Source organism: Trachemys scripta, chromosome 7, assembly GCF_013100865.1.
Source record: "Trachemys scripta elegans isolate TJP31775 chromosome 7, CAS_Tse_1.0, whole genome shotgun sequence".
Lineage (NCBI taxonomy): Eukaryota > Metazoa > Chordata > Testudines > Emydidae > Trachemys > Trachemys scripta.
The window spans coordinates 55,304,556-55,375,603 of NC_048304.1; the positions used below are offsets into that span (position 1 = coordinate 55,304,556).

At 50.2% G+C, this 71,048-nt stretch overlaps 1 protein-coding gene across 1 annotated transcript; it reads right to left on the minus strand.

Annotated features, from left to right (window-relative positions):
• Window positions 1–12,853: 12,853 nt before the first annotated feature.
• On the minus strand, window positions 12,854–40,505 carry PKD2L1 (polycystin 2 like 1, transient receptor potential cation channel). The gene is made up of 15 exons (XM_034777923.1): window positions 40,052–40,505; window positions 33,075–33,188; window positions 29,820–29,947; window positions 28,518–28,771; window positions 26,558–26,782; window positions 25,187–25,415; window positions 24,642–24,812; window positions 23,175–23,356; window positions 19,450–19,570; window positions 18,296–18,394; window positions 17,122–17,243; window positions 15,464–15,581; window positions 15,074–15,210; window positions 14,055–14,202; window positions 12,854–13,378 (listed from the first exon to the last, which is right to left on the minus strand). The coding sequence occupies exons 1-15, from the start codon at window positions 40,344–40,346 to the stop codon at window positions 13,160–13,162; spliced, it is 2,562 nt and encodes an 853-aa protein (XP_034633814.1). The 5' UTR covers window positions 40,347–40,505; the 3' UTR covers window positions 12,854–13,159.
• Window positions 40,506–71,048: the final 30,543 nt, after the last annotated feature.

Consider the following 71,048-nt stretch of genomic DNA (forward strand, 5'->3'; position numbering starts at 1 on the left):
CGCTTTATCCCTCCCCCCACCGCGGGGCTGGTATCAGGGAAGATTCCTGCAGGAACCAAACTAACACCCTCCACCCCGCCATGAATTCTCTGGGATGATCCCTTTACCCCTCTCCCTACCGCGTGGCTGGTATCAGGGAAGATCCCTGCTAGCCAAACGCGAAAAGCTCTGGGCCAATTCCCCCCGCCCCTGCGCTTGGCTAACTGCAGGGAAGGATTTCTTTTCAGCCACAGGCAAACAGCCCAGTAGGAATTGCCACCTCTGTCCCCTTAATTAAATTCCCGTATTTCAACCAAGTTACCATGAGCGATATCACTCTCCTGAGGATTACACGGCAAGATAAAGAACGGATGTTGCTTGAATGCCAGCAAACACCGGGACCATATGCTGCCAGGCTTTGTCATGCAATGATACCAGATTACTTGCTGCAAGCATGGCGCGGTCAAGTGTCCTACCATGGAGGACGGAATAAGGCTGCACTGCCCAGAAACCTTGTGGCAAGGCTTTTGGAGTACCTCCAGGAGAGCTTCATGGAGATGTCCCGGGAGGATTTCCGCTCCATCCCCAGACACGTTAACAGACTTTTCCAGTAGCTGTACTGGCTGCGAATGCATCCCAAGTCCTCAGGGCAAAGTAATCATTAAAAACCCTTGCTTTTAAAACAAGTTTTATATTTTAAAAGGTAAACTCACGTGAGGTCCCTTCCATGGGGTCGTGGTCTTGGATACTGGGTTGGGAGGGTACTTCAGTCAGGCTGAGAAAAAGATCCTGGCTGTTGGGGAGAACGGAGTGCTGGGTGCTCTCTGCAAGCTCGTCCTCCTCCTCCTCCTTTTCCCCGTCCGCAGAATCCTCAGGTGTAGCTGATGAATCCACCTCGGAATCCACGGTCAGAGGTGGGGTAGTGGTGACGGCCCCCCCTAGAACTGCATGCAGCTCGTCGTAGAAGCGGCATGTCCGCGGCTCTGATCCAGAGCGACCGTTTGCCTCCTTTGTTTTTTGATAGGCTTGTCTGAGCTTCTTGACTTTCACGCGGCACTGATCTGAGTCCCTATTGTGGCCTCTCTCCATCATGCCCTTGGAGATTTTTTCAAAAGTTTTTGCATTTCGTCTTCTTGAACGAAGTTCTGCTAGCACTGAATCCTCTCCCCATAAAGCGATCAGATCCAGTACCTCCTGTACGGTCCATGCTGGTGCTCTTTTTCGATTATCGGCCTGCATGGTTACCTGTGCTGATGAGCTATCTGTGGTCACCTGTGCTCTCCACGTTGGGCAAACAGGAAATGAAATTCAAATGTTCGCGGGGCTTTTCCTGTCTACCTGGCCAGTGCATCTGAGTTCAGATTGCTGTCCAGAGTGGTCACAATGGTGCACTGTGGGATAGCTCCCGGAGGCCAATACCATCGAATTGCGGCCACACTAACCCTAATTCAAAATGATAAAATCAATTTTGGCGCTACTCCGCTCGCCGGGTGGAGTACAGAAATCGATTTAAAGAGCCCTTTATTTCGAATTAAATGGCTTCGTTGTGTGGACGGGTGCAGGGTTAATTCGATTTAACGCTGCTAAATCCGAATTAAAGTCGTAGTGTAGACCAGGCCAAGGTTACAGCTTTTCTCTGACCTTGGCTTGGTAAAGGCTGCCACAACCCAAATGCAAAAAAACTCCTTGAACCCAGGAAGAAACACTTGGGAATTCCTCCCTGTGGGGTACCCTTAAGCCCTTTCACCCCCCCTCCGGGGAAGAGCTGAGAAAGAAAACAAAGGAAATTAGCTGTTGCCACCAGTTAATTAAACAACATGTGCACAAACCTCTTAGGACACCAAAAATCCAATCCTGTTCTTAAAAAAGGTAAATTTTATTAAAAACAAAAAGAAAATACATTTGGAACTTAGGCTTTTGCTAGATTTTAAAAGAGCAATTCCAAAAATGACGCACCCAAAATAGGTTTCTTGGGGTTCAGCTGAAAGGTTACAAGCAGACAAAAGCAGCTGGGGTTAGCACAGACGACACCCACAAGCCAAAATAAAGAAATAAACCTGATCGCGTCTATCTAAACATTCCCTGTCCCAATGATTTCTACTAGGGATGGAAGATAATTTTTCATACCTGGTTCAAACCTTACACAGCATTCCTGCTTATAGCACTGCTGCTCCATGTCCCATAAGCCCAGAGAGAACAACAGAAAAGGGAAAGTTTCTTTCTCAATTTTAAAAAGTTCTACCTTCCCATTGGCTCTTTTGGTCAGGTGCCCACTTCCTTTTCTTCACCTTGGGGACTTTTAACCCTTTACAGGTAAAGCAAGCAGAGAACATACCAAGAGGGATTTTACAGCTAACTGGCTGGTTGGGTGTCCATAAAAGGGAGCTCCCCCCACACCACTTCATTTATCACACTATCCCTAGAGGTTTTTAAGGTCAGGCTTGATGAAGCCCTGGCTGGGATGATTTAGTTGGTGTTGGTCCTGCTTTGAGCAGGGGGTTGGACTAGATGACTTCCTGAGGTCTCTTCCAACCCTAATATTCTATTATTCTATGAACCCAACACTGTAATTGGCATTATTGGCTATCTCCGCAGAGGGGACCTGCACTCCCTTCTCCCCCTCAGATGTTGGCCCTCCAGGGCTCCTGCTATGTGATTAAGCAGAGGCCTAGAGGGCTGTGAATCAGGCAATTTCCACCAGTGTGAAAGTGTCTTTAAAAATATAGAAAAGAAACTAGTGGGTGGGAGGCCTTGGCCAATCAGGAGAGGGGACTCCAGGGTAAACGAAGAACAGCTACCTGGACTAAAGCATCACATGGCGTTGCTGGCCGAGGTCACCGCCACAAAGAGGATGGGTTATTTTTAGGACAGACCAAGTTACAGCCGGTCTTTCACACTTTTCTGGCTTTGGTTACATTACCCTCATGCAGGTCTTGTCCCTGTTACTCGAGAGCCAGTAACTCTTGTGCCTGTACTCTACATGAGTCAGGAGGGAAAAGGTCAGACCGTTTTTAAAAGATAAAGCGGAATCACATTGCTGAACTGTGCTTAGGGCTGGGCTGAGCTTACATGGGAAGATACATATACCGTGGCACCCATCCCGCAATGCAGCCCCTTTGAGGGTGGGAGTTGACATTTATCTGACAGGCCATTGCATCTATTCAGAACAGAAACACTCTGCTGAAGCTACCCTGGGGTGTCTCCCTGGGGAGGGAGAATATAATAGCCCATGCTGGGATTTGGCTACCCTGCCTTAGTTAACTGACAGTGGATCTTTAATAACCACCAGGGTCCTGGACCTCAGCCAGATGTCTCATGTGCAAACCAACAGTGGAGCACCCCCAAACTCCATACTGGGGCATTGTGTCACTTCTGATTTGGAGGGCAGGTAACTGAGTCATTTGTACCATTTCCTACAGCATGTGGGTTTCCTTTGGGTTCTTCCATTGATTAGTAAAAGGGTCCTGGTCAGCTCAGCAGAGCTGGTCAGAGCACAGCTTGGAATGGCATTGTCTTTAACACAGCAGCCTGCACTCAGCATCTAGTGAGAATCCTCTTTACATATTAAACTCTCGTTGCATCTAGCTAGCTGTTGTGGCTGAGGCAATATCATTTAGTCTGCCCTTCTGAGAACAAGCATGGTCTGCTGATCACAATACCTACATTGCTGGTTCTATTGGCAACATGTGCTGCACTATGGATCAACCAAGCGATGCTCTGGGAACAGGGCCGGCTCTAGCTTTTTTGCTGCCCCAAGCAGCAAAAAAAAGCGCCGTTCCCCGAGCTCCCCTGCCAAGCGCCGCACCGTCCCCCCGCCGAGCGCCGCCGGAACCCCCGCCAGAGCGCCGAGCCCCGCGCTGCCCCCCCCCGAGTGCCGCGCCGCTGGATCCCACCCCCGCCCCCTGCCAAGCGCCACCAGAACTCCCCTCCAGCGCCGCGCCGCCCCCCCGCTGAGCGCCGGAGCCCGCCTCCCCCAGTGCCGAGTGCCCCCGCGCCCCCGCCCCCCCCCCCGCCGAGCGCCGCGCCGCCGGAGCGCCCCCCCGCAGAATGCCGCGCCGCGCTCCCCCCGCCGCCCCTTACCAGCTGCCACCCCAAGCATGTGCTTGGGTGCCTGGTGCCTGGAGCCGGCCCTGTCTGGGAATGTCTGTAGGGCTGGTTGGTACCAAGTTCCCTTACCCACTTATCCTGCATGCTCCTGAATTCCCAGCATCTTTTGTGATGTCTTAGCGAGAGAAATCTCCAGAACCAACTTTTAATAACTCACCCTACATTAAGGGGGGACTCCCACACTCCCTCCTAGGCCGTTTCTCCCAGATCTCTTGTCTCCAGGCAAACAGAACCAGCCACTCTTATTAATGCTAAGGTCTAGCTCTTATACAACACTTTTCATCAGTAGATTTCAAAGCTCTTTACCAAGGGGATCAATATCATTATCTTCAGTTTACAGAAGGGGAAACTGAGGCATGGGGCAGGGAAGTGACTGGCCCAAGGTTACCCAGAAAGTCAGTGGTGGAGTTGGGAACAGAATCCAGATCTGCTGAGCCCCAGAATAGTGCTCTATCCCTTAGGCAACACTGCCTCACAAGCATGCCACTTGCCTGCCTTCACTATCCAACTGAACCCCTGCAGAGTGGTGCAACCACTCCAGCCTGGCACGGGGCTCTGACATGAGGCTGTTGGCTCCTGGCTATGGCTTCTCTTAGCTCCTTGCCATCAGCAATGAACTGATTGTTAGCCTCATGGCAACGGCGGGGGATTATGGTACCTGAATATTCCGATTGCCTCCTGTTCTTTAGTTAGGCCTTTTCTCAATTTCAGACAGTTTTAGGTTTCCCTGCATTCTGCCCCTGTAGCTCCCTGCAGGCCCGGCTGTAGCAGGCAGGCCCTATGGGTGGATGGGCTGATGTGTCCTTGTGTAATTATAGCATGTCAAGGTGACCGGTGGCTTTGTTCTTTGACCTTGTGTCTAATGCCTGTCACTAAACCAATGCACTCCCCTATCAGCTTCATTAAATACCTTTCTCCTGCTAGGCTCTTATACAAGGGCTCAGCCCTAATGGGTGCGCCCCACACCCCTTCCAGGGCAGTGCCTGCATTGTTCTGATGTTACCTGTCACAGCCTGAGGCATCTGCTCACTGAAGATACAGTGCTGGTTTAGCTACTAGCGGCTCTGGGCATCTGCTACTGCTGGACCGATGCCAGCAACACCTGTGCATCAGAGTGATGTAAATCTGCACTGACTTCAACTGGAGCTGTATTGATCTGCACTAGCTGAGGCTCTGGTCCAATAGAGGATGTGTTTCTTTAATTACTCTCAAGTCACGGCTCAGGGTGGAGACTAGGAGAACTGCATCCAGTATCATTCCTGTCTGCTCATGCCCTCCCTTCCTCCCTGAACGTGCCCATGCAGCGTGGGTCACCCCCTAAAATGAAGCATGTGCCTCACTGATTTCCTTACTCATAGTGAAGGTTGAGATTTTGTCAGCTGGAAGCAAGTCAGTCTCAGCAGGCTTGGGGCTCAAGGGGAGGACCAGAGCCCTGGCTCTGGGCTCCCTTCCCCCCAAGATAGACTTGGCTGAAAGTCACTGATTTCTGTGCTAACAAGTTCTGCCCTATGCTGTGTTCCTATTGACTAATAAACCTTTTTTACCGGCTGCCTGAGAGTCACTTCTGACTGTGGCGTTGGGGTGTGGTGCCCTTTGGCTTCCCCAGGAGCCCTGCCTGGGCAGACTTGCTGCAGGAAATGCACGGTGGAGAAGGGCATGCTGAATGCTCCAAGGTCAGACCCAGAAATGTCAAAGCTGTATAAGCTTCTTTCCCTGGAGACAGTATGCACAGAGAGAGGAGGTTCTCCCAGAGTCCTGACTGGCTTCGTAGGGAGTAATTCCAGAGCATTGACCCAGTGACTCCATGACACGTAGGTCTACATAATAGACCTACTTTGGGACAGTATCTCTATTGCAAGAGACTTCCCAGTGTGCACCAGCAGTGAGGCTCCCCCACTAACAGCTAAAATCACTGAGAGCTGTGTTAAGTGCAGGGCCCTGAAGATGTCTTGGCAAGTGGCCTGCTGGACAGCTGGTGGAGAGGCACAGCACGTGGCCAGCAGGGAGGCTGGTGGAGAGGGCTAGAGCAGAGCCCTGCAGAGGCATGGCAATCGGCCATTGGGGCAATGAGCAAGTGCCCGAGCAGTGGAACATGTAAGGTGCCTCCTTACCCCACTCGCCACACAGGGTGGAAGGTGAATTCTGCGAATGAACCTCTGAAGTCTGGGGCTGCACTGGCCAAAGACAGCAAGTCTGAGTGGGGTACAGAGCAGGGATGGGCACGTTAAAGGGACTTTTGGGTTGCTGGACTTAAGACCCTGAGGGGAAAAGGACATTGCCCAACTTACTTGGGGGTGGGTCTTTCGCTCATGGTTTGTGTTTATGATCCCTAGTTGCAGTGTTTTCCCAAATTAATGCTGAGTTAATTCCCTCCTTTTATTAAAAGGTTTTGCTACACTCAGACTCTGGGCTTGCAAAAGGGGAAGTATTGCCTCTTAGAGTTGCCCAGGGAGCGGTGTGCAATTGTCCCAGGTCACTGAATGGGGCTCGAGCCGGTTTTGTGTTGTATTGTTGAAAAGGAACTCCTAGATACTGAACCCTGCCCTTTTTGCTGCTGGCTCCACCTGGCAGAAGGGTTACACTTGCCTATCACAACATATGATGTACATCCTCCAGTGCACGAGATGTCCCACCAACAACAGCTATGCGGGTGAAAGCCGACAATCACTAGGCTGTCGAATGAACTCACACAGAAAAATAAAACACCAAAACCCCCCCTTACCTGTGGGCGAACGCTTTTCACAAAGTGATCACTCCATATCTGACTGATCAGTCCTCAGCCTCAAAGGAAACTTCCACAACACTTTCAAAAAATGCTTCTGGGAGTAGGGTGACCAGACGTCCTGATTTTATTGGGACTGCCCCGATATTTATAATTGTTTGTCCCCCGTCCCGACTGATGTTCAGTTGGGACGCGAATTGTCCCAATATTTTGCGCTTCGGCGTACAGGCAGAGGGGGCTCATGCCCCGCCCCTGCCCCAACTCCGCCCTCTCCCTCCCCCATTGGATCCCTCCCTAAATTCCCACCCTTGTCCTGCTCTGCCCCTTCACTGCCCCATTGGATCCCTCCCCAAATCCCTGCCCTGGCCCCACCTCTTCCTCAAACACACCGCATTCCTCCTCCACACCCCTCCCTCCCAGGTTTGCGCTAATCAGCTGTAGGGCGGTGCAAATGCTGGTGGAGGGGGGAGAAGCAGGATGTGGCAGCCAGCTCAGGGGAGGTGGAGGCGGAGCAAAGGCAAGCTGGTGCGGGGTCGGGCGGGGCATGGAGCTGCCGGTGGGTGCTCAGCTCCCACCAATTTTTCCTATGCTCCGGCTTTTTTTTTTCTTCCTCCGCCGTCGGCTCTTGGGGTTTTTTTTTTTTTTTTTGCTCTGCCGGCACCCCCCACTCCCCCCCCGCGTCCCAATATTTCACATCTCTCATCTAGTCACTCTATCTGGGAGCTTAACCTCATAACTCTGCTAGGCACTAAAAATCATGCACTCAGGCTTGGATTTTTCACTCCCTGAGCGACACAGTTATAGTGATCTTAATCCACCATGTTAGGGTGACCACATAGTAAGTATGAAAAATTGGGACGGGGGTGGAGGGCAATAGGCACCTATATAAGACAAAGCCCTGAATAACGGGACATCTGGTCACCCTACCCCGTGTAGACAGCACTAGGTCGGTGGGAAAGCTTTTCCCACCAACATAGCTGCCACCTCTTGCAGAGGTGCTGTTATTAAGCCAACGGGAGAACTATCACCATCAGCTTAGAGCGTCTTCACCAGACACACTACAGCGGCACATCTGCGTGATGTAAATTTGTAGTGTAGGCCTGCCCTGAATAGAATAGACTAGATTCATGGCTTATTACAACAATCTGTAACCTACTAAGGCTATGTCTACACTACAGCCCTTACAGCAGCATAGGGTGACCAGACAGCAAGTGTGAAAAATCGGGACAGGGGGTAGGGGGTAATAGGAGCCTATATAAGAAAGAGACCCAAAAATCGGGACCGTCCCTATAAAATCGGGACATCTGGTCACCCTACAGCAGCACAACTGTCCCACTACAGCTGCTGCTGCAAGGTCTCCCATGTAGCTGTTCTTTGCTGGCAGGAGAGAGCTCTCCTGCTTATGACAGTGAGGAGGGTGTTTTTTTCACACCCATGACCAACAAAAGTTTTAGCAACAAAAGTGCTAGTGTAGACAAAGCCTTAGTTTCCCGGACTTGGAGAAGAGCTCTGTGTAGCTCAAAAAGCTTGTGGCTCTCACCAACAGAAGATAGTCTAATAAAAGGTATTACCTCACCCACCTTGTCTCACACATTTTGGAGTCCTCCTTCCTTAGTCTATCAATCATTTCTCCAATTAACCACTAGGTGTCACCAGTACATACCCCAACACTACACACAATTACAATAATGCCTAGCTCTTATCTAGTATTTTTTACCAGTAGATCCTCAACAGATTAGTATCACTGGCCCCACTTTACTGATGGGTAAACTGAGGCAGTGGGTGGGGAAGTGACTTGTTCAAGATCACTCAGCAGTAGAGCTGTATAGGTATCTGATTATTCTGTTCCCTAGCTGAACTGAAAAATTGGTGGTGGTGGTGGGGGGGGGGGGGAGTTGTTTTGGCGCAAATTAAATATTTTGATTCATTTTTGAGTTTAACCTTTTCAAATAAAATTTAAGTAAAATTCATATATAATCTTGAATGGAAAAATCCAAATATTTCCTTTAGAAAATGTCAAAGAAAAATTTCACTTATACTAAACAATCTGTTCAAACCTTGCATTTAGCAGGGATACTTTGAGTTAGTTTCCCAGACCTGAAGACAAGCTCTTGAAAGCTTATCTCTCTCACAAACAGAAGTTGGTCCAATCTTCTTAGCATATGCACAAGGTGCCTCAGGTGGCGTGTGACCAGGATTCATCACCGAATTTGGGCTGCTGTTTGGATCATTAGCTTCCCTAGCCCGGGGCCGGGTACTGATGGGGAATGCGATGTGAACGCTGATTCCTGCCCCCCATTAGTCTAATAAGAGATATTACCTCACCCACCCTGTCTCTCTAACAGCCTGAGACCAACATAGCTACAACACTGAAAAATGTGTGTACTGTGAACTCTGGTGACTTTCCTCCTAGGGCCTTGCACAGTCCCTAGTGTGGGAGACCTGCAAAGCACTGCAAAGAGGCAGCCCATACTCTCTCTAAAGGAAGGAGAGAGATTCTGCATAAGGACATCTCATCAGAGCAGCCTTTATTTAAACCCTTCTTTGAACCACCTCACTGGTGATTTTCACAGGCTTGGTGCATGGCCATCTCCTTAACAATTAGGGACAACAAACCATGTGCTGCAGCCAGCTCTGTAGATTCTGAGATATAAGGCCATGCACAGCCTGTGCGGGAAAATCCTCCACTCCACGCTGCCTCTATCACACAGGCAGTGTTGTCACTTCCTGCTATGACAAAAGGCCAAAAAATACCACATTTGAAAATACAGCAGGAATGATTCTGCCATTCAGTGCAGTTAATTTATGTTATTTCTCAGCTGGTCAGCAGATACAGTCTACACATCAAACACAAACAGGTGCTGGGGAAGGACACCGGAGTTCAGGGGATGCGCGATAGCTTTGATCCGTCGTAGCCTAGGACACGATTGTCTTTGAGAGATGTTTATCATACATGTCACATACATGATTACATGTTCAGCAAAGGCACATACAAGAGACGATTGCATGGAGTCATACAGGGAACAGATAAAGCATCGGTGCAGACACACTAGCTATAGGAATTGCTTTACACCGTGGGTGAAATTCACACACCCAGAACCACAGCACAAGGCCAGAGAAGCAGCCTTTCTGCTACGAGTTACACAGGGGTGAAGGAAAAAAGGAATCCACCTTCCAGTCTACAGTAGGGCTCAGGGAACCCTTGCAGCCCCGCTGGGGTCATGACTCCACTCCTGGGTTGAAATAGGAGCCAGGATTCCCACACACATCCTGAGCCTGGGTTTGGGACCAGTGACCTGTGTGCTTTTGGATCCGCTGGCCATGCCAAGATCCTGCTCCCAACCCCTCACTCTGTGGCGGCTGAAGTGGAGCCAGCTCTACCACGGGGTGAGGGTAGAATCCTTCTCCCCAACCCTCCAGTGCAGTGGAGCCATGGCTGCTTTGGAGGTCTTCTCCTTTTCTGCTGGGTGAATTTCCCCTGCAATGAATTCCCATCCTAATGCATCTGAATTAAACCATCCTGGAAGGTGAACGGAAAAGTATTCAAACACACCAAGGAGAACAAGAAATGTATAAACCCAGAATGAGAAACAAACCACTTTACAGAAAAAGACCTTGGGAAATCTGTTCTTCCCTCACGTTCCTGCCAAGAGCTGAGTTCAGGATCCTCCATTTCCCCCCTGTGGGGCCGAGTCCTGCTCCCACAGAAGCAAATGACAAAACTCTCATTGGAGCAAGATCAAGGCCTCAAAACGGACTGCTTGTCTTTAGGTGTTTGGGATATCTCCCCAGCTCTGGCAGCAACTGCTGCCCCACACATGCTTGAATTGCATGCAGGAAAATCAGTTCAGGGGCTAATCCAGGAGCCTGAACTCTGGAGATGACAGGCAGCCGAAAAAGATCTTTTAAAAAATAGAACCATTTTTGTTACAATTAAGCCTTCACGCCCACAGTCAGCTACTGATCTGAGCAATGAAACCCAGCTGTAAAACATGTATTTACAAAGGTCTGTAGGATCTGCTGCTGTGCACACATCACTCCGGCTGGACCTCAGTGGGCTTGCCAAAGCTCTGTGTTCTTGTTCTCAAACATTTAGGATGCTGCTTTTGTTATTAGAGTTGCTGTTTGAAAGAGGCACGTGTATCATTGTGTGATTATAGTTTACAGAGGATCTCTGTTACATTTCTCATCCTGGGAAATTCTAATTCCCTGACATGGTCCCTTTGCACTTTAATAAGTGAAGAATAACTTTAGAGTGTGATAAATATTACAGCCTGCAGTGAATGGGTAACCATGGTCTAACAACATCCAAATACATCAGAGACCGTTTTTATACACAGACTGAAGAGGACATTTGAGTTTAATCCAGTTTACCCCTTTGTGGTGCATTTGTGATTATGATATTTCAAATCCCTTTATTCCTGTCCTGAACTTTTGTGTAGTACTGCTACTAAACAACTGCCATCTTCCACACCAGAGGTGCATTTCAGTGGTGGGCGAAGTGATTTCTTTATATTGCATATAGTAAAAAAATCAGTAGAGAACTTTGGAATGAAAGTTACTATATAAAATGTAAGTTAACATAACTGAAATCTAAAATCTCATACTGGCTGATTTCAGTGAACAATCTCCTGCAATGTTACTTAACAAAGATATTTAATTGCTGGTGTCAGAGTTTACTGCTGTGACCAGAAACATACAAAATAATGAAATGGACGATCTGGAATTAGAAACAGCTGGATTCTTAATTGGTGTAAATGAGCGTATCCCCATTGAGTTCACTGCCACTTCACACCAGCTGAGAATCTGGCCCAGCGTCAATAGTTGGTGGCATCAACTCTGAGGGGGGATGTGGGAGGAGGGGTGTAAAATAGTTTCAAGACAGGTGTAAAATGCTCAGAATAGGAGCATTTTCACACTGCACCAAGATGCTGTCAATGGTCCTGTCGTCGCCACATTTCCACTGGATGGCCATTCTCAGCCCAACTTCAAGCAAAATTGTTTCCATGGCAAAACCCAGGGGAAATGTCGTCATTTCACAGCTAGATGGCTGGTGCCCTGAAATTTCACAATCTAAAATTTTGGGAAACAGTGGGAATTCTAGCGTTAACAGGGGAGTTGGAAACCATGCTAATAGCCCAGCCATAGGTCTCCTTCAGCCAGTGCTTAAAGTGATCTGAAAAAAAGGGGGGGGGCACTGTCAGATTCTGGGAACAGCAGCTTTGGTAAGAAATTGCTTAAAGGTGCCACTCAGCGACCCTGCTCAATGGTGTGCAACCCCTGCAATCCTCCCCCCACGCCCACTTTCAACGCTGCCTTCAGAAACACAACCAATGTCCACCTATGCCTCAGAGCTCCTCCTTACCTCAGCCAGACTCCTCTCAGCTCAGCTCTGTTCCTGCTGAGTGAGGGGGTGAAGGCATGGCTACCACTGTGAGGTACTGGGACAGAGGAAAAGTAGAAGTGACAAACAAGGTTAACCAGGCCCGGGGGAGGGGGAGGGGCGAGGGGAGCGGGGGGGAGAATGGGAGGAGCAAAGGGGGCAACTGCCCAGGGCCCTGGGCAATTTAAAAGGGCACTGAGGCCCCTGACCACTGCTGCTACTGCAGTAGCCACAGCCAGAAGCCCTGGGCCCTTTTAAAATCGCCCAGGTAGGCCACAAGGCTCCTAGGCACGCGTGGGGTGGTACCAGCAGCAGCGAAGGCAGACGGGCAGACACGTAGAAGCCTTGGCCATGCCAGAAGAGTGTGCCCAGCAGCTTGCTGGGCACCAGCCAGTGCAGGTGCAGCACCGCCCAAATGTCAGGTGGACCTTTCTAGGGGGCCCAATGACTGTTCTGCCCTGGGGCCTGGAATTGCTCTTGGCGGGCCTGAGGTTAATTAGCACGTTTCTCTTTGCAACTTAAGTAGACACATATATCCCACCTTGTCTATTGACCCCCACAACTGTAACCTGTAAGTAAGAGAGTGAGAGAGAGAGAGAGAGCGCTGCAAAGATTCACTCTGGATCCAAATTTTCCTCAATGCGCTGGGGTGTTCAGATCTTGGGGAGGGGGGAAGGATAGGACAAGGTTAGCCCATTTAGAGATATAGGAGCCAGCAACACAGTCTGGATCCAGGTCTGAACACTTCCTTGAAGCCCAGAGGTGTTTGAACCTGGAGTTCTAGATCTATGGTGTTACACAACTTGCAAATACAAAATAATAACATCCATGATTCTGCACCGCATCAGCTGAGACAGACATCTCTGTTATAGTCTGTCTTTTTCGTGGCTAGTCTAACAACAGGGAATCAGCTGAGACTGACTTAGTACCCTGGGATCCAAGGTGGGATGGGAGCACTCCGATGGGTGTCAGAAGTGCACGTTAGACTGAGGCTGGGTGTTCTTGGGCGCCTGAGAGCCCGGTAACCCCGACTTGGGCAGGTTGGGGTAGATACTGTTACCATTTTGGGGAGAGCTCCCATTGAGGTTGCTTCCCAGCATGTGCTTTGTCTGCCAGCCTTCTTGGTTTTCCTTCACCAGTGGGTCTAGGTTCCGCTGGAGCAGTTCTTCCTGGCTGGGCTGTTCCTCCTGTTACAGAGGGGAAGAAATGGACGTTTGCACTGTCAACAATTTACCAAGAATACTACCAAAGGCTCCATCGCCACAGTTGGAGAGAACCGGGGCCATGCACTGATTGGGCTGCGCACTTTCATTGGGGTCTCCTCTCCAAGTCCCATATACCTTCCATGGGCCACCAATGGCTTGCGGATTAGCCTCATCAGAGTCTTTTTTAAACGTGTGCAATTCTTTTCTGCAAAATGCTGCTTGCAAGAATGTCGCGCAAATGCACATTTCCAAGGGAATGCTCAGGCAAATGTCTATTCACTGGAGCATTTCCAGCAGCTGTGTTCACATGGCCATGCTGAGAGTCCTTTGTGGGATTGGCAGTGGTTCTGAAAGTGCTCTGCAGTGGAGAGAGGTCTGCGTACAGGTGATAATTAATGGGCCAGGTGCCACTAGTGGATGTGGTCTGGGCATTGGGGTTGGAACCCTGCAGGCAAGAGGTTTGGTGTCACATCGACCCTTAACGCAAAGGGGTTGTTCTTCCAAAGCGCTGAGCACTACTATAGGAGCAGAGCCTGGAAAACAAGCCGCTAACTGACCCAATGCATTCAGGCAGGGAGAGACCCCTCAGGCCAGTCGGACGGGGACATGGCCTGCTTGCCGGGGAGCTGGCTGGGGTGTCTGTCTGAGGACAACTGACCTTGCTGATGTTGTCAAGCAGCTTGCCCACCAGGTCTTTCCTCTGCAGTTTGTTTCTCTCCAGTGCCTCCAGCTTGCTCACCACTGAGTCGATCTTGGACACGATGCTGCCGATGGAGTGCTCCAGCTGCAGGACCCGTCGCAGAAGGCTGCGGAAGAGAGCATGAGCCCTTGTAAACCTTCCCCTATGACACAGGACAGGGTCAGCAGCAGAGAACATACAGAGCCTGGCCAGATCTCCCATGGGTGTCAGCTGGCGGAGCTTCAGCTCAGTCAATGAAGCTCTGCTGATTTATACCAGCTGAGGCTCTGGGCCTGCGGCTATGCTTTCAGCTGTGGTTAGTGATCATGCTTAAGACAAATTATGTCCCAGGCAGGTTAACCACTGGCCAGGTAATGTGGATGGGGCCAAGCTATTTCCCCACGTGGTTAGGTGAGCCTCCCAGAGCAGCCTTGTCCTGCTCCAACCTCTGTCTCAGTATGGCCCTACATGCCTGGCCCAGGATCCTGCCTGCTGTGGCAGAACCAGGATCTCTGGACTCCCCGTGTTGTGCGTTAAGCCCTAGACTGTGCTCCCTCTTTGGGAGAAATAGTCCTGCCCTGCCTACATCCTCACACCTGACGAATAAGGGCCAGATCCTCAGCTGCTGTAAATCAGGGTCACTCCTACACAAATCCTTCTGGTTCCACTGGCTGAGGGTGCCCATTCCACCCTCTGACCTGAGACCTGGGTGTGTAGCATGACCCGCCCTTGCAGAAGCAGCAGCTGGAGAGATTATTCCAGACACATGCCAGGAAATTTTCCAGCAAGGTGTTCACAAAATAAGCAAACTCCATTACAAAAGGGGCCAGACGCGGCCTGGGCTTTCTGTGCGCGGTGGGAAAACAACATGACTAGATCACACTGGAAAGGTTTCACACCCGTGAGGCACAGGTGGATGTGGCTCCATGAGGGGGCAGGTCAGCAGGAAATCAAGCCCTTTGCTTTCAGACACTGGACTAGCACCAGCAGTGACCCACATTTGGAATTCTTCCTCAGACACCCAGGTGGACTTATTGGCGTGATTGTTCTTTGCATCCGCAAAGGTCAGATTCTCATCCAGTTTGTTATCACCGTAGGATTTGCCCAAGTTTTCAATCTCTGCATTCAAAGCGACCTAGAAGACAGAGAGAGAGACACACACACATGGAAAGCTGGATTGTAGTTTTAGCCAGACTTACCAGGGTATATTTAATACATAACAACACAAGCTGTCAAAAACCTCATCTTCCCTTGCAGTGTATGCAGAGATGCAGACATGGCACCCACTTATTTTACATGCCTGCCCCAGGATCAGGACCCAAGGAATTTAGGAGATTGAACTGTGTCAAAAAAGGGTTCCCTTCTCAGCCCACCCCCCCATCTTTTACCCTTTTCTCCTCTAGGTCATGCCTCATTCGCTTCTGTTCCTCTTCATCAAGGATCTGGTTACCGTCTTTGTCAAATCTGGAAAAGGCTGCTGTGATCTCATGCTCGGCATGACCCAGCCTAAGACAGGAGGCAAAGAGAATGGATCCAAAAAGACACAAGGTAGAGCAGTTCAGTATGTTACTAGATTCTAAACCAGGGAGTGTCACTGGGGTACCTTCCTTGGGATAAGAGCAGCACATTGTGGGTAAATGCAGGTTAGAAGAACCAGAGCTGGGTGGCATTTTATGTCAGGAACTTTTTTTTATTTGGCAAAAAAACCGCAGATTTGACAACACCCAAAATGTTTCAAGAAGTCGTGTCTGTTTTGCCAAATTGTGGTGGGGAAAAAAAATCTGAAAAAGTTGCAGTGTTTTGTTTTGACATTTTCCAGATGAAACTTTTTGATATTTTGGAGTCAAAATGGCTGTTTGGAAATGTTCACATTTTATAGGTTTTTTTTTTTTTTAATGTAAAAATGTGAAATCCAAGCCAAATTTTCTTCAGCCTTCTGATTTACTCAAAAATGTGAAGTTTTGGGTCAACCCAAAATAATCACCTGCCCCAGTTTTTCAGAACTGCCCGTGAGCTGAAAAATCCATTATTTGCACAACCCAAAGTCAGCGAAACAGGAATGAGAATGGCAGCAAAATCCCATTTATTATGCAGCTTTAAATGGAGGGGGAAAGGAAGGGTTTGCTGGTGAGAATTTAACGCTGGACTTTTCCAGTGCCCGGAAGTGAGCTAACTGCTTCATGGGGAGCAGGCTGAAGAGCTTAGAGTCTAAATTCATCAGGTTAATTGAAGAGAGGTAGTGAGGTAATAGCTAATGGGGGTAGCAGAGTGAGCTCTGGATAGGCCGGACAGATCAAGGCAATGTGGAGAGTCAGGGGAAGCCAAGGCTGGAGAAGCAAGGTGAGTGGGTGGGGGAAGAGGTGGCTAGAAGGTTGGGCAGATCAGGTTGAGATGGTCCACATGGACGACACTGAAAACCAGCATGGCAAGCTTGAATTAGCTGCCATGCTGGTTGAGGAGCAAGGGGAGGTGGTAGTGGATATGGGCTCATGTGAAAGTTGTTATGTTTCCTGTACATAAAAGATGCAATAGGTAGCTCTCTACCTAGATTTACTGCACATTAAGGAAAACAACAAAGAAAGAACAAACATAAAGAGCCCACGAAAAAGAGACTGTACCATGCTTTATAACGTTCTGCATCTGAACTGACACACAATGAGGCAGCTGCCTTCCACCACCTCACCCCACTCCCCAGCAGGCAGGGATACTCCTTTGCTTGGAAAGGCACAGGACACAGACACAACCCAATCATGTCTCAGATACAGAGCTGGCCCATGCATCATAGCACAGCCCTGCTAGCTTCTGGAGCCATCACTCTGCATTGCCTGGTGTTTAGGGCTGGATCCGCAGCCAGTCTGAATCAGTGCAGCTCACGCTGATTTACACCAGACAGGGATCTGGCCCTTAAATGACTAGGGTTTAGAAAGACCAAGGGAAGGGCACGTCTGAGCATTGCAGCAGAAATGTAACGAACGTTAGGGGAAGCTCGCAAAGAGCGAAGCAGAGTCGTTCTGGGAAATCGGGGCCCTGTAACTGACCAACTTACTCTTTCAAACTGTTCTTAAAATCCTCAAACTCTAGCTCCTTTGTCCCGTTCTGGAGAGCCTTCTGAACGTCCGAAATCCGCTCTTTCTTCAACTTCAGCCTCATCAGCGTCTTGTGGTAGCCCTGGGGTCAGAGATGCCCATGGAGGTTTAATGGAGATGCAGGGCAGACAGAAGCAAAGCAGAGATAGCTGTAAAACACTGTACAGGTGCCAGATGATACAGGTAACACTGGGATATGTTAGTCTTGCGTGTATGCAAGACTTTCTTCACTGACTGAGCCACCTTCCTTCCCAAGCCATAAGCATCACTGCCTAACACAGAGCTCCAGCGGGGGCAGCCTCCTCACACCTCCTATGGCCTCAGCTAGGGGAGGCTTCCATCTGATTCGGCTGGGAGAGTTGCAGCTGCTGATGGGCAGTCATCCAAGTCAGGATCTTGACTGTGATCACTCACAGGGTGCCCGCCCAGTGCAGACACTGCATAGGCAGAAAGGGGCACCACTTCATTGATTCCAATGGCGGGGAGGATGGTTCTGCCCAGGTGGAATCTGGATAAGACCTCAGGATTTGCCTCCCCAGGGGAGAACCCTGCTCACATCAGCTGTCTGGAGTCTGCCCCTTCCCCTGGCTCTGATCAGAGGGCATCACATCAAGGCTATCTGGAAACATTTTGACTGCAGTTGGGCACTGGAGGGAAGGTGGTTTTGGAGTGTGCCTGCCTGCCCTTATCTGAGGAATAAGTTTCTCTTGGCCCCTTTCTACAGTCCCTGTTTCCACTGCCAAGCTTCTCTTTCACTTGGGTGGAAGAAAACCACCTTTCCTTTGGAATGAAACAAACATGCTGTGGATTTCGGGATGTGGCCATAAGCATGCTACACAGGAGAAAGATCAGCACTGGTGGCAGCTATTACTTGGGAATTTGGGAGTCTGGAGGGAGAGAAGCTCAAGCCACAAAATGCAGACCCAAAGTTCAGGGATGTTGGAAGTTTGGCCAACAGGGCCAACCATGTTTGGATCCAGATGTGGAACTCCTCCTGCCCCCCAGGACGGATCTGGAGGCTTGGCGGAGCCCCCTCTCTAGTACATTTCATGTGAATTTGGGACCTGTGGTGCTGCATTCACTTTCTGGTGTGTTAGGACAAAGCGAGCTGGGGGTGATGGGGCTCTATACAACCTGCTTCAGGATGTCTGAGAGCTGCAGCTCGTTCTTCTGGTTTGAAAGCTCCTCCTTGACTTCTGAGTAGGTGTCGTTGATGATGGCCAGGAACATGTTCTAGAGAAAGGAGAAACTAGCTGAAGCAGACTGAGCCGTGTGGCCAGCCCGCGCCAGTTCTTTTTCTCCCTTACGGCCCCGGGGTGGTGGCAGTGTTTCGGGGAGGACAGGACGGAAGGAGCAGTTTGTAAGTGACTTTCCACGGTCAGACAGCAACACTGCCTCTCAGCACAGTATCTGTCAGCAGGGTTCAGACAAACAGGAAGCCGTTCCCACCCGGTGTTGCTCCCACTGAAAACACAGGGCCCGGGGCGAGGGGACAGTGACCATAGACCAGCACAGTGCTCTCTAGAGAGGAAGGAGGCTCGTGCTTATGGCACTGGATTAGGACCCAGGACATCCAGATTCAATTCCAGACTCTGCAGGATTCCCTGTGTGGCATTGGGCCCAAATCCACAAAGACATAGGCACCTCAGCCCTGCGATGCACGAAGCCCCAACTTAGCTGCCACCTGACCTTGCTGGTGCCTATGTTTCTGCCTCTGGGTGTGCACACTGCTGGTGCAGGCAGGTGCCTGGGTGCCATTCTTACATCCAGGCCCCAGCGTGAGCCTCAGGCCAGGTGAAGATAGGTGCACTCCTGCCGATCTCACCTGTGGGGCCCAATCTGATAGGTGTGCCCTGAGCATGCTTAACGCCACACAGAAGGTCTGGGGAGGCAAGGAGCTGGCAGCCTCCCCTAGCACCTTTCGCTCAGTGGTTAGGGCATGTGAGAGACCCTGGTTCAATTCCCCCTCTACCTGCTGAGGAGAAGGGATCTCTCCCCCTGGCCTTGCATAGGGAGCCTAGACACCCAGCCCAGGGTTCATGGATTCCAGCGATTGCCAAGTCACCTTGGCAATACCAAAGTCCCTTTGTGGATCTAGACCTGAATCTGCCTGGGCTCCAGTTCCCCATGTGCAAAATGAGCACGTTAATAATGTGCTCTTGTCTGTCTCCCTCTGTATGTCTGTCCAGCACCTAGCCCCACAGGGCCCTGATCTCAGTCTGGTCTGCGCTGCTGCAACGCACAGAACAATAATCTTCATTCTAGGCAGATTAGCCCCTTTCGCTTACCAGCAGCACAAAGAAAACGAAGAAGACATAGGTGACGAAGTAAATGGGCCCCAGCACCCTGTTGGCATTGTCGATGGCATTGTAGTCAAAGTCGCCAAGTATGATCCGAAACTGGGTGAAGCTAGGAACAGAAAGAGCCCAAGGTCAGCACGGCGCCTGCAGTGTATCGACAACACAGCTTGACACGTATTAGAGAGTCATACACTTCGAGACAACTTGCTGGCCGTTTTCACAGGGCTGAGTCCTTGAAACATACCAACCTGCATGCCTTCCATCATGTTGGCTGCCCATGCATTTCCTGCCTTTCGATTTCTGCATGAGATGGGTCTACTGTGCTCACTAGAGCTGAGCATACCATTTGTTCTGCCAGCACGTTAGTGGTTGAGTTTAGCCTTGCTCTGCAGGAGGTGCCCACGCTGTGTTGATCAGTAGGGTGAATGGAGGGCTATGATTGGCTTGAGATTATCAAAGCTGTCTGATGGATTTACGTACATATAATAATAGCCCTGAGCTGCATCTGAAAAGCGCGAGATCTCAGAGTGATTTACAAAGGAGGTTGGTACCATTACCCCCATTTTACAGATGGGGAAACTGAAGCACAAGGCAGGGACATGACCTGCCTAATGTCACCCAGCAGGCCAGTAGCAGAGCTGTGAATAGAACTCAGGTCTCCCGAGCCCCAGTCCAGTTCCTTTTCCACCAGCAACACTGCCTCCCACTGCTTTCCCAAAGCCGGCCTTGAAAATTTCAACCATGGTGATCATGTGTGGTTCTCATGCCTCTAGGAACAATATTATGGGATTAGAAGGGTGTAGGTGACAGTGTAATGGGGTGGTCACCCCGCTCCTGCCCTGAGGGGGTTAAAGCAGCCCTGGAGAGGGCTGTGGCGGAGAAATGCTAGGCTGATTGGGGGAAGCAGCTACAGGTGGGGCCATGCCCCAATCAGGCCACAGCTGGCCCTATAAGAGGGCTGAAGGCCAGAGACTGACAGACACTCTAGCTTCCTAGAGAGAGGAGAGCCTGGCTGCCTGGGAAGCTGAGAAGGGTATCTTGGGTGGAGCAGTGCTGGGAAGGGTAGAGGGAGCTGGGGAGCTCCAGTCTAGCAAGGCTGCAGGCCGAGTTAAGGGCCCACAAAAGGTACGGGGGCTGCAAAGGGGCAGCCCACAGATAGGCAGAGGCAGCTGGTCCAACCCCCCTTGCCGTGATAAGTGATTTATAGACTGCAGTCTGCCCCAGAGAGCAGGGGCTAGATGATGACTGGCAGTAGCTACTGAGGCAAGGTGGAGATAGAGGGTTGGGGTTTCCCCTGGGTGGGGAGACCCAGATTGTGGGTTACTGCGGGAGCAGAACCCTGACATAGAAGGTCTGGGAGGGACACGGGGGCCAGCGGCAGGCAAGACACCGGCTTGCAGAGGGTGCTCTGGGCTGGAAAGAGTTAATTCCCTGGACGATCAGCAGGAGGCGCTGCACCAGTGAGTCTTCGCCCCGCCGCAGACAGCAATTAAGGTGCAACTGAGCTGTAGACTGTGGCTCAGAGATTTTGCAACAGGAATGTGGTTAGCAATGCTGTGGATGATGTGTGAGCCAAAAGACAATTCAGATCAGTTTCCTACAGCTGGGCTTATTGAAGCAACCGACAAGAGGCCAAGTGAGGTCCCATCCAACATGCAGATGAAATTTCACTAGCCACAACCAGGCAGCCCTGGGTCCCTGACAGTTACAGACAAGGTTTTCCCCTCCCTTGAGGTCTGTGGAATAAAACTCTTCTATGCGCCCCTGAAGGGGGAGTCCATAGCAGTGTTTGGCTATCATGGCATGGCTCTGTGTAGAAATCCCGTCTACAATTTCAACCACAGGGGGAAGCTTTTCACTAGACATTAGTGTTAAACAGTGGTTCTCAAACTTTTATATTGGTGACCCCTTTCACATAGCAAGCCTCTGAGTGCGACCCCCTTTATAGATTAAAAACATTTTTAAATATATTTAACACCATTATAACACTGGAGGCAAGCGGGGTTTGGGGTGGAGGCTGACAGCTCATGACCCCACCATGTAATAACCTTGTGACCCCCTGAGGGGTCCTGACCCCCAGTTTGAGAACCCCTGTGTTAGAATATGACCTTGAAGAGTCAAGTGAAGTAACACCTACAATTCCATCCTGTCTAGCATCGTGTCGTCTGCTCCTGGGTAAGCCCGACTCGAACTGGAGCTAACAGTGAGCAGCTGCTACGATGTTAGACACATCTCCATCTACACTGACTGCAAACATCATGTGAATTAACAAGACTGAGGTCATGTTCCAACTCAACCTCACGTGCTAGCCAAGCCCACCCCGGAGCCAGCAGGGGCTCAGTGCAAGTCTGCTTGGGGGATTTTCTCCTGTGGCCATGTGGAACTGAGGCCCTCAAACGCATTTCACTCAGGCTGAGCAGCTGTCCAGTGAGATGGACACACCTGACAGAGGCCGCTGGCTGGAGTGGATTTGGAGTGGAGCCCTAGAGGTGAAAGCTGTGACTTTTGCTTTAAACTAGAAGCCACAGAGTTGGAGTCTTCGAGCCACAGCAAGAGGGGACGTAGAAAAGGTGGATGCAAAGGAATCCATTCGGAGGGGTTAGTTTTTCCTAATATAAGTGAAATATCCCACTTCCTCCCTCATTTCCTAAGTAATTTCCAGCTGTAGTGTGGATCAGCGATTTCTCCTCCCCCTTTTATTTAGGGGGTGTGAGGAGGAGGGAATTTACTCTAGAATCACTGGGCCTCTTTCTCTCCCCGCCACACAAACAAGTTCCCAAGCTCCCTGTCTAATCCCAGTGGTGATCACCCACACACTGAGCTGCAGACGGCTGTCACTTGCACCCTCCCGGCCTCATGACTGCAGTATGGTTGTATGGGTGTAACCGAGCTGAATTTGCCCTTCTGCATGTCATGTGCAGCACAGGTCATCCTGCTGGGGGGGGACAGGAAAGAGTTTCTCTCATTTGAATTAGTGCAGTTAGATCATTCATTAATGGTCTCATCCATAACCCTTTGAAGTCAACGGGAGTCTTTCCCTTCTACGGACGTTGGATCAGGCCCTGAGTCTTTCCCTAATCAACGTAGCCAAGAGGCAAGTAACAACCCACCTGCAGCAAAACCCACACAGCCAGGATGCTCAGTGCACATCACCTGGAGCTGGAGCGGAGTTGCTCAGTATGGATCTAGAGGGGAATTTACCCACCGTGCTTGGGTGTACTGGGGCCAGCAGGGCTGGGGAGAGCCAGAGCTGGTTGGAAAATGGATTTTCCATTCCATGGGGAAGTCTAACATCTCTAAATCTGTTTTCGTTCTGAAAAGTTGAAATCATGAAATTTCCCAAAGATTGAAAATTGCAAACAACTTCAGTTCAGGGCCACCAAAATGCTTCCTTTCAAGAAGGTAAAAAAAAAAAGTTTCATTTCCATTAAAGGGAATGCAGTTGATAATTCTATTGACAACAAATGAGAAGGAATAGGAGCCAGCTCCCTCTCCATGAGCTGTGTCGGCTCTGCAGGGACTGCATGCAGTGACAATGGAGGGGTCTCACTAAAACAAGCAGCTGTGACTCTGAACCCACCCAGGGACGAATCTGCTGAGAAGATACTGCCCATTGTGTCTGCACAGGGAAGGACTGCACTTGATGCCAAAGAATGAAAGGGTGGCGGGAAACGGTGAGCAGGGAAGGGAAAAGGAGAGAGAAACACACTTACATGCATTTAATAAAGGTGCTAAAGTTTTCCACTTGCGTCCCAAAGAGAAGGTACCCCAGCTGGGCGTAGGCAAAGAACACAATGAAGAACATAATGGCAAAACCCAGGATGTCCTTGGCACAGCGAGCCAGCGTGGAGGAAAGCTGGGTCATTGTTTTGTTAAAGCTAATGTACTTGAATATCTAGGGGGAAAAAAGACAGGGGTAAGGTAAGATGTGGCCATCTCTCATATACATGCACACACTGAGTTAATAGTATCACTACAAGAAACAATGCAGCAGGGCAGAAGAGAAGGTAGAGAGGAAGGATGGTCCAATGGTTAGGGTGTCCAGGAGGGAGACTGGGTACAATTCCTGCCAAAGACTTCCTGTGTGACCTTAGGCAACTCACTTAATCTCCCTGTGCCTCCGTTTCCCCATCTGTGCAATGGGGATAGTAGCCCTGCCCTACCTCCCAGGGTGTTGTGAGGATAAATGCATTACAGACTGAGGCAATGAGGACCAGATAAGCATAGAATACAGAGCCCAACCTGTTGGCTTTGTACCAAAGGCATGTCGCTGCCGGAGTCTGCAATGGTCATTCAGCAAGGTCAGCACTGACTGATGGTCATTATCAGCTGCTGGCTATTGGAGGACCAATGTGAAAGGAGCTGATTGTCTCAGCCCAGCTCCTAGTGTGCCCATGTCAGGAAAATCACCACAAAAATCAGCTCCAATTATCATTCTTTTTGACAACGTTAGTAGAGGGGCCAAGATCAAATGGGTCTGGAAACTGGCCTTCCCTTTTGTCCTAGAGGGGGTCCTAGCAGGGCAGGGTCGGGCTGTTTGGAGAAACTTTCTGTGCTGTGCAGCTTGTCTGCTGTGCAGATAAGACGACGTCTCTCCAGGGCTGTGGATACGGAGCTTTCCAGGAGCACTGCGCGCAGAAGGCTGGGCTCTGATTTCTCCATCCAGCCCCTGCCCATGGGAACTGGCTTTTCTAATGGGCAGATTTCGAGTGGGGATTTTTTGAGGGTGGGGGTGGGGGGAGTCTTAACATTTAATTTTTTACAAAAATATAATTGAAGGAAATTTCAAAAGCAAAAGTCGTTTCGAATTGAGACGTGAAACCTTTTGTTGCAAAACAATTGGAATTAAACATTTCCACTTTGTGGGATTTTTTTCTGTAGTGTTGGGATAAAATTATGTGGTGCTCAACACCATAATGTCCCGTTTTGTATGCCACAGCTCCCAGCTCATCCCATCTCTCCAGAGCACAGATTCCGTGGTGTGCAGGGCTTCCATGTGGAGAGTAGGACCCGAGGCAGAGATATTCCTCTCCATTAGCCTGCCCCATTCCCACCTGCATTTGCTCCTCTCTGTCCACACCAGGGGAGGGGAGATTAGCGCCCCTGAACTGTGGCCCACTGGGTTCTTTCCCCACATGCTGTTCAGATGGTAGAGTCTCTCACAAGAGCCCATGCGGTACCTTAATCCAGGCAAAGAACAGGTTGACTGCATTCATGTTGTTGTACTGAGTCTGCCAGAAAGCCAGGAACTCAAAGTCTGCATAGATGTCAGGGTGCCTCAGCAGCTCTCCCATCAGCCTGTTCACCTCGATGGTGCGAAAGATGTGGAACACAATGGCAACGATGGACAGCTGAAAAGAGGAAACGGCCTGCGTTACCGCTGGGCCTCCAGGTTCACTGGGGATTGGGGCTAAAAACATCAGAACTCCTTGGTATCGGTCCATGGGGCTATTTCACTGGAGGGACTGGCAATAAAGGTGGGTGGTAGGAACACACTGGCTTAGCCCCTCATCCAGCCAAGCACGTGCTCAAGGGGGAGATCTGCAAAGGCACCGAACTGCTATTGAAAGTCACAGCCTTAGTGCATGCGATTGTCTCCTTCTAGTGGTTCAGTCTGAGATTAGGGCAAAGGTCTGGGCCAGTTCTGGTTTTAGCTGGGCCAGTTCCCCTGCTCTTAACTTTCCTTTTGCTTTTCCATCTTTGCCCCACATCCACCCCCACTTACCAGTATGACCACCACATCCAGGATGTTCCAGACACTGGTGAAGTACTTGAGCCTGTGGATGCGCAGCTCCAGAATCTCCTCCACCACATAGTAGAAGATGAAGATGCAGAAAATGATCTCACAGGCCACAATGAAGAAGTCCCAGGTGCTGACATATCGGATGAGCTTCACCGTGCGGATTTGCCAGGAAGGGATTGCACCACCGGTGGCTGGAAATTCAACTACTAACCTGGAAGGCGAGAAGGAAATCCAGAATGACCATGAGACTGTTGTATGTTCTTGAGATGCACTGGGCTCATCCCCTCCTTCTGATGCACCTGCCAACCCAGGGGCGTGGGAGAGTCAGGCACATATATATGGCTTTTTCAATCATCTCCTCTGCCTCGCTGCGCATGGGGAAGGGAACCAGGGACCAGTGAAATGCCGGTGGTTATGGTGGTAAGATAAAGGCTCCTTATTAACCATGTGGCAGCTACCAATAATACTGACGCTCAGATCCTCAATGGGCGTTCAGTCCCTAAACACCTGTGAAGACTGGGGCCTGAGTCCCTAGCCTGGGTGGGCCCAGACTTTCAAAATGGCTTCACACGCAGCAGCTCCCATTGCTCCCAGGCACTGCCTCTCACAAGGGATACGTACAGCACCTAGGACAGTGGGGCCCCAATCTGATAAAACGAGGAGCTGCTGGTCTGTTGGAGGGAGTGGGATCTGGGCAGGTGAAGGATCTCCTGGGGAGACTGGACGAGAACGTAACAGGAGTTTATTTGGATTGTGTCCAATTTTCATCTGAATAATGGACTGTTTACTTATTGCTGACCCGGGAGCACTTCCCTAGCTGTGCTTTACTACCAGCTACATGATACTTCTCCTTAGGCAATAGTTACATTAGGGACCTATAATTCTGCCTGCCCCGGGCCCAGCCACCAGGAAGAGATTTAGCTCGGTTCATCGTACACACAGTGATCTATTGTGGGTCTTTATGGTGCTTGAAATCACGGCAGTAGCTGGCATCAAAGGTGACGGGGCTCAGGGAAGGAGATGTCACCCCCGCCTCAAAAGTCAGAACTCATGCCTCCTCCATCTCTTCTGGTTAGAGAGGACTGGGAGCCAGGACTCCTGGCTTCTCTCCCCAACCCAGCCTTTAGCTCATTATATGACCTAGGGCAAGTCACTTAATGTCTCTGCTGCAGGCTCGCAGGACAATAAGGGCCTACCCCACAGTGAGGCACAGGGGCTGAATTCATTAATGTGGTAAAGTGCTTGGAGAGCCTTGGATTAAAGGCATCAAGGCAAGGCAGGGTGCGAATGTCATGTTTTCAGTGCTATGTGATGGGATTGAGGACAAAAGGGTCTCCACCGCTCTCCACCTACCTCAGCACGCAGAACAGGTTGATGTTTGCATTATACACTGAGAAGTCAATGAAGACCACCCGGGTGCCCCGGTCCAGCCACAACTTCTCCTTCAGGACTTGCAGGGCTTCCGCACTCTCCTCCCGGGTCATCTTGAGGTCTATGTAATATCCTCCCCCACTATAGCTGGTTAGTCGACCCCAGTGGGACGAGCCGCCCAGTTCTTCCTCAGAATGGTACTTCCACCTGCACAGGGAAATCCACAAGCCACCCTTGAGAGGCAACGTGACCCAATGGCTAAGGCACAGAGTTAGGACTCAGGGGACCAGCTGTCCCACTGGGTGGCCTGGGGCAAATCACTTCTCCTCCTGTCCTTTGCCACACTGGAGTATTTTGACTGTAAGCTCTTCAGGGCTGGGGCTGTCTCGCGTTGTGTTGCTATCTGGCGCCTAGCACAACAGGAGCCCCCAATCACAGCCACTGCTACAAGACATTGGCCGTCACAGGCCTAGCCATGCCGCTGACCCCTGCTGGCCTTTACCTGTCACCTTTCTCAGGGTGGAATCATGTGATTCTCCCATGGTCAACATGGGACCTGGCCGCAGTCCCCTGTGATTACCCTTGATTAGGCAGCAGGCCTCATTTATCTTCAGCGCCTGCCATTCTATTCCCTCCAGCAGCAATGACAGTGGTGCTGCCCAGTGACCAGGCAGCCTTCTTTAAAGCAAAGTATGATTTAGGTAGAACTACAACATTATAGAGAGAACAGACTTGAAAACAATGAACAGACAATGCACGTGTCCAGCGTGCCAGGGATCTATTCATCTTCCACTCCGGGACCTTGGCAGAGCTAAGCTTCCAGCAGAGCCACACAAGACTGTTCAGGTGTGCGTGACAGTCTCTTCCTGTCACTCACAAACCAGTTCTCTCCCCGACCCCTCCCCTTTAGGGAGAGATTTCTTTAAAAACTGTCAAGTTCTTTTGATCACTCTGCTTCCCAAAGACCAAGTTACTTTTTAACTGTGTCTGGCTCACTGACTTGCTAATCCCAGCACTGGCAGAACAAGCCTTGCAACTGCTGGAGACAGGATATAGAATCCCCAAAACTAATAGTTTCCCCCTTTGTCTTGTAATTGCCCTGCGAGTGTTTGCTCAGAGGTTGCTTACCAGGGTCCATTGAGTGGCTTCCCTGCTTGTTTCTCCCACAGTCTTAAGATAGAACAATGCATTCAGACAGGCAAGTCTCATAACCCCAGGATATAGCAAGTTCACCTTACTGACCTAGTCACATACAGTGTTAATCAAAATGATCACATCTCAATATTCTCTGACTATAACATGGCAACTCCACAACCAGTATCCTAATATGAACCAAGGGTGAGGAAATCAGACAGTCTAATAACAGGTGAACTTCAAAATGTTTTGCAGGTTTGGTTCAGTTCAGATAAACATCCAGAAGTCACAGTTCTTAACTGAATGATCCTAACATCTGGGGTTGGGCTGAGAACAGGCTATCAAGACCTATTGGACTTGGTTCTTTCTCATGGGTCACAGACATTATAGGGGAAGTAGCGGGTTTTGTGCCCTCACTGCATCTGGTCCAAAAATATTCTCTCCCAGGACTGTGTCTTCATCAACTTAAACTACAAATACAAGAGTCTCAACCTAAGCTTTCTTCTGAGCATGGCAGTTCCTAGAGTTTTCCCCAGCAGGAACCTCTTCTGCTCCAGCCTCAGAGAGACCACTGAAGCTTTTTTAATATCCTTGGTTTGGAGCCAATAGGACCCATCTGGTCTGGCTGCCAGTGGGAGTCAGAGGGAAAGCACTCTGCAGGCCTACATGGGATTCTCACCCCCAACATCCTGTTACCCATGGGACTAGCCTTTCACATGGTATTTTAGCAAAAGTTGGCCAAAGTTCCGGCAAAAGTCAATCAAAGATTTTCCAGTGCAAAGGAGTTTGGTCAGAGGGGCACACTTACGCAGTTCCATTGATGAGCCCGAAGGAAACTCTTTCCTCCTTGTCCTCAGAGTACACATCGTAGCAACCTGAAATGTCCTCCTTAAAGTTGTCATGCACCACACATGAGTTGTTCTTCACCTTCAGCTGGCGCAGACGTGGGACACCGAGCAGCAGATTCTCATAGTAGATGTAGGACTGGGTGTTGTGAGCTAGTGACTCATTGTTGTACCATTTGGTCCAGTACAAGCTATCCAGCAATGGGCCTTGGGCATACTGCAAAAGAAGAGGAATCAGGCATCTGGCTCAAGACAACTACCCAATGGAATGCCCCTGAAAGCTGCAGGGACTTGTCACAACCAGGTGTCAGCTTGTCATGACGCCCTTGCCCTCCCCGTATTGCTGTATCGTGGCTAGATGGAAGGGGGATGCCTTTAGAAAAGGGGAGGATGGGATGGAAAATGGTGAACCAATGCCCAGGTGCAGTGGGAGAAAGGCAAATCCATAGCTCATGGTAGGCTTTTAAATGGCGGAGACAGACAAAGGCAACTCGTTACAAGCTATTTCTAGCTGTCTGATCAGCACAAGAGGTCGTGGTGTCTCGCCAGCATTCATGCTGCTTGTGCCATATCATTTCTCAGCTTGTTCTTTAGCAGAAATCCGATGGATCCTATGCACCTGTTCCATCATTATTCATTACTCTGATGAAAGCTGCAGGGACTTACAATCAAATTCCCTCAGGAGTCTACATAGGCTGAGAGCCAGGGCCTGATTTTCACACCAGTTAGGCATGCAGTTATCACACATAAATCAGAAGGTGCTTCTTGTTAAAGCACTGGAGAAAGACGCAGAAGCGCTATTTCCAATTCCTAGCTCTGCCACAGACTTCCTGTGGGACCTTGGACAAGTCACTTAGCTTCTCAGTTCCCCATCTGTAAAATGGGGATAATAGCACTTCCTTTCTCCCATCTTTTGTCTGTCTTGTCTATCTGGGTTGCCAGTTCTCTGGGGCAGGGACTGTCTCACTGTGTGTCTGTACAGCGCCTAGAGGGATATCAGGGCCTCTAGGCAACACAGTAATGGAAATAAATCCTGTGCTCAAATAGCTAGATATGGCTGGTGAATTTTGTGTGTGCAAATGACAGTGAAATTTCTACTGTTCACACAGGAAGGGAACTAAAATTGACAGTCACAGAAGTCAATCAACAGGCAGAAGCAAATGGAGCAACAACACACTGCCCAGAGGGACATGGGCCAGCACAGGGCTCAGTGTGGGAAGATTTCTGTTTCCCAGAACCTGGGGACTGTACTTGGTTGTACTCACCCCCCAGAACTCAGCCATGCTCCCAATGGACTGGAAGGAGACCCCACTGTCTGAAGGGGTGTGCAGGAAGAGGTCGGACATCACTTTGGTGTAGTAATAGGCATTTGTACTGGTCATTCCATAAGTCACTAGGAGAAAACAGGAGAGAGGGGGATGGTTCCCCTTGCACATGGATATTAGAGACTAACATTAATATCAGCTCTACCTTAGCAGAGGTGAGTTTGGGAGGAAAGAGGAGAGAATGCAGAAGGAAGAGAAGAATTTGATGCTCAGGGACTCTCCAAAGTCCTCAGCAAAAGTATTTCTGAATTCAGAGGGGCCTCTCTCACTGGGGATGAAATCTATTTCAGAGCTGCAGTGGCTTGGCTTGCTGGGCTTCTCCAGAGCAGCAGGTTGTATGCAAGCAGCCCAGCTGGACAGTTTTAAAAGGGCCTCTTTTTTACCATACAGAAGCACCTAAACTGAGCTCTTAAAGGGTGACAATGCTTAAAAACAACAGCAGCAAAGTACCTATCTTCTGTGTGGGCAGGGTTGGACAGGGCCCAGGAAAGGAAATGGGGGAAAGTCACTATTCCTTTCCAGGTCCCCCACCTTGCTCCAGCGACCTGCTCCACCCTCTGACCTGGGGAAGTCAATGGGACTCCTTAGCTCCTTAGGGTTACACATGCACCCAAGTGCTTTTCTGCACCAGGGGCATAGACATTTAGCACCAGCTGCAGATGTTCATAGTCTAAGCTTTTTGAGGAGCCAGGGTTTAATCCCTGGTGATGACTAAACTGATGGTGGTTATAAGTTGATGAAGAAACCTTGCCGATTACAGCTCTGTTTCTTTCTGCTTACTCGTCCACTGTCTTACACAGGCATTTTGCCATGCATAGCCATTGTTCAAGTCCTAGGATTCATAAGGGCATAGATTCCAAGGCTGTTCGAACATCTAGTCTGACCTCCTGCATATCCCAGGTCAGAGAATTTCAACCCGGTACCCCGATATTGAGCCCAAGAACTTGTGCTTGGCTACAGAGGCATCCAGTCTGGATTTGAAGACTTCAAGGGACTTCCCTTGGTGGGAAGCTTTAGATTAGTTTTCACTCAACAAGAATCCAGACCTTTGAGTGGGATCTAACACAAATGACACACACACACTTCTCTCCCAGGCAAAGAATCAAACACTGCAAATCCTAAGACCTGTCTCTCAATGAAAGGGCTTCCTGAAAAAGCAACCAATGTTCAAAAACTGACTTCTGCATGACTCAGAATAGGTGTGTGTCTCAGTCATACTGGAAGACTGATTGGGATGCATCCCCCTGTGCCTGAGCGATAACCACCCCGTTTGGTACCTTTGTGTATCTGTTCTGCCACGGGGCGCATGAAATATAATCCACTGCACCATGCAATGCCACAGGTGCTCCTTTGAGATAACAATGAACCTTCCCAAAGCAAACAGCAATTGTTCTGCCCACACAAAGTACATTACTATTCGGTACAGAGCTGCATTATATCCACCCCCGAGGACAATGTGAGCTGCCATCCCCCTTATCATCCTAACCACCCTTCCCGCATAGCCCATCAAGATTTAAAGGGGAAACGTCAGTTCCCTGCGTGTGTTTGAACAATGTGGCTCAGATTCCAGGAAGCTTCGAGACCTGGCTGTTTGCATTTGTCCTTTGCCCCTACAGAGCTTCCTGGCGCAAATCTGAGGAGGGGCTCTTGTGCAAATCTGCAGTGGCTTGATAGAGGTTAATGGCCAGAGCTTGCGCTGAGGTCTGGGAAGCATGGCTTAAAAGCAGGAAATGACAAGTCACTTAGTGCAGAGGCCTTGTGCTGACGTCTCAGATGCTGAGATGTCTTCTTGGGCAAGTGGCACCTGGGTGTGAGCAGTTACTCTGCAAAGCCATACCCTCTATGGAGGACTCTATGCCCTCATGGGTGTTGTGCTCCCCTGGGTGTGTTGTCAGCACGTCTGTGAGCACACCCCGTAGCTTCTTGTTCTGCAGTTATCTGAGCTGCTCTGATTCTTTCCCAGAGAATTGTGGGAGAACTTGTTGGTCCTTCTGGCTAGATAGAGGGAATCATGGGAAGGCGCTGAAGGAAGGATTATCAGCATTGCAATGGTTTAGCCTGTGTCCACACTGCAAAGTGAGCGGGTTACCAGCCCACATGAAAGCCTCACTCGGGGTTTTAGCCGATAGCCCCGGATGGGGCAGTTAGCTCAAGCTGAAAGCACCACCAAAGTCGGGTGCAAGGGTTTTATGTGTGGATGGGAGTTAGGGGAGACACCTGAGTAAGAGCCTGGACAACTATGAAGTGAAGAAATACTTTTCTGCTCATCTTGTGTAGGACTCCTCCGAGATGTGTTCTTCTCTCAGGAGCCAGCTGGTGGGGTTTGCTTCTCTCACAATCCCAGAAAGAAGCATCAGTGAATGCACTGGAGTTGTAGAGTGGGGCAGTGGCCACCAGGATTCCTGGGCTCTCTGCCCTCAATTTGCTGTCTGAACTCAGACACGGCACTTAGGCCATCATTTTCAGAGGTCCTGAGCAACCGCTGCTCCGGCAGAAGCCAACTGGAGATGTGGGTCTCAGCCCTTCTGAAACTTAGACCCCTTAACTACTTAACAACTGGGTCTGGCGGTACTTAACTCCCTTGCAGGGAGCTTGGTGAGGGTCAGGTAATTGTCTGCAGAGGCCATAGGGAATGCTGGACGGACGGTGCCATTGGAGCATAGAGAATCACCACTAGAGCTAGTCAAAAATACCCTCTCCCCTCCCCTGGGTATATTTTGAACATTTTTCTTCATTTCCCCCCCAAAATTTCCTATGGATTTTTTTGTCAGTGAAAAACTGAATTGTGAAACCCCAAACTGTGAGGATTTTTTTCAAAAATTGAACATCTTTTTGAAAGCCAAAAATGTTTCTCTCTCCCCCTCACCCAACAAAAAAACCCTGGAAAAGGTCAACTCACAAGAAAATGTGTATGCTGACCATTTTGATGAAAAGATTCCAAGCTGTTCTAAAGATTACCAAGATCTGGCATTGACCAGCTGTGTAATAAATTAGTGTATTTTTCCCTCTGCCGTTACGTGATGTTGCTATTTTACTGATTTAGTTAAGAATGTGCCCTCCAGAGCTCTGGGTGCACATACGAGATATTAAACATCCCATAAATTAGAGCCAAGATGTCCAAAACATAAACCCTCCTAAACAGAGTTACACACATAGACACAGACCCATCCTTGAGCCATCCGGACAGCTACTCACGTAGGCAGATATCCACCAAGAAGATGACATAAACAAGCAGCTCTCGCAGCGTGGTCTTTACATACAGCTCTCGGTCTTCAGCAGTATTCTCAGTCAGAGTTGTCCCCCAGAGGCCTGTTACGCATAAAGCAGCACCAGGTGAATTTAGGGTGAGATTGTCAGAGGAGTTAGCTGCTCAATGCCCATAGAAAAGCCCTTGGAAACTGTTGGCATCACAGACCCACTGACTAAAGTGATGCAGCACAGGCAGGCGGTGAAAGGGTCGCTCATCCCAGCAGAGCATGTGCTCAGCTAGTAGCTGGTCCACATAAGAGGATAAGAATCTACTAAAGTGCCAGCTGAAGAGGGTTGTTCCTTTAGCTCAGGTGGTGGACACTCATGCTTTTCATGCTGAAGGGACCTGGTTGAGGCCCTACTTGTTGACAAGTAGGGGCCATCTGACAAGCTTGTCCATCCCATGCTGACAGCGCGCCTCAGCCCTGATCCAGCAGGATATGTCTAGTCAGTCACCCTCTCTTCCCTGCTGGTAATCACATCCCCGTCTGCACCATCAGTCTGCAAAACACCACTCCCCTGTCCTCTCAACTGAGCCCCTCGGTGCCTCTCCCCTCCCCCTCTGCCTGTCTCCATCAGGCCCCGTCAGTCCCTCCCTCCTGCCTCCTTCTCTGTCCTCCACCCTTCCCATCAGGGCTCGGCAAAGGCCGCAGGAGAACGTTCTCCCTGTGTGATGGCCAGCGCACAGGTATGGGGGTTGGCAGGAGGCAGACCAAGCCCCATCAGTCTGAGCGGTGGCAACTCAGTGGGATGCTGGCCCTGCCAGGTCTCTGTATGTGGAAGAGCAAGTGCTTGGCACAGTGGGAAGAGGGTACCTGACAGGCAGCCTCACATGTTCATGTGATGACACTGGCCATCCAGGCAGGACTTCCCTAGCTGAGCTGCATCCAGGCCGGGTGCTCCAGGGTCAGCATGGGCCTTCCTGTGTCTCTCCAACGACACCCAAAATCTCTGGGCCTGGGCGATGCACAAACCCTGAGGAGCCCCTGGAGGAGATGATCCTGAATCAAACACCGTGACCCCACATCCTGGGGCTGCAGGAAATCGAGGCCCAGCTCCTCCTCGGATGTCAGTTGATGTGGCTCAATTGACTTCAATGCAATTTACACCCCGGAGGGGCCAGCCCCAAGGAGCTAATTCTGTGTCTTGAGCCCCTATGCACTTGACATAATAGAAGCAGCTCACTGAGCATCGCCTAATGCTTGATCAGGCAGAATGGAGCTTTTTCCTCCAAGGACCCTGACAGCGCGCAGCTAATGAACTGCCTGAGTCCATTAAAGTGCTTCCTCGTTCTCTCTCTAATGGCTCCTTTGTGTGATCACTCAAACTTTCACCCACACATGTCTAAACTTCCACTTGAAAGCCGGGCGGCTTAATCCACATCAGTAATCACAATGGTTCTCACTCCTTTCATATGGTCCCAGTCCTGGTACACACCTGGGGCAGAGAGATGGGCACAGCTCTGCCTGATCAAAGCCTGAACACCCTGAGTGCTCTCTGACAGAAAAAGGATGGGCATTCGCTCTGGAGTGTGCCAACATGGTGCAGTGGCGTGCACTCGCTCCCTGCTGTCCCAGGGCAGCTAAGCAGAGCAGAGAGCATTCTGCTCTGCATCAGCACACGCTGGTCTCTGCCTTTCAGAGCAGCAGCCCAGACAGTTTGCTGTTTGCCTCTCTGGGTCACATGCACTTTGAGACCAGCTGAATTACTGTTCGTGTGAGTGACCCAGTGAGGCAAACATTGGCTTGAGGTGTCTTCAAACCAGAGATGGGTTTCACATCAAAACCCTGCATGCAAACGCCCCTGAGCTATGGGGGTGGAGGAAGGAGTGGAAGCCAAATCTAGAGCCAGAGCAAAATTTCACAGCTCTACCAGGTCAAACAAAACCCTGGATGTGAGGAGGAGCTCAGCCTCAAGGAGGTTATGCACTTAAGGCACTGGAGAGGGATTCAAGGGATCGGGGCTCAATTCCTGGCCGTGCCCTAAACTCTCTGTGTGACCTTGGCCAAATCATTCTGTGCCTCAGTTTCCCATCTCTGAAATAGGGACAATATTCCCTGTGTCTGTCTTGTCTATTTAGACTACAAGTTCTTCAGAGCAGGGACTGGCTCTTTCTAATGGTACATCTATGCTGGGAGCGTACATCTCCTCAAGCTGGAATTTCCCTGTGCTAGCTCTGATGGAACCAGTGCCCTAAAAACAGGGTGTAGCTGCAGCAGCCTGAGTGACAGGACAGGCTAGGTGCTCCAATCGCTTCCGAGACCATAGGCATGTACTCAGGGCAGCTAGCCCCTGGGACTGCAGTGGCCACACTCCCTTTTCACTGCGCTAGCATGGGTATGTCTCCTCGAGCTGGGATACCTTCTGTGTTTGTGCAGCACCTGGCACAGTGAGGCAACTAAGCCCTACTATAACAATCAACAATAACTACCAGGCAGTAAAGGGTTAAAGGGCTGGAACTCCACCATGCAGATGGGGCCTCATCTCACCACCAGCCCCTTGCTTGATGTCCTAATGTTCTGTTGCACATGTGAAGAGGTGCAATAGGGTCAGCCAGGGCTAGGGCGACTAGATGTCCCGATTTTATAGGGACAGTCCTGATTTTTGGGTCTTTTTCTTATATAGGTTCCTATTACCCCCCACCCTCATCCCGATTTTTCACACTTGCTGTCTGGGCACCCTAGCCGGGGCTGATGTGCATTTCAGTCTGCTCTGGTAACCCACAACAGGTTCCTGTGAGCAGGACGTGGGGTTTGCAAAACACCCCCGCCCCCCAAACCAGTGTGGGCTGCAATAAGGACTACAGGATTGGTCTTTCCTCTGAGATAGCTCCTGAGTTGCCATGCTGGGCTCTGGATTGCGTTCCAAGTGTCAGTCCCTATATATATCTCCCTTAGCTGCTTCACAGGGAAGTGACGCTTAATCATCAATGATTATCAATTGCTTTGAAATCTTTGGATGCCAGAGGCGAAAGGATTGCTACAGGTAATGTTAATAACAGGAGCAAATAGAGCTGCGAGGACATGAATACCCTGTTTCCCAAAGGATTGAGATTTTGACATTTGTCTTTGCTGCAATTAGGAACAAACCCCCAAATGCCCAGAAAAAAAATCGTTTTGAGTTGATCAAAATGTTCTGGTTTGATGTCGCCTTTTAAAAATTGTTACATTGTAATGTAGGCTACAAGGCCCCCGTTACAAAAATTGAAGCAAAAGGTCTCTGCAAATTGAAAAATCAAAATGTTTCACTCTGAAAGCATCAAAATGTGACATTTCAACACTGTCCAAACTCTCCCACCCTGCTCTCTTTTCCCCTCCCAGAATGAAATTTTGGCGAAACCTCTATGGTTCCGTGAAGTGCAATGACTTCCATGGAAAAGGATGGTGTGATGGAAAATGGACCTGTCGCAGTGTGAGCGTTCAGGAGAAGCCAGCGGGCTGCTTCATCCCTGGAGAGCAGGGAATGGAAGCACTTTGCACTGCTCTCAAGAGACCGGACCCTAGCCAATGATCACATCTGTCCTGAGGGGTCCAGTATGGAGCTGTGGCCATGGCTTCGAACACAGGCTAGGGCACAGACCATGGGGCTTTAGAACAGGGTAGAAGAGAAAGGATCCCAAAAGCCTGCTACTCACCTCCCCCCAAAACCCATTCAGTCAATGGGCCAGATCCTCAGCTGATGTAAACTGGGACCTCTCCATTGACTTCACTGGAGCTACCTTGCTTCAGCCCAGCTGGGGATCTTGTCTCCCTGGCATCCCAGAGCAGGTTGTGCACTGCTCAGTAATTTTTCCGCTAAAGCTCCGCTTTCAGCAACACAATACATGTGCAAACACCACCAACAACTATACCAACACTGGGCTCCGGGTGCACTGGACACAGCAGCTGCAATGAGAACGCACGCCAGGGGCCCTCAACGGGGAAAAGCTGAACTAACTCCCAGGCAGGATGGCGTACGTTCTGGTGCATGTTTGGGTGGGGAAGTTCAATAACACTGTGCCGGTTTATCAGCTAAGAGATCCTGCAGGAGTCTGCTGATTCTTGGGGCAGTGGGGAACGAGGGGGAAGAGACAGAGGAGTATCAAGGAAAGAGTGGCAGAGGTGGGGAGATAAAGAGGACAAGCTCCTCAGCAGGGGTCAATTGGCACTGAAGTTATTGCAACAACACCGATTTACACCAGCTGAGGATATGGCCCAGAAAAAGAAACGTCAAGACAAAGATGAGTGCAATCAAAGAGCTAGGATTTGGAGATTGCCTCAGCTCCTATCCCCAGGGATCTACCTACCTAAGGCTCCCATTAGCACAGCATCCAAGCACCTCACAATCCTCCCCCTCCCTGGTGGGCAGGTCCACCCTCTCAACATTGCAGATGGGGAACTAAGGCCTGGAGAGATGATATGGCTTGCCCGAGTCACCCAGGAAGTATGTCGTAGAGCCTGGAATTGAAACTGGATCTCAAAAGTCCCAGGTTGGCCCCCAAACCACTGGCCCATCCTCCCTCTCTGGAACAAACCCACATAGCAGAACTCCTTCCCACACGATGTTTGCACTTCAATGTTGTTCTTCAATGACATGGCCTCTCCCCAAGTTTTAAAGCCATCCAAGCCAAGCCTCGACTTTAACCTATGGCTTAGAAAACATGCCTTTCCCCAGATGCAGGAAAGTCACCCACCACCTGGCCTGTCCCACTGCCTGGCTCTGCCCTGGACCCTTCTGCTGACTGGAAAGCAGCCGAAATGGCTGTGTCAGGAACTGAGTTCTATCAGGACTTTGTTTTCCCGTGTATTGTATTTTCTGAATAGACAACCCACCTAATTGTCAATTACTGAAGGACAATCTCCACTCCTTGATATATTTTGCTTTCCACAACCAAATCCCTGTACAACTTTTCATGAGTGATGTACCCGAGTATTCGGATTCTAATATCTAAACTGCATTGTTAAATCTAGTCACCTAAATTTGGGTTATTGCTGATTATGTACTCTATGTATCATCTAACTTTTAAAAACTAACTTTATATTTGTGGATAATCTAAGCACTATACCCAGATGTACAGATACTCTTTCCCCAACCTATGTATTATATAATTTTTTTAAACATTAGCTTTAATAAATTGTTTAAAATTGTTCTCCACACCATCAGCATCCTCCAGGGGGACAGGATGGAAGGAGACTCAAGACCAGGCGAGCCCTGCATTATAAGCAGTTTCTCCATGTATAAGGTGCACTGAGAATTAATTAATTAATTAGTATCTGCAAGTGCCGTGAGGATGCAAAGGGCTTGCTGCAGGTCAAGTGTCATTACTAGACTATACATTAAGGGCTGAGCCAAAGCCCATTAAATCAATGGGAGGTTTTCTATTGACTTTCTCCGGCTTTGGATCAGATCCTGATGACACTGCTCTGTACACGGGTAATCTTTGCCTACAGGGGGCAGTAGTGGATTAGTCAGGGAGGGAGGGGAGGACATGATGGTACCATAGGGGTTTTCAGTCTCATTTCTTGGACATCAGCATTACACAGAGATCGTATCTGGAAAGGGATTTTTGTTTTTGAATTATTGATCTCAGTTTTCAAGCATCACGCTGTAATTATGTCACAGCACCCCGAGCAAAGGAGGAGTCCTGTGGGGACTGCAGACCTCAGAATAAAACAAAGTAAATAATGCATTAGCCTATCATCCCCTGTAGGCACATTCCTCCTCTCTCAGCCTCTGTTTCCAGTTGGGCTACTGGGCCAGAGGAGGTCTACATCTCAACGCTATTGAGGGATGCCATCAATTGCTCTAGAGACCCAATCCAACTCCTATCAGAATCAGTGGGAAGACTCAATGTGTGTTGGATCTCGCTCTAAATGGCAGCCCAGAAATCTTTGATCATATAAACTACAGACATCATACAGCTGGTCTAGACAAGAACAGGTTAGACAAACACCTGTCAAGGATGCTCTAGATGTACTCAATCCTACCTCAGTGCAGGGAATGGACTAGGTGACCTCTTGGGGTCTCTTCCAGCCCTGCATATTCATGATTTACATACATGTTACAGTGGGTACATTTGCACAAGGGTTGTATTAGAAACTGTGATTAGAACGCCACAGAATTTACAGTTGGGGGGAAAAAATTACTAGGTTATGTTGCCAATTCATTGGCCACCAGTGCCGGGTTTTTCCCTACAGTTTAATGCATTCTCCAGCCTGGTGTTTAATTCCTCAACCCATGAGGCTTTTGCTGGGAGATACTCAGAAATCGATTAGATCCCACTGCCGGGAGCTGCCCCAAGATGCAGCCTAACTTAGTGTTTCTACCTTTGAGCCCCCTTACTGTTCCATCTAGCCCCTTGTGCCAGCCTAAACAATTCCCCTCTCCCTACGCCCCCCCCAGTTATCTTTTAGCAAAGCCATGTACAGTACATATAGCTCTTATGCTCATTCCCTATAGATTAATCCCCACAGACCAATCGTGTGGTGGCTTTTCATCTTCCAGTTTTATATACATATGTATATATAGGAAGTGTTGATATGGGGTCACTATTTCCCCCTCTAGAATAAAAAACATCTAGGGAGGGCATATTGTCTAATTCCTACAGTAAGGGGTTGGAATCAGGATGCCTAAGTTCTATTCTAGGCTGTGATCTCGAGCAAGCCCCTTAGCTTTTCTGCCCCTTGGTGTCCCCATCTGTAAAATGGGGACAACAGCTACACCTCAGAGATAAGGCAGGGAGTGTGGGATCAGGGCTCCTGGGTTCTGTCCCTGGAGCTGACACAGATTCATTGTGTGACCTCAGACAGAACACGTTAGAGGAGTGCTCAGTATAGCTATGTGCAGCTTTCCATGTTACACAGCTGCTCTATGGCTCTTGGCTCCCAGGGCTGCTCTTCACATGGGTTTATAAACACATTCTAACCAGACCCCCAAAGTTTTACCTCGGATGCATTTGAAGACACAGAAGCAGCACTTGGGCAAGGGTTTCTTCTTCACATCCTCCGCCTTTTTCCTCTCTTCTTGGTAGGGAAGGGAGTCCCCCAGCTTCTCAATGTTCTCATAGGGGTTCTCCAGAATGGCTTTGGGGTTGTAGATGGCTCGGATCTTCAGAGAGGCAGAGGGGGAGCCATTGTAAACAGGATTGTCCCACGCTTTCTTCCCCAGGGTCTCTAGCTCGTGCTCCTCCTGGGCTCGAAAGTGGCTCTCAGCTCTGTTGTTTAACCGGGAGGAGCTCATGGCGGTTCACCAGGGAACGATGTGCTTTTAATTCACTCACTGGTGCAAACTGCCTGGAGACAGAAATTCAAAGCTGGAGAAGATGAGTAACTTGAAGGGAACTTGTCAGAGTCAGGGAGCCCCTTTGCCAGGCGAGTCCGGAGTGGCTGAGCACTGGATGCATGTAGGCTCAGTCTCTCTCTCTCTTTTATACTAGCTCATCTGGTGACATGGCTCAGAGGGTGGCACAGCCCATTGTTGGGAATGGCTGTAAATGCTATTCTTCTGGGAGCGCAACTACAGTCCAGGGGATGCTCTCTGCCTCCCGGCACAGATAACAGCTCTGAATGCCACAGTGGGGAGAGGAGGCTGCTAGGAGACTGAATCTCACTGCAGGAGTTGACGGGAGGGAGGGGATAGGGAGTTAATAGGACACCTAAGGCTGCAGGCAGCTGAGACTAGCACCTGGTGCTTGCCCAAGTGTTAAGGTCTGGGCTTTAGAGTGGAGGAGGGAGTTTAGATTTTGTTTGTGGGACTCCATGGGAGATAGGGACCAGGGAGGAGGGATACATTTTGCAGAAGGAAGGCCACAGAGGGCTGGGTAGCTCCATGGAGCAAGGCAGAGAACAATTACTTTGGAGATCCATGAAGTTTCAAATGTTCAATGAGCTGTCAAATTTGGGTGACTGAGACAAAGTGGACCATGAATGCTCTCTGTAATGGGTGAATAGACAACACAAAGCCCCTCGAGACAGAGGTATATCATTACTGAGAGTCACTAGATAGTACTATCCCAGGTAGTCTTACAAAGTCTATTTAACAGAATGCATAGGCAGCTAGATCTTGGAGAAATGCTTGTTGCCAGTTGTTGTACAATTCTTCTTAGAAACTGTGCATAGCACCAGTAAAAATATATTCACTACCTAAGGCCTAATCTACATTTGAAAGTTTTATTGGCATAGATATATCAGTTACTAATGTGATTTGTTTTTTTTACTGAAATAGTTATACTGGTAAGAGTTCTAATGGGGATGCAATCATAGTGGTATAGAGTGACATATACTGGAATAGCTATACCAGTATGAAACACCTTTATACTGATATTACTGTGCCATGTAAGGGGTTATATTATATCAGTAGCACAGCTTTCTAGTGTAAAAAGTCCTGGCTGAATCATTCCTTAGGTGCAAAATCTATTACCTGCAGGTAATATCCACACAAGCAAACAAATGACCTGGTGTCAGATACATTGCAGGAGTCTCCTGTTTAATAAGACAAATAGCCCCAGACCCTCCCCCAGACTAAAGTTGCTCAAAGAGTGCCTAAAAGTGCAGGAATCAATTTATTGGGCAGGCTGTGAAACACTGATGGGCCATTAGCTTGTGATGTTGAAGACATAAAAGCAAATCTGCCCCCTCATGCACGGCAATGCGCTGCCACAAGGCATCCTCTCGCGCTGTGATGGCAGAACTGCTGACAAAGCAATCTGGGCATTTTGATCAAGGGATTCTCCGTATCGAGCACAGTCAGATTCCTGACTCGTTACTTCCCCTTTCATGATTTATTTCTGACAAAGCCAGTCAAGTGCAGAGCTGAAGTTGGCAGGGAGCATTTCCCCCAACACAGGCCAACTGTTTAGCTGCTCTCCTGTGTAACCTTCCAAGCAGTTGCACTAACCCTCTTGGGGATCCACGGATAGGCCAGTCCTCCATGCAATCAGCTGTCCGGCTCCATGGACAAATGCTCCTAGTCCAACTGCATGCCCGCTCCACAAGGGCCTGAGCAAATAGGCCAGGGAATGATTCCTGTGACTGAGGGAATGATCATGGTTTGAGAGCCTGGGAGGGAGGGGGAGACTCTGAGTGGCCGCGGCGCAGGCGCCGCTTCTCCCCCTCCCTCCCAGGCGCCCAAGCCTGGGAGGGAGGGGGTGCAGCGGCATGCGAAACAGCCGCTCGGGATCTCCCCCTCCCTCCCAGGTTTGAGAGCCTGGGAGGGAGGGTGAGTAGCGGCGCGCGAATCAGCTGTTTCGCGCGCCGTGGCAGCAGCAGCGGAGGTGAGCTATGGCGGCCGGGGCACATTTTTAGGGACGGCATTCTGGCGCCGGCCATGCCGCCCCTAAAAATGTGCCGCCCCAAGCACCAGCTTGTTTTGCTGGTGCCTAGAGCCGGCTCTGCTGACATGGCTACAACACTGACCACAACCATAGAAACACCCGGGTTTTCCAGGCAAGTCAGTGCTGTGTTGGGTGTCCAGGCTCCAAAGGGTTAACACATTTCATGTTTCTGTAACCCTTCTGCCCATCTAAGTTGGCAGCAACAAGGGCCGGGTTCTGTATCTAGGGGTTCCGTTTCAATAACACAATGCAAAACCGGCTCGAGCCCCCACCCAGTGACCTGGGACAATTACATACCACCCCCTGGGCGCCTCTAAGAGGCAATACTTCCCCTCTCGCAAGCACGGAGTCTGAGTGTAACAGAAAATGTTTAATAACATGAGGTAAACAACATCAGCATTAAATTGGAAAAACACCAGAACTAGAGTTCTTAGACCAAACCATGAGCGAAGACCTACCCCAGCAAATTGGGCCGTGTCCTCTCCCATTGGTTCTTGAAACCAGCAACCCAAGAATCACCAAAGTCCCAAAAGTCCACCAATCCCAAAGTCTCTTGGGTCCAGCAAAAGTCCGACAACCCCCCAAAGTCTCTGTCCATGATCAGTGCAGCCCCAGAGTTCAAAAGGGGGGGGGGCGAGCAGGGTGTTAAGGGGCACCTTACGTGATCCAAGGCCAACTGGCTGCTTCTCTGTGGGGTTCCACCGCAGCCTTCACCACGAACTGCTCCATTCCACCTGCAGTCCCACTCCTGCCGTCCCCAAACTGCTCTGGCAGCTGCTCTGCTCCGCTCACCGACCTGTGAGCCGCTCCGCTCCGCTCCCCGACCTGTGAGTCGTGCTGCTCCGCTCCGCTCTGCTCACTGACCTGTGAGCCGAGCCGCTCCGCTCCGGCCATCCCTTGGGCTGCTCCCACAAGGCTCTGCTCTGCTCTGCTCTGCTAGCTGCTCCTCCAGCCGCTCTGCTCACCCCCGCTAAGCTAAGTTAGCTTAGCAATAGCTTCAGGCTCCCCCACTAGTTAACACAGCCTCAGTGATCTCAGCTCTTAAGTAGCTTTAGCTCTTTTGTGATTTCAGCTCTTAGTGATTTCAGCTAGTAGTAGGGGAGCCCCAGTGCTGGTGCACTATTGGCCCAAAGTGAACTCAGCTCAGCTCAGCTCAGCAGTCTGTAACTAGACTCCTAAGAGAATCAAAGTTAGCTCTGACATTCAACAGTGGAGAGAGGAGGAGGAGGTGCATGTTTCAGGTTCACAAAAGGGACCCACACCACCAGGTACCAATACCTGTCCCCCTCCTCTCTCAATTCACTGGGTTTTGTAACCCATGCCCCTTGACAAGCAAATGCTACCTAGGTAATGGTGAATGATTCACTCAGTCCTTCTGTCATACAACAGTTCCACTGGCCTTGATTCACAGAATCAGGGTAACAAAACTTTATTCTTCCTGCCCCAATAACAGAGAAACTGGGGATCCCACACCAGCCAAAGTAACCACTTTGAGTTGCTGTGGTTTCATGCCAGGCGAGTGGGTGTGCCTATGCAAACAAGATCAGCCCCTGGAGTTCTTTTCCACACTCGCCATAATTCACCACCAGATGTCAGGGTAGAGCTTATCCTGACTCTGCTTACATCTCCATAGAGATCCCACTAGCTCCACAGTGGAGGGTGGAACTAGCTAGTCAGTGGAACTGGCCATGCAGGGATTTTGCAGGGGTGTGCATTGGCGTAGAGCCACCAGCTGTGCCCCTCCCAGTCCCAGGCCCTGAAGTGCAGGGAGTCTCAAGGGAGCTGAGCTCATCAGTGCATAAGAGATGCCCCTTTCCTGGGAGCCACAAAAACTGTCACAACTTCTGCTGCACCCAGGCTCTCGGGGAGGCAGGACTGGATCAGGCCCCATGAGCAGGAGAGATGGCTCTGGTTTAACAATAGGGTGGGGTCCTCAGCATTTGTCTAACACAGCTGCCATGGACGGCAAGGGGAGTTTTACCATTGACTTCAGTGGGAGCAGAGTGAGGCCAGCACTGAGCACCCACTCTGGGACTTCAGCACCACACAGAGGAGTTTGTTTTCCATGGGTCTTCCCCCCCACCCCACTCCCTCTCTAAACCCAGGCCTGGCTGTCCTCTCGCTCCCACTGAGGTGTAACCCATAGACTTTGGTGCATTTAGTCCTGATTTACCCTGGTAGAGCAGGAATCAGCCCCAGTGAACCACTGCCCTGCCTTCCGGATCTGTGCCAACCCTGCCTCAATGAGCAGGTGCGTTGGTGGGGAGAGAGACTCTGTCCCTCCTGTCCTCTGCTCCAGCAAAGCAGGAATCCAGCCGAGTGCTCAAGACACCTGTAGGGATGGGCACCAAGCTGGCTGGCCCACCATGCCTCAAGGAGCATGGTTTGCCATCCCCTCCAGCCAGCACATGCGTCTGCTGCTGTCTTAGGGCAGCAACATGCCCCTGCCCAGTGCCCAACTGGAGCCCTCCTGCCCTCTGCTAGCAGGATGGCTCTGGTAGGTAATCCCATGATTCACCCCAGGGCAGCCCCACCTCCAGAGCAGGGTTTTACCATGCTGTTAGCAAACAGGTACTGGAAAATCTTGGAGCTGCTTCCAAAGAAGTGCTCAGTTCAGCATTGTCCACTAGGCCAGACTCCTGTCAGTGACTGATCTGCACCCCAGCCTTCTGCCCACATGCCATGCTGCCATTCCTTTCACACAGGCTTTATCGCAGCCAGAGGGGCTGTGATGCCGATTGTATATGTACACCGGACCCCAGTGTATCAACTGCAAACATCTGGCAGCTCCCCCTCACAATACAAAGAGCGAGTCAGCAATCAGGGCTCTATTCCCCAGCCCAGCTATCTGGCTGGCACAGGAGGATTGCTGACTGTATAATGCCAGCAGGACCACTGAGGTTTGATGGGAGGAGCCGGCCATTTCTTTCCCCTAATGCATTTTTTTTTTTACCTTGAAGAGAAATGTTGGTTTGTTTTTAAGCAAACTGCATGAATGGATCCCTCCCCTGAGCCACAAGCCCTTGTCTAGCTAATTGTCTGTGCTACCTACAGTCAGGTGGTCAGGAAGCATGAGTGTGAGATCTGCAGGTAGCTTTCATTCTATGCAGCTGTGCAGGAGGCTAAAAAGACACGACTGCTATTTAAAGGTCTGCCAGAGACCCAGGCCAAAGTTATTAGCTGTGTTACAGTAGATTAGAGGCCCTGCCATTGGTGGCTCCTCCTTGAGTGCCCTCCTGTGGCAGGCTACAGCAGAACAAGTGTGTCTGCCTCAGTTTTCCCTCCCTTCATCCGTGAATGGAGCAAAGTCTCACAGCATCTAGTACAACCTCCCACCTTTGGGCACAACTTATTCATCTCCACCAGCACAGTAGTTCCCCCAAACCCTTGTAGTAAAACCAGTCTCCAATTCCCATAGTAACCTGAACCACAGCAGTTTCCCATGCTGGGAGGGGCGGGATCACTTCCAGGTCACCCATGTGAGCATCTACCAGCACGCCATTTGACCCTGTCCCAGGGCACCACTATCCATCCCTCCAGCCAAGGGAAACCAGTCTCAGGACTTGTCTCCCACAGCCCCAAGTCAGGTCTGCTAGGAGAGAGCTCCCCACAGCATTCCAGTCCCCAGCCCTACACCTGCATCAGGGGATCTACCCTCCAGCCACAACCCTCTTGCTTCTGGTATCTGTCCTAGCCTCCCTAGTCCAAGTTGGCTCTTCCCCTTTTCCCAGAGCCTTCTCCCAAGACATCTGCTCCTCAGGAGGGCCCAGCTTTGGTCAGTTCCAGCCAACCATTCTCTTCCAGCTCCCACCAGGTCCCCACTTTCTCTCCCAGGTTCCCTGTACTACCCTAGTGTCTCTGCCAAACACTGTTCACCAGCGCTCCTCTGTCTCCAGCTGCTCCCCATCTCCTCTAATCTCAGGCAGTTCTCACCCAGCTGTCCTCTCTTAACCCCAATTGGAGGGTCAACAAATTAGTCACAGGGACACTAGCCTCTTCCCTCTTAAAGGGCCAGGTGCCACCCTGTGACAAAGCCCAGCCAAGAGCAGGACCCCAATGTGCTAGGCACTGTGCAGACCCATAGTGCCCCACAGAGCTTCCAATCAATCAGCTGCCCCAACATGCTGCAGAATCTCTTCTACAGGCTGCCAGACATGGGATTACAAGAAAGCAGAGACAGGATGCCCACCTGCTTGCAGGGAACTGGGGAATGACCAGCGCTTAGGACACACGCTGGCACTCCTTTGCTGCTGCGATCTTTCCCTGGCTGCCTTTCAACCCCTCAGTGCCATGCTCTGCTCATCCCTAGCGCACTCGTGTTCTCCGGCTGCTCAGCTGTTTGCAGTTCACACTCTCCAGTGCTGGGAATTTGGTAGCAGTGCCTTAGTGATCTGAGAACAGGCTTGGGAGCCAGGGGCCCCGGTGCTGTCACGGCCCCTCCATGGCCTTGAGCAAATCACTTAATCTTGGGGTTAATGAAAGTCACTCATCTGCCTGCCAGGAGATTCATGGATTTACAATGTGTGATAAAGATTAAAGAGCAGCTTGTGAGAGGGGTGGGGAATTGTGCATGTCACATGGAAATGGGGAAATAGGCCTCACTCTCCTTGGCTTAGATAACTGCTGGGCACTAGCCTGAGGAGCCCCCAGAGATTAGGGCTTGACCTCTCCATGCTGCCTGGCTCTGTGGGGTTTCACACATGGAGCTCCATGGGTTGATCCCACTTCCTGTTGGTTTCTGAGGACAACACAAGGCTCCAGTGCCCACTGTGGGCCCAATGAGCTACAAAGCCCATTATGGTTCGAGTCCCATGTATCTTAGGGTAGGGCCACACTGCAGCTGCAGGGGTAATGGCCAGCTCGGATAGACATACACGCACCAGCTCCGATTGACCTAGATTATTAGAAATAGCAGCAAAGCTACAGCAGTGCTGGGGCGGCTCGGGCTACCCCCACACATACAAACCCCTCGGATACTCTAGGTATGTAGGCCTAGCCCGTCTTTCTGCCCATGTTGCTGTACACTGATCTTTCTAGCACACTAGCTTGATCAGACTAGCACTTGTACCTTCACCCAAAGCTGGAAATTCCACCTCCAGCTGCAGAACAGCCGTACCTTTAAATATCTCCTCACTCCCTGGGGTCAACCCGGCAGCTGCAGGCTCTAGGGATTCTTCAAGATCAGATTCTTTTGACTCTGCTGTGAGCTGTACTTGTGCATGCTTGCTGGAGTTCATAGACCTGACTCTGTGCTCAGCTATACCTACAGTCAGTGAATTTCTCACAGGAGTCCTCAAAATCTGTTACACTGCAGAGAGATGCTGCCTGTCCCCTTTGCTCTTTCCGCCAGGGTGAAGAGGTCAGTGTTAAGGTTATCTGGGGAGCATCAGCACTGCATCACCAGTTGACAATGGAGGTTTGCTTGGGCTTTTCCAGGTAGCCTTAACTTTGAATTTTTCTCTCTTATCCCAAGAAGTTACTATGGTCTGGTCTGCACCTAAAACTTAAGCTGAGCTAGCTACATCGCTCGAGGTGTGAAACATTCACAACCCTGTGAGAGGTAGCTAAGCTGACCTAAGCCCCAGCGAAGACACCCCTAGGTCGATGGAAGAATTCTTCCAGCGATCTAGCTACCACCTCTTGAAGATGTGGGTTAACTACATTGATGGGAAAACCTCTTCCATCGCTGTAGCAAGTATCTACTCCAGAGTGACGCAGTGTCGCCATTCTGCCATAGCGCTTGTAGTCAGGGAAAAATTCACAAGTGGCGGGGGGAGGGGCGGGGAGGAAAAGCCTTGATCGGTGGCACTTCAGCGGCAGCTCTACCACTGCTGCTTCATTCTTTGGCGGCAATTCGGCGGACTGAGGGACTTGCCGCCAAATTGCCGCCAAAGACCCGGACGTCCCACCACTTTCCGTTGGCCGCCCCAAGCACCTGCTTGCTGCGCTGGTGCCTGGAGCCGGCCCTGGTTGTAGTGTCCATATTCCCTGAGATGCAGCTAATGGTCAGCGCTTCCTGGCTTAAAACAACACAAGAGTGTTCCCCAGCAGGTGGCAGTCAAGTCCTTTCTTTCCTTACTACTCTGCACCCACACCGCTTTCCCCACTCTATCCTCACAGTGGCAGCAAAGAGCAACAGTCTGATACCTCCAGGCAGAGCCTGGTTCTAGTCCATTCCTAGGCCTTTATTAGCACAGCAACGTAGGTGTGGGGGCTGTAAAAATGGGATTGAGCCCCCAGGTGTGCAACAGAGGCAGGGACAACCAACCCAGCACAGTTTGCATGCTGTGCTCGGCGAGGACTCCTGTCTCAGCAACAGCCCCTTCTTCTTGGTGACAGGTGACTAATCCACAGCCAGTGATGGGACACTGGATGGGGAGGGCTCTGAGTTACTATGGAGGATTCTTCCCGAGGTGTCTTCCTGGTGGGTCTCACCCACATGCTCCGGGTCTAACCAATCGACATATTTGGGGTTGGGAAGGAATTTTCCCTCAGGTCAGATTGGCAGAGACCCTGTGGGGTTTTCACTTTCCTCTGCAGCGTGGAGCATGGGTCACTCACAGGTTTAAACTAGTGTAAATGGTGGATTCTCTGTAACTTGAAGTCTTTAACCCATGATGTGAGGACGTCAGTAACTCAGCCAGAGTTAAGGGTCTATTACAGAAGTGTGGGTTATGGAGCAGGGGGTGGGACCTTGCACAGGCTCAGACAGGCACTCCCTGTAACGCAAAGCTTTGGGGCCCCTGGTTCGCAGGGTCATAGCAGGGTTGTGGTGATAGTGCGGCTTGCTGCTCTCAGTTTGCACAGCATGGCGACCCACCGCTCCATGCAGCATAGCAGCCACAGTACGTCCAGGGGCCAGAGAGCTGCATGCCCATCTTCTTCGGCCAGGGCCAGGAGTGGGCCAGCTCTGGCTAGGTTCTGCAGTGCAATGACCCAGACTCTGCATGGTTGATACAAACCATCTCATATGCCATGTGACCTGATTTCCTGCTACCAGAGAGGCTGAAGATATGTAAACCGTCAGTTCATAGATAACATGCTGGTAGATGGTGCTCAAGCCTGCATGGCAGAGTCCCTGGGCTTAGCAGCACCAATTAAACTCATGCCCTGCGGATGGCTTCCCTGGCAGCTCCTCAGCTGGTGTTTGAGGTGAGAGGAAAAAAGAGGTGAAGGGGAATGGCAGGCCAGCCCTGTTGGAAGTACAAGGGCAGCTCTGCACTGCCGCCATCATTGTCCGAAGAGCAACTGAAGAACAAAGATCCCCAGGGGATGCTCTGCCCCTGCGTGAGTCCCTGCCACACGGATACAGATATGGGCAAGGCTGACAGTGGTTGGCAGGGGCATTCCTTGGTCTGCACAAGCTACATGTGCCCCCAGCTATGAATATAGACCAAAGGACACAGAAAGAGAGAAAGAACAGATTATCCAGCAGGGCCTCCCACCTGCCAGCCCCCTGCCAGCCTCTCTGTGTCCCCAGCAGCCCCATCCTTGCAGGCATTGGTTGTGGGGGTTACCCACATAAGAGCCTAACAGATAGGGACTGTGACTCACTGCGGTGAGGACGTGCTGGTGCTGCAGGTGCAAATGCAACGATGGCCAAAAGTGCCTTTGCAAGTTGACCCCCTGTGAGACCTAGCTCATCCCAAGGAGCTTCAGCCAATGCTCCCCTGCAGCCTTGCGCACCATCATCGGGCTATCAGGGGGAAAGGCAGCTCCAATCTCAGAGCGGAGCGAGAACCGGGGGCTGGGACGGGGCTGATGAAAATGTGCTCAGGCGCTGTCCCTGGGAGCAAATTGCCCCATAACCGGGCTCTACAGGGGGTCTTGCCCCTTCCTCACGAGCAGCTGGCACCAGCCACTCATGGTGGCAGGATACTGAATGAGCTGGACTCCTGGCTCCGATCCACCTGGGAAGCTCCTGTGCTCCTAGTTGCTTGGAGCCCCCTTCTGTCTACCTCTTCCTGGGGTTGTGTTTAGCCCCCTTGAAATCTATGGGCCCACATGGAGGGAGGTTCAGCTCAGCCCTAAGAGACAGTATGGGTGGGTTGGGGGGTGAATCATCCCCCAACAGTAAAGAGAGACAAGGGAGGCCAGCCCCTCACAGTCCCTGCCCATGTGCTCTAGAGGGACATCCCTTCCTGACTCCAAGTCTGGCCGTCTCCAAGATACATGTTACCGGCTCCTTCGTCCCATAACAACTGCACCAGTCAGCAGTTTTCTCCTGGCCAGTGGGGCCTTTTATTCCTTTCTGGGCTCCTCCATTTAAAGGTCTGAGCATGCAGGCAGCAGCCACTGGGTACTCAGAGCTGCTGCAGGTGATGCACACCCTGCGCTCTCCCCGGGGGTTTACTGCCCTTCTCCCCACACCCCTCAACTGAAAGTCCTGTTGCAGGGAAAGGGTGTGAGCTGCTCCCTGTGTGAGGAGACAAATGCAAAGCCAGTTCTACGGTCGGATCTGCCACCAGCAGAGGGATGCAGCCTTTCCAACAGGGCCCGTGACAAGGCACCACCCTAGGCAGCCTCTAGAAGAACCCAGGTGTGCCTGCCTCAGTTTCCCCTCTCTTCCACCCACAAAAGGAAGTGTCTGATACAAAGCCCATCTCTGGGCATAATTTATTCTGTGCTGCCTCAAAAGCCTTGTGGTAAAGCACCTCTCCCATTCCTACAATACACACTGAGAGTAACAGCAGGTTTTTCCTATTCCCCTCTCCAGGAACACCCCCTCCAAGACACCACCCAAGAGTCAATAGCAGCACTGCGATCCCAGATCCCGTTCTCCCAGCCTCCCGCTCATGGGGGTCCACCCTCCCAAAACAACCCTCTAGCTTCTGGGCATGGTGTCCCCTGACCCAGCTGGTTCACCCCTGCCCCTAGGGGTCACTGCTTGAGCCTTGCACTCATCAGGGCTCCCCAGCTTGGATCAGTTCTCCCCCATTGCTCCCACTTGCTGCTCTCCTTAGGCTTCTTCCCTCAGAAGTTCTGCTAACTCCAGCCTAACAGGGGCAGCTGCCCTCCCTTAACCCCAACTGGGGGGGATCAGCTGACAGGTCACAGATGCAAGATCAGGGCCCCACTGTGTTAGGTGCTATGCAGACCCATAGTGCCCCAGAGCTTCCAATCAATCAGCTGCCCCAACATGCTGCAGAATCTCTTCTACAGGCTGCCAGACATGGGATTACAAGAGAGCAGAGACAGGATGCCCACCTGCTTGCAGGGAACTAGGGAATGACCAGCGCTTGGGGCACACGCTGGCACTCCTTTGCTGCTGCAATCTTTCCCTGGCTGCCTTTCAACCCCTCAGTGCCATGCTCTGCTCATCCCTAGCGCACTCATGTTCTCCGGCTGCTCAGCTGTTTGCAGTTCACACTCTCCGGTGCTGGGAATTTCGTAGCAGTTCCTTAGTGATCTGAGCACGGGCCTGAGAGCCAGGGGCCCGGGCGCTGTCACGCCCCCTCCATGGCCTTGAGCAAATCACTTAATCTTGGGGTTAATAAAAGTCACTCATCTGCCTGCCAGGAGATTCATGGATTTACAAAGTGTGATAAAAGTTAAAGAGCAGCTTGTGAGAGGTATCAGGTATTGTGAAAGATGCTTGGAAACAGGGAAATAGTCCTTACTTTCCTCACCACTCCCTGTAGTTTAGTTGTTGCAATAATACCCAAAGCTAAATCCATCCTTGGTGAAGCCCCAAGGAGTTAAACCATGAATAAACTGTGCCCAGAGTTTCAAAATAGTCATTAGTTTTGGTTGTTTGTTTCCTTAGGTATGTTGCCTAGTGGTTAGAACAGAGGCCTGGAAGCCAGGACTCCTGGGTTCTCTTACCGGATCTCCCACTGGCTTGCAAAATCATAGACTTGTAAGGCTGGAAGGAACCTTGAGAGGTCATCTAGTCCATTCTCCCCCGTCCCCACGCTGAGGCAGAACCAAACATACCAAGACTGTCCCTGATATATGTTTGTCCAACGTGTTTTTTAAAAAAAACAAGGATGGGGATTCCCGAACCTCCTTTGGTAACCTATTCCACTACTTAACTATCAGTATAGTTAGAAAGCTTTTCCTAATTAACCTAAATCTCTCTTGCTGCAGATGAAGCCCATTACTTCTTGTCCTGCCTTCAGTGGACATGGAGAACAATTGATCACCATCCTCTTTATAACAGCCCTTCAGATATTCTCAGCCTTCTTTTCTCAAGTCTAAACATGTCCATTTTCTTTAACCTTTCCTCATAACTCAGGTTTTCTAAATCTGTTTATCATTTTTGTTGCTGTTTCCTGGACTCTCTCCAATTTGTCCACATCTTTCCTAAAGTGTGGTGCTCAGACTTGGACCCAGGACTCCAGCTGGGGCCTCACCAGTGCCCAGCAAAGCAGGACAAGTATCTCCCATGTCTTACATACGACACTCCCGTTAGCAAATCCCAGAATGATATGATCCTTTTCTGCAGCTGCATCCCATGGTTGGCTCATATTCAGCTTTTGATCAACTTTGCAGCAGTATGACCACTTAGCCAGTTATTTCCCTTTTTGTAGTTGTGCATTCGATTTTTCCTTTCTCGGTGAAGTACTTTGCACTTGTCTTTATTGAATTTAATCTTGTTGATTTCAAACCAAGTTTCCAATTTGTCAAGATTGTTTTGAATTCTAATCCTGTCCTCTAAAGTGCTGCAGGTTGTTTGGAATTCTAATCCTGTCCTTCAGTGTGCTGCAACCCCTCCCAGTTTGGGGTCATCTGCAGATTTTATAAACAGACTTTCCACTCTGTTATCCAAGTCATTAATGAAAATGTTGAATGGTATCAGACCTAGGACTGACCCCTGCAGGACCCCACTAGACATGCTCTCCCAGTTTAATAATTACTCTTTGGATATGATGTTACAACCAGTTGAGCACTCACCTGGTAGTACATCAATCAGACTCACATTGTCACAAGTAGCCTCTAATTCTGTGGGCTTCAGAGGAAATGCTTGGAGCCTGGTTTGCAGGAAGTGCTGATCTCCTGCAGCTCTCACAAACATTGTCACCTCTGAAAATCCAGCAGAGGGTGGCCGAGGCCAGGAACTCAAAATCAGGAGCCACTTGTGAAAAGTCGGGCCTTAGCCTCCGTATTCCCATCTGTCAATTCTTACTCTCACACAGGTAGGGTGCGGTTTGTGAAGGTTTGGGGTGGATGCTGGCTGAAGGATGCCACATATGCGCGAGTTACTCTTGTCGTCAGTCCTTCCATTTGCCAACCCCCAGGGCATTGGCTGTTCCCCCTCTCTCTCCATCAGGTCAAGCTTCCCTTTTACCGAGGGCAAGGTCTGGAAGCCAGGAATGCCTATGGTGTAATCATGGCTGTGATTCTGACTTCTTCTAGAGCCCTGGGCAAGTCACTTTGCTGCTCTCTGCCTCATTTTCCCCCTACACAAAATGGGGAGGATAATCCTGAGCCCACTCCCGGGTGCGTGAGATGATTCATAAGGGACTGTTTGGAGAGCTATAAAACACTGTGCAAGACGCTGCTGACACCATGTGATTGTGTTTGGTAGCCAACAGCTCTCTAGCTATGTAATGATCCAGTCACAGAGCTTCAGGGTATGTCTACAGTATGAAATTAATTTAAAATTATTCTATTTGAATTTTCAGAAGCGATTTTATACATTCAGTGTTGTGTGTCCCCACTAAAGCACGTGAATTCGGTAGAGTGTGTCCACAGTACCGAGGCTAGCATAGAATGTCGGAGAAGTGCACTGTGGGTAGCTATCCCACAGTTCCCGCAGTCCCCGCCGCCCATTGGAATTCTGGGTTAAGCTCCCAGTGCATGATGGGGCAAAAACATTCTCGCGGGTGTTTCTGGGTGTGTGTCATCACTTGCTCCTCCCTCCATGAAAACTACGGCAGATGCCATACTGCCAGCAGAAGGTGCAGTGCGGTGCACCGCCTGTCTCCTGGTACTATGAATCCACCTCGCATGTCCTCTCGTCTTTCTATCTACTCTTTTATCTAACCATTCCCCTCCTTTTTTCGGCCACCGTGAACTGAGCAGCACAGCTTCTGCCGCAAACTCTGCCCTCCCGCTCTTGCAGCGCTAATGAGCTTCCCACCTCCGTGAAAGCTACAGGAGGCAACCATTTCCCTCCTTTTATCGGCCTTCTTGAACCGAACAGCTCTCCTAAGTTTCGCCCCCTTTTTCCAGGATTACCCGTGCAGACGCCATAGCACAGCAAGCATGGAGCCCGCTCAGATCTCCACTGCAGTTTTGACCATTGTAAATACCTCGCACATTATTCAGCAGTATGTACAGTACCTGCAAAACCGGGTGAGGAAGTGACGACAGCACAATTACTATACTGATGAGGACAGGGACACAGACGTTCCTAGAAGCACGGCATGTGGTGATGGGGAGATCATGGTGGCGTTGTGCCAGGTTCATGCTGTGGAACACTGATTCTGGGCCCGGGAAACAAGCACAAACTGGTGGGACTGCATAGTGTTGCAGGTCTGAGATGATTCCCAGTGGCTGCAAAACTTTCGTATGCGTAGGGCCACTTTCATGGAACTTTGTGACTTGCTGTCCCCTGCCCTAAAGCTTAAAGACACCAAAATGAGAACAGCCCTCACAGTTGAGAAGCAAGTGGCCATAGCACTGTGGAAACTTGCAACGCCTGACAGCTACCGGTCAGTCGGGAATCAGTTTGGAGTGGGCAAATCTACTGTGGAGGCTGCTGTGCTGCAAGTAGCCAACACAATCATTGACCAGCCGCTATCAAGAGTAGTGACTTTGGGAAATGTGCAGACCATTGTGGATGGTTTTATTGTGCTGGGGTTCCCTAACTGCAGCGGGGTGATAGACTGAACGCATATCTCTATCTTGGCCCTGGTACAGCAGGGCAGCCAGTACGTAAACCACAAGGGTACTTTTCCATGGTGCTGCAAGCACTGATGGATCACAAGGGACATTTCACCGACATCAACGTGGGATGGCTGGGAAAGGTGCATGATGCGCGCATCTTCAGGAACTCTAGTCTGTTTGAACAGCTGCAGGAAGGGACTTACTTCCCAGATCAGAAAATTACTGTTGGAGATGTTGAAATGCCTATAGTTATCCTCGGGGATTCAGCCTACCCCTTAATGCCATGGCTCATGAAGCCGTACACAGGCAGCCTGGACAGTAGTAAGGAGCAGTTCAACTATAGGCTGAGCAAGTGCAGAATGGTGGTAGAATGTGCTTTTGGACGTTTGAAAGCGCCCTGGCACACTTTACTGACTCGGTTAGATCTCAGCACAACCAATATTCCAATTGTAATTGCTGCTTATTGTGTGCTCCATAATATCTGTGAGAGTAAGGGGGAGACGTTTATGGTGGGGTGGGAGGTTGAGGCAACTCACCTGGTGGCCAATTTCGCACAGCCAGACAACAGGGTGATTAGAAGAGTGCAGCAGGGCGCACTGCGCATCAGAGAAACTTTGAAAGCCAGTTTCATGACTGGCCAGAATATGGTGTGACAGTTGTGTTTGTTTCTCTTGAAGTTACCCGCCCCTTATATATAAGAAAGGAAATAAAGTCACAATTGTTTAAAAACTTTTATTTGTTGCACAACACATTGAGAGAAATCAGAAGGTAGACTGAGGTGGGGGGAGTATTGGGTTAGGGGAGTGGAGGAGGAGGGAAGGACAAGTCCAGAAACCAAATCAAAAGTTCGCATATGCCAGCTTTCTGCTGCTTGGGCGATCCTCTGGGGTTGAGTGTGTGGGTCCCCGTAGCCTCCCCCCTCATGTTCTTGGGTGTCTGGGTGAGGAGGCTATGGAACTTGGGGAGGAGGGAGGGCGGTTATACAGGGGCTGCAGTGGCAGTCTGTAGTCTTGCTGTCTTTCCCGCATTAGATCCACTATACAGTGCAGCATGTTAGTTTGCTCCCCCATGAGCTTGACCACAGCATCCTGCCTGCTCTCATCATGCGCGTCCCTCCTCTCTTCGTGTTCCTGTAATGCTTTACGGGACTCCGTAATTGTTTGCCTCCACACATTCAGCTAGGGCCTATCAGTGCGGGAGGACTGCATGAGCTCGGCGAATATGTCGTCCCAAGTTCGTTTTTTCTGCCTTCTAATCTGGACCAGCCTCTGGGACGGAGTAGATAGGGGCTGCGTTGAAACATTTGCACCTGCAGAAGAAGAAAAAGAGAGGGTAGTATTTTAAAAGATACATTTCAGAGAACAAAAGGGACACTCTTTCTCAGTGAAACAGGCAATTCATAGTACACAGCACATGTTCTTTCAGTACAAGTTAGCATTTTGCCTTTTATACTGAAGTGCCTGCCACTTTGGTGTGAGTAAGCTATCACACACGGCCAGCAATAGAATTCAGCTTACAAGCAGCCATGGTAAGCCCTAGGGGCACCCGGGGTTCTGCTTCTTCCATATTCATTTCAGTGCTTTCAAACTGTCGGGCCCCCTTTCCCATAGCAAGTAATGCCTGGTGGGTTTGCCATATAAAAGGAGGGCCTGTGGGCTCTCTGAGATGATCACTTCACACAACACCCACCGCGTGGCTCCGATGAGACTCTGAGCAGGGATGAGCCCTTTAAACTAAACGCGAACAGCCCAGCGCGGCTGGGTTTCCCCCCCAGACCCCCCACCGGGTGGCTCCAATCAGGCTCTCACTCACCAGAAGTACCTTCTCCAGGGTCATGGTCCGGGAGCCCGCCTTGGGAGTGGGGGGAGGCTATTGGCTCCAGTGTTAAGAATAGTTCCTGGCTAGGGGGGAAAACGGATTCCCCACTTGCCGCCTGTACACTGTCCTCCTCCTCCTCTTCATCCTCCAATGACTCTTCCTCCTTGCTCCGTGCAACCCTTGCAGGTGTCCACGGACAGTGGTAGGGTAGTGGTGGCATCACCCCCCATAATCTTATGCAGCTCATGGTAGAAGCGGAATGTATGGGGCTGTGACCCAGAGTGCCTGTTCGCCTCCTTGGCTTTTTGGTACGCTTGCCTAGCTCCTTGATTTTTGTACGACACTGCTCTGTGTCCCTGGAGTAGCCTCTTTCCGTCATGGCCCTGGAGACTTTAGCATACGTATTTGTGTTCCTTTTTTTGGATTGTAGTTCTGCCATAACAGATTCGTCTTCCCAACCTGCGATGAGATCCAGTACCTTCCATTCAGACCATGCTGGAGCTCATCTGCAAATCTGGGACTGCGTGATCTCTTGTGATGGTGGACTCTGCATGGTCACCTGTGATAGTGGACTGTGCTGACGGTCACCTGTGCTGATGGTGACCCAACAGGAAATGAAATTCAAAAGTTCCCGGGGCTTTTCCTGACCACCTGGCTAGTGCATTGTAGTTGAGAGTGTTGTCCAGAGCGGTCACAAGGGAGCATTCTGGGATAGCTCCCGGAGGCCAATAATGTCGAATTGAGTCCACAATACCTTTAACCCGGGATTGCGATCTCGATTTAAGCGCTACTCCACTTGCCGAGGTGGAGTACAGAAATCGGATTCAAGAGCCCTTTAAATCGAAAAAAAACGGCTTGGTCGTGTGGACGGAATCTTTTTTTTTTTCAAATTAACTTGGCTAATTCTGAAATAACCGACTAGTGTAGACCAGGCCTCAGGCACTGAACAAACTTTTACTGATGTCTACAGAACTGCTTCTTTAAAGAACTACAATGAACCCAGCATTTCTCCAAGATCTAACTGCCTACACACTCAGACCAGCACAATTTGTAAACCCATTTGGAACAGCTCCAGCTGGTGACCCTCTATAAATTACACTCTGTTTTTGCTAAGCCATGTCATTCCCTCTGAGCTCACTTCTTCCCAGTGTCTGCCCAACCCTCTATCCTCCTGGCCCCTCCTGGCCCCACGTTTCTTTCCATGGCACTTCCAAGCTTGGGACACCCTTCCTAGCAACCCTTACTTTCCTCTGTCCTTTCCAAACCCCTCCTGCATAGATTGTACTAGAGATTCCTGATGAAAGGAAAGTGCTAGAGCCCCCAGGCCAGGGCATCCTAATGCCCACACATTCCCTGTGCTGACTGGTGCAGATTGCACCTCTTTGTAGCTTGAGGCTGTAAAGCCTTCGGGGCTGGGTCCCATTGTCCTGTGTTTGTCTGTGCTGAGTTCAAGCACTGTGGGAGGCCCTGCTGCTAGGGGAGTAAGAACATGTTGCTGGCCTGGCAGCCCCAGTGCCTGAAGGTCTCTCTGCACAGACACAGTGCAGTGCAGGCAGTGCCAGGAGGAGCTTCCAGCATGCCTCAACCTTCCAGCATGCCTCAGCATGGCCTAGAAGGGCCCTGTTGGGGCCAGCAGTTTGCTCTGGTTCTCCACCCGTACCCATCACCGTTGTGTCTGTCTTCAGAAGAAGGCAGACTTTAGCAAACTCAGGGAGCTGGTAGGTAAATTCCCATGGGAAGCAAGTCTAATGGGAAAAACAATTGAAGACAGTTGGCAGTTTTTCAAAGGGAGATATGAAGTATGGCAGAGACCACCCTGGCTTAACCAGGAGATCTCCAGTGATCTGAAACTCAAAAAGAGAGTCCTACAAAAAGTGGAAACTGGGTCAAATTACAAAAGATTAATATAAAAAAATAACACAAGTATGTAGGGACAAAATTAGAAAGGCCAAGGCACAAAACAAGATCAAACTAGTTAGAGACAAAGGGTAACAAGAAAACATTCTACAAATACATTAGAAGCAAGAGGAAGACCAGGGACAGGGTTGGCCCATTACTCAATGAGGGGGGAAAAACAATAACAGAAAATGTGGAAATGGCAGAGGTGCTTAATGACTTCTTTGTTTCGGTTTTCACCAAGAAGGTTGGTGGTGATTGGACGTCTAACAGTGAATGCCAGTGAAAATGAGGTAGGATCAGAAGAGGCTAAAATAGGGAAAGAACAAGTTCAAAATTACTTAGACAGGTTATATGTCTTCAGGTCAACAGAGCCTGATGAAATGCATCCTAGAATACTCAAGGAGCTGACTGAGGAGATATCTGAGCCATTAGCAATCATCTTTGAAAAATCATGGATAACAGGAGAGATTCCAGAAGACTGGAAAAGGGTAAATATAGTGCCAATCGATTAAAAGGGAAATAAGGGCAACCCAGGGAATTACAGACCAGTCAGCTAACTTCTCTGCCCAGAAAGATAATGGAGCAAATAATTAAGCAATCAATTTGCAAACATCTAGAAGATAATAAGGTGATAAGTAAGAGTCAGCATGGATTTGTCAAGAGCAAATTATATCAAACCAATCTGATAGCTTTCTTTGACGAGGTAACAAGCCTTGTGGATGGGGGGAAGCAGTAGACATGGTATATCTTGACTTTAGTAAAACTTTTGATACTGTCTCACATGACCTTCTATAAACAAACTAGGGAAATGCAACCTAGATGTAGCTACTATAAGGTGGGTGCAAAACTGGTTGGAAAACCGTTCCCAGAGAGTAGTTATCAGTGGTTCACAGTCATGCTGGAAGGGCATAATGAGTGGGATCCCCCACGAATCAGTTCAGGGTCCGGTTCTGTTCAATATCTTCATCAGTGGCATAGAGAGTACATTTATAAAGATAATGACATAGAGAGTACACTTATAAAGTTTTCGGACAATGCCAAACTGGGAGGGGTTGCAAGTGCTTTGGAGGATAGGATTCAAATTCAAAATGATCTGGATAAATTGAAGAAATGGTCAGAAGTAAATAGGATAAAATTCAATAAGGACAAATGCAAAGGGCTCCACTTAGGAAGGAACAATCAGTTGTACACATACAAAATGGGGAATGACTGTCTAGGAAGGAGTACTGCGGAAAGAGATCTGGGGGTCATAGTGGATCACAAGCTAAATATGAGTTAACAGTGGAACACTGTTGCAAAAAGGTAAACATCATTCTGGGATGTATTAACAGGAGTGTTGTAAGCAAGACACAAGAAGTAATTCTTCCGCTCTTCTCTGCGCTGATTAGGCCTCAACTGGAGTATTGTGTCCAGTTCTGGGTGCCACATATCTGCAAAGATGTGGACAAATTGGAGAAAGTCCAGAGAAGAGCAACAAAAATGATTAAAGGTCTAGAAAACATGACCTATGATGGAAGTTTGAAAAAAATGGGTTTGTTTAGTCTGGAAAAGAGAAGACTGAGGGGAACACACTAGTTTTCAAGTACATAAAAGGTTGTTACAAGGAGGAGGGAGAAAAATTGTTCTTAACCTCTGAGGAAAGGACAAGAAGCAATGGGCTTAAATTGCAGCAAGGGCGGTTTAGGTTGGACATTAAGAAAAACTTCCTAACTGTCAGAGTGGTTAAGAACTGGAATAAATTGCCTAGGGAGATTGTGGAATCTCCATCATTGGAGATTTTTAAGAGCAGGTTAGACAAACACCTGTCAGGGATGGTATAGATAATACTTAGTCCTGCCTTGAGTGCAGGGGACTGGACTAAATGACCTCTCCAGGTCCCTGCTAATCCTATGATTCTATAATTCATGGCTCAGTCACTCCTTGACCTTCCTGGTGAGTTGCCAATGAGGGTGCAGTGCTGTGAGGCCACCCTGCCCCCAGGACTTTGGAACAACCAGGGAGGGGTCATGGCAGATGAGCCCAGTGCATGTTAGGACAGGACTACGGGAACAGAGTCAGGGCTGGATCCATGCCTTGCAGATGTGACCAATAACATTCTTGGCTGTGAGCCTCATTAATATCGAATCTTGCTTTCATCAGTCAGCTCCCTGTCACCAGGGGCCAGTCCCTTCCCCGGTGCTGGGGGGCTTTGCAGTGTGGGAGTTGCCCACTCCCTGACTGAGGGTGCACGCCTTTAGCTGCTTCCCAACCCTCTCAGAGACATCCCTTCTCTCCTCCCCTGGCAGGTGGCTGCTGGAGTGATGCCACCCAGGGAACTGAGGCACAGCCAACCACAGTCCCTCTGGCTGTGAACTTGTGACCCCCTGGTGGGCATGTTACAGGGCTCCTCTGCGGATCCACATAGGCGAGGGTCTGTCACTGCCCCAGCTACATAGCTTAGCTCATGCTGTAGCAGTTCATGCTGCTAGCTCTGAATCTTCCTCCCTGGTGTGTGGCCCTCACAGATTCCCAGGTAGGGCACCAGGGAGGTGCCCTGCCTCCTACATTAGTTCAGTTTGCAAGCGGGCAGACTAGGGAAATGGAAGGGTTACAAGGAGGTGAGCAGCTCTAAAGGTTCGTTATCTACTTAAACCAAGAGTCTGAGCTGCTGATCGGCTTGATCCCATCTCCCATCCTGCCTGCTTTCTCCGTGCAGTGGGTGCCAGGAGCTGCAGGCTTGGCCTGTGTGCACCAGAGCAGGAGTGGAATGGCCTGTGGGTGCCAGTTCCAGAGCCCGTGTCCAAAAGCCTGATGCTCCGTTTGCAGCCACCAGGAAGCAGGCCTGAGCCCACCATCCTGCAGTCAGTTCTGGGGAGGAACATGGCAGCTGTTTAGCAACGCACTGCAACATGCTGTAAGAGCTTGAGGTAGGATGTGAAAAGGAAGAGCATGTCCTCCTGATAGTGAAGGGGGAATTCCTACACTGGGGAGTTTGGGTTTGGCCAGACACCCCTTCTCTCATGGGTCTGCCCAGGGATCTGTAACGATCACAAGTGGTGAGTGCCTTGGCTTCACGGCTCCTCCAGAAGCTGGTCCCTCCCCCTCACCTTAGGCCATGTCTACTCTAGCGAGTTTACAGTGGGCACAGCTGTACCGATGCAGCTGCACTGCTGTAAGATCTCTCGTGTAGATGCTCTGTGCTGACGGAAGAGAGCTCTCCCATCGACCTAATTAAACCACCCCAATGAGCGGTGGTAGCTATGCCAGTGGGAGAAACTTGGCCACTGACATAGCACTGTGCACACTACCACTTATGTGTTTTGTTCACACCCTGGAGCGACATAAGGTTTGCTGACATAAGTGGTAGTGTAGACAGGCCTGAGTGTTGTTACCTGCTGGATGGAGCAGGGTTAAATGCTTCTCCTGGCCAGAGCAGGAGGCATTTGGGTCCCGGGGTGCTATGGATGCAGTGAATGAAGGCCTGGCAGGGAAGGATCTGGCAAAGACAATGGGAATCCCTGCACCCGAACTGCACCGCTTCCCAGCAGGACCTCAGACAGGCTGAACCTGTGAACGCAGCAGGGCTGTGTCTGCAGAGCCCAGGGTATGTCTCCACTGCAGAACCCCCCTGACAGCAAGTCTCAGAGCCTGAGTCAGCTGACTTGGGCTTGCGCTACGGGGCTAAAAAATCGCAGTGTAGAGGTTGGGGCTTGGGCTGAAGCCGGGTTGCTGAACCCTGGCGAAGGCGGGGGAGGTTTGGGAGCCCAGGTGCTGAACCCCAGCGAGGGGGAGGGGCTGGGAGCCAGGGTCCCAGCCCAAGCCCAGATGTCTTACTCTGCTAGTTTTAGCCCTGTACTGTGAGCCAGAGACAGCTGAGCCAGGCTCTGCGACTCACTACCATGGGTGGGTTCTGCAGTGTAGACGTGCCCATAGACCAGAGGGGTCCGGGGCCTGGGAGCAGAGCTGGGCTCACAGACACACGAGATCTCACTCAGGGACAGAGAGAGAAAGGCGAGGTGGTTACAACAGCAGTGTGGCTGGTGGCACCCCATTTACCGCCAGTCTGAACCCTTCCCTGAGCTACCCTGGGGCTTCCAGCACTGTAGTCCTGGGGCCTATTGAAACCATCTGTCTTGTAAGGGCTGCCTGGGGTCCCTGCACATATGCACCTGCAAGGCGGGATCAGTCTCCGACTTGCTTCTCAGAGCTCAGGGTGTGACACAGGTGTGTGGCAGGCTGAAGGCCCAGTCTGAAAGACACTGAAGCTGCGTGGCCTCCCCTCGTGAAGCAGCATGGCCCCTTGTGGGTCTGTCTGGCGCACTAAAGGCTACTCCCAGGAGACTGTTTAAAGGGTGGGGCATAGCACAGACCCCAGTGAATCCATGACACACGATCCCTGCAGGGAGAGCAGGGAGGTGAGCTTGTCACATACAACACTCAACAGCTCCCTCTGCACTTGCCACCCATGCTGTGCTAGGACTTGTTCTCTCAGGGAGCTCCTCTCAAGGGCACTGGAGGGACGTGTGGATGCCTGATACTGAGCAGGATCCCACTAAAACATATCTGGTCAGGCTGGAGTTAGAAACACCTCAATTCCCCCATGTTGACCCTGCAGCCTTGGGTTGGGATGGCAAAGCAGATTGTGTGGCTTGGTGTCAGCCAGGGCCGCTGCTTCAGCGAGCGCTCAGTGGAGCATCTCTAGGGCTGGGGAAGGCCCCTCTCTCTTCTTCTCTACCAGCCTCTTTCTCTCTTCCCCACCATGGCAGATCCCGCACTTCCGCCTCTCCCCCCCAACTCCAGCTGGGACGGGTGTAGGGTATTGGTTTACCAGAGCGGAAGAGAGAATCCAAGTACAATTGCATAAGAGCAGAACCTGTGAAATAGACCTGTCAGATTAATTTCATGCTCCCCTCTCCTGCGCCCAACTGGTGCAGGAGGCAGCTTCATAGGCACTGCTCTGGCAGTTAGCAGCAATCCAGACGTCCTGGGGACTGTGACTAATTGCAGGGAGGACGTGCTGGTGCTGCAGGTGCAAATGCAACGGTGACCAAAAGTACTGCCAGACAGCAGAGGCAGACGCTGCTCTAAGAGATAGTTTGGCGTGTGTTGGGCTGCTCCCTGCCCTGCCCTGCCTGGCCCGCAGCTGAGGGGCTGCTCACCGCCCTGTGAGCATCTTCCCGGAGCTACAGGACCCTGCCTGGGAGCAGTCAATGCAATGCTGGTTCCCAGCAAAGGCCAAAGGCGGCTGCTGGTGGTTGCCCAGCACGCTGGGTCCTTGGCAGCATCCTGATCTGCGTGCTGGGGGTAGAAAGACACCGGACAGAGGGACAGAGCCAGGCTCTACAATGAGTGCACTGTTCCCCTTGGATTCATGTGCCCAAGTCAAAAGACAGCCTCGCTGCTCTGCGGGGCTGGGCGAAGCGGCTAAGGGTGGGTTGTGAGGTCATCCTTAATGAGAGCAGAAATGCAGTGTCAACAATGCCACCCATTGTAGAGCTGTGCTTGTCCACCGTGGCAGGGTTATTTCTGCTCCCAGAACGGGGCTGGGAGCGGGGCCAGTGGGGGCGGGAGGCTTGGAAGGGAGTCAGGCAGCGGGGACTGGAATGAGCCAGGGGAAAGCAGAGAGATAAAGGTCCTTTCTGATAACCCGTCTGTTAGTGCTGCACATTATAGGTGCTGATAAGATAACAGGGTGGATCGTGGGGACTTTAGACACATCGGGCACATTGGCTAGGGACAGCCTGGCACCTGGGTCAGAGCTACTCCCCCAGGGCCCTGCAATGTGGGACTGATGATTTCATCCGCTCTAAGTCATCCCTTATCTAGCTGCAAACCTGGCAGCTCTCTGCCAGAGAACTGTAGAGCCTTGGGCTGCATCCCAAGCCAGTCTGCGGCCTTGGGATCCTGCAGAGGAGTGGGCAGGCTGGGGGAGATGGGAACCAACTCCTGCCCCCGCACCAGCCCTGCAAAGCCCCTCACAGGCAGCCTCTGCTCGGGGAGCTTCCATTAAGGGTGGTCCCTGGGGAAGCCCTAGTAAGTCTGCTGGGGAAGCCCTAGTTAGTAACACAACTCCAGTGCAGCCACGCTGCCAGAGAGAAGTTGGCTCATGGCTCATTGGAGCCCAATGGATCTATGGGACCAGGGCGTTAATAGGGCAGCTGTTTGTTCTGTCTAGTGGGGAAAGCACACATGTGGTATGGGAGAGAGCGGCAGGAGCCATGTTGCCAACTCCTGTGATTTGATAGAAAATCTCATGATATTTGGTGTTTCTCTTAAAGCCCCAGCTCCTGGAGTCAGGAGATCCCGGAGAATCTCATCTCTTATTAAAAAGCTAGTTTCTAGGCCTCGTGGCTGCAGATAAAATCTGGAAAATGGGACCCGAGTCCACCCCAAAGACTCAAAACCCAGAAAGCCCATGAAAAGCCCCCAGCATCGTATTGTGTTTAATAAGCTCATGCTTTTGTGGGACCTGGCTCATGATGTGTGAATGGGTGAGTTGGCCATACTAGTGGATGTGCATCTATGTCATGGAGATACATTCATGGTGTGTGGATAGGTATCTATTGCTCGTGGAAGGGACAGTTTATTGAGTGACAGTATTGAGTAGTGCATGAAACATCAAGGGGCCAGGAACTTCTGGGGTCTGAGGCCAGTTCTGCCACTGACTCACTGTGCAGCCTCGGGCAAATCACTTCACCTCTCCGTGCCTCAGTTTCCTCACCTGTGAAAAGAGGCACCAGGAATAGGCTGTATGCAGTGGGGAACTTTGCAAAGAAATCAACCCCTTTGAAAACCACATAGCCAATAAACTCTAAACTGCTGGTATGTGATCAGAATGATGGACCCAAGGGGCATTCAGATGCTGTGGGGATGGCAGGATGTACCCAGGATAGATAGATGCTGTAGGATGGCTGTTTGGAGGGTTGGGTGAAATGATTCAGTGGGTCTCGGCACATCTCTTAGTGCAGGGGGTGAGCAAACTTTTTGGCCTGAGGGCCACATCTGGGTATGGAAATTGTATGGAGGACCATGAATGCTCATGAAATTGGGGGTTGGGCTGTGGGAGGGGGTGAGAGCTCTGGTTGGGGATGTGGGCTCTGGGGTGGGGCCAGAAATGAGGAGTTCAGGGTGTGGGAGGGGGCTCTAGGCTGGGGCACGGTGTTTGGGTGCAGGTGGGGGGTGAGGGCTGTGGCTGGGGATGCGGGCTCTGGGGTGGGGCTGAGGGGTTGGGAGTGCAGGAGGGTGCTCCGGGCTGGGACCAATGGGTTCGAAGGGCAGGAGGGGGATCAGGGCTAGGGCAGGAGGTTGGGATGCAGGAGGGGGTCAGAGGTGCAGGCTCTGGGCAGCACTTACCTAAAACAGCTCCCGGAAGCAGTGGCATGTCCCCCCTCCAGCTCCTACGCAGAGGCGCAGCCAGACGGCTCTGCGCGCTGCCCTGTCCACAGGTGCCACCTCTGCAGCTCCCATTGGCCACAGTTCCTGGCCAATGGGAGCTGCGGGAGCCGTGCTTGGGGCGGGGGAAGTGTCCAGCGCCACCTGTGCCCCTACAGGTAGGAGCCGGAGGGGGGACATGCCGCTGCTTCCAGGAGCCATGCAGAGCCATGGCATGCATGGAGCGGAGCAAGACCCTGCTCTCCGGCTGGAGCTCAAGGGCCAGATTAAAACATCTGAAGTTTCCGGATGCCGCTCCCGGGCCATAGTTTGCCCACCCCGTCTTAGTGGGCAAGTATCCACATCACAGAAACCACCATTGCAACTGGGTGGATTGACTGGCCCATGAAGACTGAACATAAAGTAAGAACACAAGAATGGCCATACTGGGTCAGACCAAAGGTCCATCTAGCTCAGCATCCTGTCTTCTGACAGTGGCCAATGCCAGGTGCTCCAGAGGGAATGAACAGAACAGGTAATCATCCAATGATCCATTCCCTGTCACTCATTCCCAACTTCTGGCAAACAGAAGCTAGGCACACCATCCCTGCCCATCCTGGCTAATAGCCATCGATGGACCTCTCCTCCATGAACTTATCTAGTTCTTTTTTGAACCTTGTTTTCGTCTTGGCCTTCACAACATCCTCTGGCAAAGAGTTCCACAGGTGGACTGTGCATTGTGTGAAGAAATACTTCCTCTTGTTTGTTTTAAACCTGTTGCCTATTAATTTCATTTGATGACCCCTAGTTCTTGTGTTATGAGCAGGAGTAAAAATCACTTCCTTATTTACTTTCTCCATACCAGTCATGATTTTATAGACCTCTATCATATCCCCCCTTAGTCATCTCTTTTCCAAGCTGAAAAGTCCCAGTCTCATTAATCTCTTCTCATATGGAAGCCGTTCCATACCCCTAACCATTTTGTTGCCCTTTTCTGAATCTTTTCCAATTCCAATATATCTTTTTTGAGATGGAGTGACCACTTCTGCACACATTATTCAAGATGTGGGCGTACCATGGATTTATATAGAGGCAATATTATATTTTCTCTTATTATCTATCACTTTCTTAATGATTCCCAACATTCTGTTTGCTTTTTTGACTGCCGCTGCACATTGAGTGGATGTTTTCAGAGAACTATCCACAATGATGCCAAGATCTATTTCTTGAGTGGTAACAGTTAATTTAGACCCCATCATTTTATCTGAACAGTTGGGATTTATCACCATTGAATGTCATCTGCCATTTTGTTGCCCAGTCACCCAGTTCTGAGAGATCCTTTTGTAGCTCTTCGCAGTCTGCCTGCGACTTAGTTGTTTTTAGTAATTTTGCATCATCTGCAAATTTTGCGACCTCATTGTTTACCCTTTTTTCCTCAAGATGGCTCCTGTACGTGGTGAAAACAAGGGTGCATTTTCAGCAGAAAGAAAAAAAAAAGTTGAAAATTTTCTGCAGAGATTTTTGTTTTAAAAAAAAATAATTTGTTATTTTTGGGTTTTCAGTTCCCTCCCCACTTCCCGTCTTTTCCCCTTGCCTTTTTTCCATTTCCACTGACAAAATGGAAACTAGAAAAGATGGGAAAAGAGGAGAAAAGAGGAGAGAAAAGGGGTCAGGTGGGGGGCCCAAACAATGCAAAACTAACCTTGACACCCAACATCATTTCAGTTCTCAGCTATTTCAGTGTTTGCGGGGGAGGGGTCATTGAAAACGCCAAAAAATGTCAATGCAAATTAAAACATTCCCACAAAAATTTTGGTTTAATTAAATGCATTTTTTGATGAAAAATTTTCAACCAAACCTAGATGAGTCCCTCCAGGGCAGAGGTGGGGCATGTTGCTGGGGCAGCATGGGGGCAGTGTGGATGAACACTGGACTGGATCTCAGAAGACCTGATTCCTATTCCTGGCTCTGCCACTGGCCTGCTGGGTGACTTTGGGCAAGTCACTTTGCCTCCTTGTGCCTCAGTTTCCCCATGTTTTAAATAGAGATAATGATACTGACCTCCTTTATAAAGTGCTTTGAGAGCTACTGCTGACAGGTGCTATAGAAGAGCTACAGATTATTATTACTGTTGTCCTGGAGCTGCCCAGGCTGAGCCCACGCAGGGCAGCTTTGACCAGCCTTCCATGAGCTTGGACACGTTTCTAAGTGGAGGAAAGTGGATGCTGAAAGCTGGGATGAGCAGCTCTCTGTTGCATGGCCACTTTGTCCTTGCCCCTAAGCAACAGGAGATCTGTTCACTGCCACACAACCCAGAAGATTGCATCAGGCCCTGTTGTGTAAAACCCCATGACATCCACAGGCAGGAGTCACCAGACATAGACTGCCTGATCAGTTTACCCAGAGGAGTCAGGAGAGAGGGCTAGAAGTCAGGGGATACACTCTATGATTCACTTCTCATTCCCAAGAGGAAATCTGGGTAATACGGCTCCCTGTGACATCAGGCAAACAGCTCCCTGTGGGTTATGGGGCCTACCCCAGCAGAGCAGCTTGCAGGATGGGGGGTCCCTGAAATCAGCAGAGCTCTGCTGATTTAACACCAGCTGAGGATCCGACCCTACATTTCCAGCCCTTACAGTTGTGGAGAAACAAGGTGAGTGAGGTAATAACTTTTATTGGATCAACTTCTCTTGGTGAGAGAGACAAGCTTTCGAGCTTCTCTCACCAACAGAAGTAGGGCCAATGAAAGATCTCACCTCACCAGCCTAGTCTCACTAACATCCTGGGGCCAACACGACTACAATACTGCAGACTATTGTGGAGAATGCATTCATGTCACTTTTTGAAGGTTAAGTGATTAACACAATAATGATTGCAGACAGCCTGCAACAAAGCTCTGAGAGAACAAACTGCCCCACTTATCACATTGTGGTATTAACTCTGAAGCATAGTGATGCTCAATATAGTGTGAAGAGAATTATTTCACAGCTGATCAAAGCACATAATAGAGAAGAGGGTGAATCATATTATGAAGATCTGCACTATCTGCTGTGAATGGTGTCTCCTTTTGGCATTGAAGAGGGTGGAGCTTGGGTAGTGGACTGAACTTGAAAGATGACCAATACCTTTTTGCGTGCTGTGTAGGAAACAGTAAGAATACCTGCTTGATCCCTGAGTGATTTTGTAGTGGAGCACTTAGAAAATTATCTATTGATGTATAGCTGAGCACATGTGATCTGGGAACTGCTGAGAGATGATAAATATGTTATCATTTTTTGAGTCACTGTCACTATCTACACTTTAAATTGCTTCTTTGTGATTAAGGTGTCCAAGGAGGAAATTGAGAAGTTCAAGGGGGTTCAGCAAACTCAGGTGGTTGCAAAGTTGCAAATCCAGGATCAGTTCCAAAGTTATCTGAACCACCAAGTCACAAAGACATTTCTAACACCAAGGTCCCAATAGCCTCAGATTTGCACTTGTATGCCATTTACTAGGCAGAGATCCAAGCCCTTCCCACAAACACTCATTAATTCTGTCTCTAGCCACCAAAGTCAGTATTACTTCCCCCCATTTTACAGATGCAAATAATTTTTAAAAATTAAATATATTCCCTTTTTTCCCTTCTATCCAATGGATAAAGGAGACCAAAAAGCTTTTTTTTTTTTTTTTTTTTTTAATTTCCTTCTTGTTTTTATCTTTGAAATGCCAGAAGGGTCAAGTCAGATCTCCTTGCTTTTCCAGGAGGACTTATGAGAGTTTTTAGATGTTTGTTGTGAGTGCTGACACCTCACAAGGGGTGAGGCTGTTGAATCTTTAACAAAGACTTCTTTCCTTCATTAGCCATCAAAGTTGTTGTTGAAAAAATTAACAAAGAGTTTTAAAGACTCTGATTAAAGGTATCTTTTCCCCCCACCCCCACAGCTCAGCTTTCGCTCTCTTGTCTCCTGGGATGTCACAATTTCACTAGTTCTCTGTGAACCACATAGTGTTCCAGGCTAGATGAGATCAGAAATTCTCATTAAAAAACCAACACACTCTTCTCTCAGGTCTTGTTCCCCATCAAAATGAAAGGAAAAAGGACACTGGCCCAAGTCTTTCCCCCTTTGCAGGTCACCTTTCAATGTAAAGCCAGATAATAATGCTGTTATTTTCCTGTCACTTTCCCCCAAAGAGTTCAGTACAGCTCCTCTTTGGAGGACATGGGAAGAGAATCTGGTTTTGTCTTTCTAGGAACCAGCACCTTTGAGTTTGAGCAGAGATCAGCCCAGGCAGAGACAGATCCTGGATGGGCCCAATTGACCGTCACCCTGTACTTGTGTTGTCACTCATGTCAGGTGATGAATTCCACCGTTCTGGGGTGCTGGGGATGTGGCTGCACCCCCTTCTGGGGGATGCTGAGGGCTGCACCTCGAAAGGTGACACTAATTTGTGCCCCTGTTGCAATGGCCTCTGTGAACCAATGTTGCAGGGGTGCAGAATCACCAGGGTGCAGGGCCATTCACTCCGAATGACCCTCCCACCCTGGACCACTCCCAGAATGCCCCTGTGCTCGGAGGGGTTTGGAGGTGGTTGCATAGGGGACACAGAGCTGCCAGGCCCCCTGCCCACGGCTATGCTGCCTGGGGGAGCTGAGGACTCAGGAGACCTGGGTTGTACTCCCAGCTCTGCTACTGGATGATTGTGCCTCAGTTTCCCCACCTGTAAAATGC

Excerpts from the sequence above, each read along its gene's own strand:
- PKD2L1 (XM_034777923.1), bottom strand. The coding sequence starts at position 40,346 with ATGAGCTCCTCCCGGTTAAACAACAGAGCTGAGAGCCACTTTCGAGCC. Across the intron at positions 29,948-33,074 it reads CTTGGTGGATATCTGCCTAC|TGACTTATGGAATGACCAGT; the intron begins GTGAGTAGCTGT and ends GTTTTCTCCTAG. Across the intron at positions 13,379-14,054 it reads TGCTTGACAACATCAGCAAG|GAGGAACAGCCCAGCCAGGA; the intron begins GTCAGTTGTCCT and ends CCTCTGTAACAG.